Consider the following 72,089-nt stretch of genomic DNA (forward strand, 5'->3'; position numbering starts at 1 on the left):
ATGTTTGAACAATCTGTCAGGTTACAAAGTCTTCCAAGTTCCCATGCCAATTTGATACCTCTGGGGGGGGTACTGAATTGGAGATTGATCGTTCTCTGGTTCGATCAAAATTACGATCTGTGGATGCATGAATGGGTCCGCACTTTGAAACGAGCTATGACATTTGTGTGTGATTAAAGTCATATTCGTGGCCATAGAAAAAGCCACTGAAAAACAATAAACGCACCCTCTGCCTTAAATTCGTTTGGTTTCACCTAGCAGGCTTACTGATATTTGACAAGTGGAATTAGAAACAACAACAACATAAACATTTGTATATTATTAATATATTATGGTAGGTAGTATTATCTTATTTCAGCAAAAGTAAATTCTGAAATTAAAACACTTTTTTTTCTTTATAGACAAAAGGAACCATCCTTTAACCAAACGACAGGCTCACGTGTGTTAGAAAAAAGTACTAATATATTAGATAGTACTAATAGAAAACAATACTAATATATTCTACTTCACGAACACTCCCATTTAATGATACTTTGATCAAACAACCATGCAATCTATGATTTTAAAAGCAAAACAATGAAGTGGTAGCCAACTTCTCAGAAAAAAATATCGATTTAAAATAATTAATCAATCATTGATAAGTCTAAGCTTCAAAAACTTGGGACAACTTGGGCCTCATTTTTAAACTTCTCAAACAAACGTTTTTTTTATTGTAAAAATTATAATATGATTTCCGTGTATCTAAGACATTTTTGTGTATCTAAATAACAGTTTGGAAAAATTGCGTTTTCAGACTATATCCCCAAATCCTTCCCTAGGGCCGGGATAGCCTGGTCGGTAGGGTGTTGGACTCGTGTTCATGAGAACGGGAGTCCAAATCCTCGAATGGTGACTGGTGATTTGTTGGGGTCACAAAGTCCTCCGAGTTCCCATAACGAATCAATACCTCTGGGGGGTACTGATCCAGCAATTACCTTGTCTTCTGGATTGGGTTCCAAATTACAAGGCTACGGAATGGTACATTAATAGCCTTAAACTCAAATTTGGGTCGGCTGTTCAACGATGGTTATAAAATAAAATAAAACAAAATCCTTCACTTGTATTACAAACGAATCATGATACAATCTGGATACATTTATGCGTATAGTTAATCCTCTAACAAAACGACTTCTCGTTTATTTCTTTAAAAAAATATAAATCTTTAACAATACTAATAACATTAAACTAATGCCATTAAAACTTTTTTTTTTACTATAAAAAAATAGAGTGCAATAGCAGTCCCATGTAAAACACGTTTATTTTACCCACTGAGACGCCTCTGAAGACGCCGACGCAAGTAGCCCACGCTAATTTTAAGTGACAACGCTTCTTTTTTTACTTTTATTATTCCAGTTTTCCTAATTATTGTCATTTTATCTGTCTTTAACTATTCCATTTTTGTGGGTTTTTTTCTGTGACCGCAATCGAAGGATGTTGCCAAGATACAGCCAACAATGAAAGATATAATTTAGTTATATTTATTCTTGGCACTGCCCTTATTTAACTATATTTGATAAGGGTAGAATAGTGTTGAGGAGATAGGTAGATGAGACAAACGTAGAAAAGACAAAAATTTCCAACAAAACTGGTGAATAAACGAATATTTAATCAGTCCGGCAGCAGAAACCTTCGAACTAATTGTTAAATTAGAACAGACATAGCAGATTCTTTTTATCTCAACATGCTTTTACTTTTTCAAAAGCAAACAAAAGGGGGCAAGGTGCTGATATTCTTTTTTGAAATAGCTATAGTTTCTAAAAAAACTATGAAGCTGAATTGACAGAACTTTGCAAAGAACAAAAAGTAAAAAAATTAATTTTTTTCTACTTCTTGATTACAGACTTGTAATGAAATTTGTTCCTTGAAAAAATAAAGGCGTCATTCCTAATTTTTAAAAACCTTAAATTTGCAAATTTTGCTACACGGATATTATATTGAGCTGAATTTTTACAATATCCTCTGCCTGACTGTGTTGGAGTCACAGAATAATTTCTATTCATTCAGATTGACTCCTTCAATTCTATTACTAAACTGGTGGTTTATTTTAAAGCGATGCATGCTGGTAACTTCTCCAAAAAATGTATTACTGTTATTAGAGATAGAAACTTTTAAAAAGTGGTAGGCAAGATTTCATAAAAGTTGGAGCAAACATGTCATTATAGCTACAACTTCAATTAAAAAAAAATTACGACTGATTACATATATACTGAATAATTTATTTTTGTGATAATCATGAATCTTTGAAAAACAGAACGGAAACGAAGTAGTTTCGCGACCACCTTTTAAACTTTTGTATGGATCGTGGAACTTTCAAAAACGTAATTTTACGTGACCAGCTTGAAATGTGTTAAAATCATCAAGGAACTCATTATTTTGAAAATAGTTGAAACTTCTATTGTAGAAAATTTTAATCGGGGGCCACACTGGGGCTGGGCCCCTATCCCATCCACTGGTTGCTCTTTCTTTTCTTTATTTAAAACAAATTGGGTGCCTGGGCCGCGCAGCAGCCCCTAACCCATACATCATAAAATAATGTACAGTGTATGAAAACATTTTGTGTTATGCATCATTGTGGTGGCAAAAAAAAAAAAAAAAAAAAAAAAAAAAAAAAAAAAAAAAAAAAATTTAAAAAAATAATAAAAAGGAAATTACAGGCATTGTAGGTTGTTCTTACATAGTCGAATATTATTGGAATATATTGCTTCTTATATATGATTATTTTAGTAATTATTTTACAATATTTACTGACATTTAAAGTTCTATTGAAAGTTCAGAGTTTGTATTTTTGATTTTGTATTTTCAGGAAACACTGGATGATGACACACAAGTTGATGGAACTCAGGAAGCATTGAACAGTTGATGATTTTTACAGTGATTGATGATTCTGTGCACTATGGATGATATTTTGAAAAAGTGATGTCAGTTGTGGTCGAACCAGGGATCTTTATGACTGTATGCGGGTGCGCTAACCATGAGGCTATGACGGTTTGCTTCTATTTATGTTGATAATGATGATTTGAGGCATCGTATGTGTAGTAGGCTGCAATTGGTCGATCCTCTGGTTGCAGAGATGCCAACTTGCTCCGGACAGCAAATAAATATTTTCAAGTGGTAGTTTATCAATTGTGATTCATGGTTTAACAAATTCAATTTAGTCGATTTTTATCCACCACTATTTCTAAATTTTTCATAGGCTTATATAATTCGCCACTTTATTGTACTTATGTAATGTTACACCTTTTAAAATCAAGCAAAAATAGTCAAATATTTGCAAAATTTACTTTGTAAATACTTACCGTTTTTTTAATTAATTTGGCGTGTCCGGAGCAGTTGGCATATCTGCGCAGTGTTGCCAGGACTTAAGATTAAAAAGTAGCGAATGGGAGCTCCAAAAGTAGCGGATTCTAACATTTTGTAGCCCAAAAAATAAACGAATAAATAAAAAGAAAAACAATATATATATATATTAACAAAATTAATATCACAGCATAAATAAAGTGTAAAGTTTGCCATGTTTTGAGTGCTCTAATTTATTTGGCTATATTTCTGTAAAACAGCGCGCCGTTTGCCAGAAAACACTAAAATTATAATAACATTGGATAGCTCGTTTTTTTTAAGCTTTTTTATGTGTAAAAATCAGTCGGAACTGTCTTCGACATTATAAATGTTGGTGCAGTCTTTGAGCTGCATAAGAATACTAAGAGGTTTCGACCTCAGCCCCGCTTCGTTCCCCAACCTCAAGAACCTTAATTACTCGCACATAAAAATGTTCTCACTAGCTAATTTTTTTTAAATAAAAATTATCTCGCGTTTCGAGGAAATTAAAACTAAGACCTAACTAGGACCCAATCTCCAACAAGAAATTCAGAAAAGTTCAACTTCATGGGTCTACATCTGTGTGTATTTAAAAATAAAAGGCAAAAAATCTTTTTTTGATAAGCGATAATTTATTTCATCATTTCTGCTTTGAAGTTCGAAACAATACTAAGTTCAAACATTCAGCTCGCAGATGAGAAATATGACTTTGCTTTTCTTTGTAACAGCATCAATAATTGTTTCAAACTCGATTGAGAATAATTTTGATAGTAATTTAGTGAACAAATGAATATTTTGATTTGGGCCACGTATAAAACAGTATTTTAAAGCGTATACGAAGCAACAAATATTTTTAACTAATTTTTTTTCATTTATAGTAGCCGTAACATCTGTTGTAAAGTTAAAAAAAAACAATGATAAAAAGATAGATTTGCACAAAATGCTCGTAAATATTTTCTTTTCTCGCAGCTCGCTTAGTTGCTGTGCTAAATTTACTTGCACAGTGAAACCTGTTAAGTTGACCATATCTATAAGTTAATCACCTATCTAAGATTTTGATGATCAAGTGCAAAACTGGTAAAAACAATTTATTATCATTTTTATAAAATGACTTCTCTTATAAAACCATCAAATTGTAGTTCCACTTCTGATCAGTTTACGCTAGTTTCACTGTAGTAGCTTTAATAATTTTCTAAACTCCTTTTATAGCACACAGCATATACATTACCGTGTTTATCATTTAAAGTAATTATCGTTCCTAGTTATTTTGCAATTACTATAAATGTTTCGAAAAAGGTTTAAAATGTTGACATTTTCGAATTAAAAAAATTGTCATTATTCAATTTTTCTGATCCCTAAGTGCATTATGTTTCAATTAACTTAGTCATTTTTATTGTTGTAGTTAATTATTATTTGAAATTTCATAGTATGTAATTTTTGTTTTAAAAACAAAATCCATCTTTTGCGTTTCTTCGTCATCATTGGGTGGGCCTTGGCCTGCTATGAAATATTTCTTCATGTCGTTCTCCTTGATGCCAATTCTGATTATCATTTGCGTTTGGTAATACGAATTTTATTTTAATATGATAACTATCCAAAACTTCATTTTTATTTGTTTAATTTATTTATTACATATTTGGCAAAATGAGGTGAAAAATAAAAACTGTAACCATAGCAATACATATTATAGCTTCCTTTTAAAAAAAATAATTTCATCGTTTACAACGGGCAAATCTAAGCTCTAGAGAGATATAAAAATTTTCCTATTTTTTGTGAAACTGTGAATAGATGGTGATTTACAAAAGTGAAATGAATTCACTAAAAAGCATTTGACAGTACGATATTTTTTGGAAACTCATTGTCATTCACAACAACTATTTTCATTCATCAGGTAAAATGACTTTGGATTTAATTTTTCTGAGTTTCAAAGCGAGTAACGTGATATTTTTTCTCCAGCAGATAAACGATATGTCCAGCAGATAATAGTTGGAGTTAAAAAACATTTTCCCCATCATACTCTCCGTGCATTTTTCCATATATCTTTGCGATTTCCCGAGTCTACGATTTGAAACATAAACATGGAAAGATTATAGACTCCATCAGTAAAACATATCAAGAATACAAAACTGAAGCGAGAACGTTTTCAACAACAACAAAAATGTCCTTTTTAAAAATGGTAAAGAAGCTGCAAACTTTCAGAATCATTTTATAATGGGAAGGGAAAAAATTAAAAAATATTTATATATTTCAGTAAGGAAAAAAAGTAGCGCATATTTAAGATTTGTAGCGTTCGAAAAATAATAAGTAGCCCAAAAAGTAACAAGTAGCGAAAATTCAATTTTCAGTAGCGGGGACTTTTAAAAGTAGCCCAATCCGCTACTTGTAGCCCAATCTGGCAACACTGTATCTGCGGTTGCTAAAAAGTGGTGAATTATATAAGCCTCCGAATTGTTTAGAAATAGTGGTGGATAAAAATCTACTAAACTGAATTTATTAAACCAAGAATCACAATTAATAAACTACCTCTTGAAAATATTTATTCTCTGTCTGGAGCGAGTTGGCATCGCTGTGTATATAAATAAAACTATTTTTGTGTGTTCTACATTGCATTAATTTCTTCAAATCATTTTAATAGCGATAATAATATAAAAAAATTAAAAATTTAGGGGCACTGTCAGTTTTGGTTTTTCCACTGACAACAGAAAGGCTCCTGTGTGTTATTAGACAGTGTGTCCCCTGAAGAAGTGCTGTCTTACAGATTTAATGTTTGCTCTTTTATATATTCACTTTAGTTATTGAAAATTAAAGAGGTTAGGTTATAAATAGAAAATGATTATAAGGAATTATTGAAAATAAATTTTTATAAAAGAAACGGTTTGAATAAATTTAATCTAGAACTTTGCATATTTTGATTGTTGTTTTAAAATGTTCTTTCAGTAGCATTATGTTAAATGGAAAAGGAAAATCGAAAGCAATAACAATTAACAAGCCACTGTAGAGGACTATTTATTGCTTAAAAAGCCTTCCCAACGCATTGCATTTAATTAACAAACTGAGAACTCAAATGTTGGCAAATAAAATTACTACGTTAAAGGTTTAGTTATTTGATTCTTTTTCGTGGTTATCAATATAAACATAAAAAATAGCTTTGTATCCTCTTTGAAAATTATACTTATAAGAAAGATGTAACTGATATTCTCCACTGTTTGCTCAGCATTCTGAGATATTACGCAAGGACACAGACTTCTGCTTGTTAATTGTAAGATAAAATCAGAGAAAGCGTTTTGCTAGATGTGGGTTCCATGGTGTAATGGTTAGCACTCTGGACTTTGAATCCAGCGATCCGAGTTCAAATCTCGGTGGAACCTGATTTGAATTTTTTTTTTTTATAAAAGTAATATTTTCAATCAAAAATTTTTTTAAATTATATCTTCATTACTTTTTTTTTTACAATTACTTTATAATGATATATTTTCATTTAATTTAAATAACATTTATTATTATTATATTTATTTTTACAATATTAAAGAAGAGCATGTTTCGTTGATTGTGTTGTATTTTGATAAACAAATTATTAAGATAAAAATGTTGCGATTAAGTACTTTTTTTTTTTACAACGGAGTAATTTCGCTACTTTAAAATTCAATTCAATTTATACCTTTCGAACTTTATTTATAATTCAGTTTGTATAAATACCTTTCTGACACGGTTCCATGGTGTAATGGTTAGCACTCTGGACTTTGAATCCAGCGATCCGAGTTCAAATCTCGGTGGAACCTGATCTGAGTTCTTTTTTATAAAAGTAATATTTACAATCACTAATTTTTCAATGTCAATTATTTCAATGAAATAATTAAGTAGTCAGCCTTTATCTTTTTGAACCAGAGAAATATTCCAAAAACCAGACTGAACCGCTTTATAATGCCAGAATCTCCGATGAATATCATAAGGATCTATTAAGTTGTTAAGAGTTTAGTAAATTGACACAACATAGAGACTTAATTTTCTGTGTCCAGGCTTGCCAACTACTAGGCTTTTTGTAAAATATATTATACAGTGGTAGGCATTTTAAAACCAAAGCTTTCAGAATTTGTGGCAATTTTGCCAATATTTTAAAAGCCTCAATACGAAAGAGCAGGAACTAACTGTCGTTGCATATGAACTTTTAAATCATTTATATGAGGTTGTGTGTAAAAGAAGTTAAAATGAATAAAAAAAATATATATTAAAACATTAACTTTGTTGCCACTAGAATAAATTTTTACAAGAAGCGTAGAAAGTTGGCAGCCCTGTATGTCTATAAACCTTTAAATAGTTTAAATGTTAAAAAAGAGTTCGCAATTCTATTACTTCAAGCAGAATATTTTGTTGGTCTCACAGAGTCACGATAGAAAGTAAATCCTTTATTCTTAAATACCAGATGGAAAGTATATTAAACATCCTTATAGAAATGGAATGGATATCTTATGGAAAACATATCTTATATTTTTGTGAACCAAATGGATATTCAGTTTTAGAAAATTAAAAAATAAAATTTCTTTAATAGAAGGCGCAATCACCACAAAGCAATAAATAAATAAATAACAAGATGAGTAAAACTAGATCAACTGCTTTACCCTAAACAGTCCTATCATCTGCAACTTGTTCAGTAGCGTGGGAGAAGATTGTGATTCAGAAATCATATGTCGTTGAATAATAATTTAGTATCACATCGCCCCCACAATTCCTTCCAGATTTGCAGGTAAACGCCCAAAATTTCCAGAGGAGTCCCGACACCCACGACCCATGGCGACCCTCAAAAAGTTTGAGGTCGAGGCATTGCCTTCTTCAAACCTTGAACTACGCGATTGCAACAAAAAATAAATAACCTCAAATTTGAAACTGGACTCAGCAGCAACTGTTGAACAATGTCGATCACAAAGGATTAAATATCGATAGAAGAACATTGTTGTCTTAGATATAGATTAGTGGTTACCAACTGGCAGCATGCGGGTCGCAGCAGGCCCGCGAAGCCTTTTTTTTTTTTTTTTTCGGCCNGAAGCCTTTTTTTTTTTTTTTTGTGGCCCGCGAACTGAAATATATTAGTTATCGTTTTTTTTTTCTTTTTTTGTGGACAATTTTCATGAAAAGTCTATATGGGTTTAAAAAAACTTTTCTTTCGTTTAAAAAAACCTAATTTCTCCGTTTCTGTGAAATTTAACATACTTACGGTGCAAAAAGTTTATTTCTCAGGTTTTGTATCCAAGAAAATATTTATTAAATTACAAAAATAATCGTGTATGTTGCTCTTTTTTATTTCGTTTTTTTGTATTTTGTGAATATAATTTAGCATGTGCTTATCAGAAATTTTCTCGAAGAAATTCTTCCATTTAACTTTTTGAAACTACTCATTTTGGATAAAATTATTTACATTTGTAAATTTTAAAACGCATAAAAGAGGGAATGAATACTATGTTTTATTTAAATTCCTAAATATCGAGCGGAAAAGAAAAAAAATCATTTCAGATGCTCGAGAAATTTTTTTTTTTTTTGTTCAAGTCGAAAAAAATCTTAATTTATCACTGAATTAAATTTAAAAGAAAAAAAATCTTGTCACAAAGTTTCTGATTAAGAGAAGATTCAAAATGATACGTAACAAGCATGATTTGTAATACTTGTTATTTTGCTTTTTAATATTTAAAAAACTTAGATGAAAATCTGACAGTAATATTTAATGTTCTTTCAAACATGAAAGAGTCCTATATAAAATTTTGATAAAGTTGCGGCCCGCCATTAGACTGGTGTGTGGCCCCCGGCCACATGTAAGTTGGAAACTCCTGATATAGATGGATAAATACTATCGTTCTAAACAAGAAAACAGTATCTCTTATTTTTACCATTTTTCGGTTTTCGCCTTTATTAGATTCTCAATATTTATAAGTTAGTATTGGGTATACCAGAAAGCTCTGACAGCGAAAGTACACGCCTCCTTCTACAGTATTGCAAAGGGTTCTTTTATAAAAGAAAATGGTAGGAAGTTTACCCTTTTTAACTCAATGGTGATGTTCTAGCTCAGGGGTTTCCAACTTAATGAGGCCGGGGGCCACAATTAAAAACACAAATCAAATGGCGGGACGCAACTTTATCAAAATTTTATGTATGGACTCTTACATATTTGAAGGAACATTAAATATTACTGTCAGATTTTACCAAGCTGTACAAAACAAAAGTATTGAATTACAGATAAAAATAAGAAGTAGATATTTAAAAATATTTAATTGCATATTATAAAATTCGGGCTACAATACCTTTAATGTGCACTTATGTATTAAGCAATTAATGTGCAACTAATATCTAATTGTTAAGATATAAAACTTTAAGAAGGTTGGCATTAAAACTTGCATATTAGCACACAAAATGTTCAATGAGAAAATTGAGGTTTGTCTGCTGCAACCACCAGAAAATAAATATTTACAATTAGAATTTAAAATTTACAAATGCTTGTGTAAATATTTTTGTTCAAAATGAGTGGTTTCAAAAAGTTAAATAGGAGAATTTCTTGGAGAAAATTTCTGATACACACGTGCTAAATTATGTTCACAAAATACAAAAAAAAAAAAAAATGAAATAAAAAAGAGCAACATACACGATTATTTTTGTATTTGAATAAATATTTTCTTGGATGCAAAACCTGAGAAATAAATTCTTTTGCACCGTTTAGCATGTTAAATTTCACAGAAACGAGGAAATTAGGTTTTTATTAGCGAGAAAAGTGTTTTAAACCCATACAGATTTTTTACGAAAATTGTCCTAAGAAAATGACAACTAATATATTTTAGTTCGCGGGCCACAAAAAAAGGCTTCGCGGACTGGATGCGGCCCCCGGGCCGCCAGTTGGAAACCACTGTTCTGGCTTAAAGAGACACAGCATGTGTGGCGCAAATCATGTGTATACAGATAGAAACTTGTAAGGAAAGTAACCGACAGAACTAAATGATACATCTGATACTTATAAGGGTAAATGCTGTACCACTTTCTAAAAAATAAATAATAATTTTTTCGTGAACAGAATTTTCCGGTTGTCCTAGTAGAATAAAAAACAATACTTAACCGATCACACTCGGAGTTCTTTGCACCGTTAAAGAAAATTGCAATTAATAATCGTTTAGTGGATAAATTCACACTTACCGTATAATACCTGGAAGACAGCAGATAAAGTGGTTACAAAATATTAAGACGAAGAAGTCTTAATACACAGAAAAAGGGTACAAATTACGTCATAACTTATTAATAGAAATAAGGACAAATACCAAAAATTGCCAAAAAGAGGAATAGTGACTTTTTATTTAGTACGACAGTGTATATGTACTTTTTTCTGATAGTTCTTAAGCAAAAGTATACAAATTATATAATTTCTACGTCAAACGCACAAATATAGTCGTAAAACAGGGTGACCACAACCGGGAAAAATTTAAGTATGGTGATAAATGCTTTGTGATCTTGTTGGATTTTTTAAAGTATGGCTGCCGACTTTCTAAGCTTTTTGGGAAAAATTTTCTTGCGACAGCTAAGTTGTATATATAATTCTACGTTTTGTAAATTTGCTTTTAAAGTAATTTTACACTCTAGTACTTGCAAATGATAAAACCTTCGTATGAAACGAACTTATTACAGCTCTTTTGTGGTGAGGCTTATAAAATATTACAAATTAAATACAATTTAAGTAATAGGAATTCTAAAATTCTTAATCTAGCAAAGTCTTGCCTAAAAATTATCCTCTGTTTTACTATTCCGCTAATCTTAGCGCTTCTGACGCTTTTAACCTTTCTCCATAGCTTAAACAAGAACAAAACACGTATCTACCAGAATAGAGGATTTCATCTCAACTATCACACGACGCCATTCTTTCTCTGGCAAAATCGCCAAATGAGAGGGGTCACGTGACAGAGGGTACCCTAATGTTCGAGATGAAGAGGAAATATAACAGCGGGTTTGCTCCATTTCTAATACAGCTCTATAATATTAACCCTCCGATCTCCTCACGAATGAGACACTAAAAGTCATCCCCGTAAAATTTGAAATTTTTGTACCTTTATATTTAATATATTAGTTCAAATACATTAGCTTGCATTAGTTCAAATAACATTTTAAAGCAATCGAATTGCAAAGGATTAAATTAAGCATCAAATTTTATTATAAAATATTGATAATATTTTGTTGGATATCATTAAAAATGTATCCACACTTGTGGTCTGATTCGAACCCTCAACCTACATGCTACAGAGCGGATCAGCAAAATCACGTAGCAGAACCGAATATTTAAATTTCCTATTTTGTTTACTAAAAGGAATTTTATCTTGATTCTGCATTTATTTTGGATAAGCCAGACATTCGCATCCACTAAAATGTTCTAATAAAAAAAAAATCTATGTATCAGTTTCGAAAACATCAGACAAGTATATATCGGGCAATAACCAATCCTTGCTAGGTTATTTTCCCGTTTAATATTATTAAAGAAAAGAAACATGAACTGTGAAATAAGAAAGCATTTAAAAATTACTTTCCGACTAATCTATATATATATTTCTCTTACACGACACCAAAAAAAAAGCCTCATTACAACTCCCCGAATGGCAACGTTAGAAAATCGACCAATGATTGCTGCTGAAAATGTCACATGGCAAATCTATACGAGGTGGCTCAACATGTAGCGCTTTTAAAAACGGAAACAATAACCAGAATGAGCATTATCNATACATACGTACGTATTAGCGTTTTATATAATATAGATAGATAGATAGATATTAGTTCAAATACATTAGCTTGCATTAGTTCAAATAACATTTTAAAGCAATCGTAATGCAAAGGATTAAATTAAGCATCAGATTTTATTATAAAATATTGATAATATTTTGTTGGATATCATTAAAAATTTATCCACACTTGTGGTCTGATTCGAACCCTCAATCTACATGCTACAGAGCGGATCAGCAAAATCACGTAGCAGAACCGAATATTTAAATTTCCTATTTTGTTTAATAAAAGGAATTTTATCTTGATTTTGCATTTATTTTGGATAAGCCAGACATTCGCATCCACTTATATGTTCTAATATAAAAAAAATTCTATGTATCAGTTTCGAAAACATCAGACAAGTATATATCGGGCAACAACCAATCCTTGCTATGTTATTTTCCCGTTTAATATTATTAAAGAAAAGAAACATGAACTTTGAAATATGCATGCGTTTAAAAATTACTTTCCAACTAATACTAATAAATCCTTTTAATTCATAGTGTAAATTAGATGAACAAGGTACGCAAATAATCGCTTTCGGCATTAAATACATTGCCGGATTTCCAACTTTTAAACACGTGAAATTTTATACTCGAATTAAAATAATAAAAACCATTCACGGCACTAAATACATGATAATCTATTTTTGAAATTTATGTTAACAGCAACCAATTAAATTAAATTAAAAAGTATTGGCGATAACACTCATAAAGAAGGCACAAAAATTTTATTGTTAAATTTAAAATTTTTTATTGTTTAAGGCGATTGGGCTTAGAGACTCATAAAAATCAAAGATATAAGACAATATATATTGATAATCATTTAAAAATAATGGACGATTGAGAAAAAATTCTATACTTGCCCGAATTTTCTATACTTAGTAATACGAAATAGGATATATCCCAAAATTATAAAATATATCCTACCCTTTGATTTTTTACTTTGGAGTTTTTTTAATTATAAAAAACTTTCTAATAGTTGCTACTAAGATCTATATTATATTTGATACTAAAATACAAAATTTAAAAAAAAGTAGTTGGAAATTTTTTTTTCATTCGTGTTCAAAAATTTAAGAATAATTGATTTTGTAAAGTAAAGAAATGTCATTGATGAATAACTGTTTCTCTTAAATCTAAATAAGTGTAAACTTGAAAAATTATTGTTTCGAAGTGAGTCGTGTTTGGAATTTTTTACTTTTAACGCAGAAAGAGACACCAAGGTTTTATGCTGTATTTCATAACCATAAATTATTAAAATGCTAAATATAATATTTTTCAATCATTTATGATTAAAATTAATGCAAAATAATGTAAAAAATATGAAAACTCTGTTCAATAAAAATTCTGCGTCAAAGGGCTAAATAGGTAAGACATTTTTTTTCCCTTTGCATAATTAGTAACTCCAGTAATTTAAACTAAAGAACTTTCATAAAAGTGCGGATAAAAGCCTTACCTCTTAATTGAGATTCCTTACATGTTTCTGACAGATATTGACTCAAGTCTCAAAATTTCAATTTAACTAATGACACATTACATTCACCAAATCAAGTTTTCTGTGGGGGAAAAAGAGCAATCAATGGAAGTCCGGCTCTATGATCGCTGTCCGGCACAAAGTGAGAAATCCTACTAAATGAAAATCGCGGGGCGTTCGCTCTTTAGTTTAGCTCAAGGCCGGACTTGACTCCAAAAAAAGAACTGCTAATTGAATGAAGGAACTCAGCCGGACGATGAAGGTTCCATTTTGTTCCATTCTCTCCTGGAGGTGGAATCGATACGATTCGTGGCCAAGTATCCATAATTTATGGCCAACAGTTTTGTTTCAGAAGGAATTTGTGAAGCGGTCATTGCGGGTGAAGGCTATGTTTTTTGGAGCGATGAAAAATAACAAGAAAATTTTTTTGACAATGCTGATTATGGATGTTGTTAGATAAAGGTGATACGTGACTTCATTGATATAATTGAATCAAAATCAGTTTGTACGAAATAATAGAGAACCGCTCAAAAATACAAATTAGAGTACGTTTAAAGTTTTGAAAAAATCAGATGAATTTCGATTGAAATAAAATAAAAATAAAAATTAATCCTATACTGAATTCGAATAAAAACCGTTATATTAAGTTTCCACCAATGCACTGTGGGCTAGAAGACCATCATGATCTTTGGCCAAAAGTCAAAATTACATTTTTAACTAAAATATGTGTCGGAAAGTTTTAATATCGCCCAAATTAAGTATTCATAATCATTCCAAACATTATAATTTACTTTTTGGACCAGCCGACCGGCCTGTGTAGGGGACAGGGAACTGCCTTTACATCAGAAAGGTTCTGGGTTCGAATCCCGAGCAAGGCATGGATGTTTCTTTCTCTCTATCTGTGTTCTATGTCCTTTCTCCTTTGTGTGTGAATGTGACCCACCCTATAAACGGGTTGTGGTAATGTGACGTGGGCGACGCTGCTCCACCGCCGTAGCTTCGCCACAGGTGCCCACTGGGTAACGAAAAGAGAGTTAGCAGTTCTGGCACTTTCTATGGCCGATGGACAATAGTTCCAAGTGCCCGCCAATAAAAAAGAAAAAAAAACTTTTTGGACCGACAAGAGTACAATGAAGTGAAAAATATGTTGAAAAATTTTTTTTTTAAATTTAACTTTTAAATTTACATTTCAGAAATATATATAGGAATTTCACCTTATTGTTACATTTTTATCAGAGTAATTAGTCTGAAATTGTAGTGCAATTTTTCAATTTGTTGGATTAGTTAATGCTCTTGACAAACTTATAGTTATCATTTGACATTATACAATGTTTGAATCACTTTCGAAACTTATCTCCAAAAAGTTCCACGAGGTAATTATCTAAACTTTTTTTGTTGTCTTCTTTGATGTCTCTTCTTTCGAAAAAACCTGCCCCATTTTGCCCACATTGTAAAGGTGGACTAAATATACCGAAAAACAAAAATTATGTCTTTTTTTCATGTTTTCGCGTTATTTTGTAATTAATTCGCGTTATTTTTCGGAAATATAATTTGTTTTTAATTTTTAATATAAAATTACGAAAATTATTATATTTTCATTGTTATATTTAATTATTTAAACGTATTATAATATTTTTTTTAAATTTTTGCTCACCATATTTCAGCCGACATTTTTTTTTCTTCCTTGGTATTTTTAGTGTATTTCAAAATTTCAACTATGAATTCAATTTACCTGCTAAATAAAAACCCCTAAATAAAAAACCCCAAATTTTGAAATAAATTTTATCAAAATACTAATTTTGGCCACGAAACCTGGGATGCTGGCCCACTGTGCAATCGTCCCTCAAAATTATTATAGTGGTATACATAGTAGCATAATTATTATAGTGAGTTATTTCATATTTTAAAAAAGTTAACATGAAATATTCATGATCACTACAATAATTCGATAACTCAATTCACAAAAAGTTACTTTATGAATGGAATAAAAATACATAGTGTTTAAGTGGTTGCTAAACCAGCTGAATTTCCACAGCTTTGATGCTAAGTTAACTACCACTATAACAATTTTGAGGGAACTCTGGATATCCTAAAGAATAATTTTAAAAAAATAATGATATTATTGTTATTTTACTACTTCGTACATTCTCATTGGGCCGAAAAATTATATATAGTTATAAATAAACAAAGAAGATAATGATATCATTAGGTATCATCAGCACGTAAAATCAAAATTATAACGATATTTTCCATTAAATAATCAATCAATTTAATTTATCAAAATTTACCTATAATATTTATTTCCCAATCTTTCTTAATCTTATTCTCGGTTATTACATTTTTTTTTATTAGTATTCAAAAGTAAAAGTGGGAAAAGGAAACGTATTGTTCCTTTAATGAATTATAAAGTAATCACAAATGATATCACTTTACTATGCAAAAACGATATTTAGTTTCCATTTCCTAATTATTAAACAGCAAATAATTTATTCTTACTTTTTAAAACCTTAAACTTAATTTTATAATAAATTTCGTGTAAGACAGTGTTCACTCAACGTATTCGATATTAAAATACTGAATACAAAATAACTATTAAAAGTTCTAAAAGTAATATTAGGAATTGATTTTTCGCAAAATTGCTAAATAAAATTTGGGGCAAAAAATATTCAACGGGTTTTGATTGTAGCTTAAAATTAAGTAAGAATTTTAAAAACAAGTTTGTGAATGTAAGTTGGAAAGTAAGTAAAAAGCAGGCTATGGAAAATAAGCAAAATTATTAAGTTCAAATTTCGCAACAATAGAATCTGAAACTTAATGTGTGGAACCAAATCTGTGTTAATACAGTAAAAAATGTTGGGATCTTGAATGATTTACATTTTTGATGAAACAATCAGTTTGCCATTAATAGAAAAAAACATGATTTCGAATTAATCACGAGGGTTGGCCTGCTTGCTCTCTTTGAGAGAAAAGGCTTGAGAAAAACTTTCAATGCTATAAATGTGGATGGCTTATGGAGACAACGACATAGTTTTGAACTATATGGGCTATTAAAAGTAGCTGATATCAACAAATACATCAAAATAAGTTGCTTAAAGCTTACGGGTCACATCTGTCGAATGGATAATTCTTCCTTGACATTTAAGATCTTCAATTATTAACCAATGGGAACTAGAGTTAGAGGTAGGCCTAAGATCCGATGGCTTGACTGTGTGGAAGAGGATTTTAAAATCCTAAGAATTACTAACTGGAGAATAATCGCAAAGAAAATAGAATAATAGAGGAAGGTTCTAAGTAAGGCTCTGGCTCAGAAAAGGGCTGCCATACGAATAGAAGAAGAAGTTAGTGAAGCACTTAGTTTTTTGTAATATTTCACAATTATGCCGATTAAAATTTTCAAGCAAACACAATGTTTTTAAAAAAAATCTTCAATAATTTTGTTTCATTACCAACATGAAACCAAGACCTGTTTTATGAAAAAAGAAAAACTCCATAACTAAGTGAAGTAAAGCATTCCTTCAAATGCCCGTTGTGGACCAGAAGGAGCCCATTGTGGAGGTTAAAGCTCCACAATTTAGTGAACAATGTCACGATTGTGGCAATGTGATCAGCACTGCGCACAAGCTACCTTTACTTCCCAGACAAGCTAGTACCCATCGATCTGAAACTAGGCGAGCTTAGGGGGATCGAACCCCAGTTCTTCACAATGAGAGTTCAGTGCCTGAACCACTGAGCCATCTAAATAATATTTAATATGCAGTGGAGTGCTGAAGTCTCAGTCCAGTACGTTTTTAATAACATTTTACAGCTCTTAGCTGTTTAAATGAGTGAAAACAAATATCCTTTATTTGCTTTTAATTTACAACCAAATTCAAATGATATCACATGATTACTTATTTATTGATATAAGTATAAGAATTTCCAAACATAAAAACTAAAATAAACTGTAACATTTTTGGGTATTTGGCCAGATTAAAATTTTAACTTCATTAAAATTCTTTCAAAAAATTAAGTTTAAAAATTAATATAACAAATAAAAAAATGGTGTAATAATATTGTCAATACTTTGTAACCATGCCTTTTTCAGTAATAATAGCAGTACTATTGACTTAATAAGGTTACAGATATACGCGGAAAGAATTTGATCCCATTCTGTTTGCCAACCACAGAATAATAGATTTCATTTAAATATTGATGTCTGCTTATACGACGTTTATTTCTTGCCATAAATAATGTATCGGATTATGGGTCTGGATATTGGCTTAGCTTCTGTAATTGATCAATATTGTTGCGTGCAAACCATTCCTTCACAATCTTTGGGGTGTAACTCGGATGGTTGAAACATATATAGAAGTATCAAGTTTGTGACATCATTTGGTTTACATACACTAAAAGAACGTTTGTAAGATACATAAAGCTATTTAAAAAAAAGGACATCAATTTCTACTAATGACGAGGGTCCTTGATCCGGAAGACACTCCAAAACCACAAAAATGCCTTTATCATGTTGGACAGAAGGAATTGGATATTTAATATTATTTCTTGGCGGACATAGAACTTCTTGCCAGCACTTTCGAATTTTTGTGCACCAGAAAAACACACTTTTTTTTAAAAAAAAAATCTCAGTTTAAGTGGTTGACGGATTGTAAACAATAACAAGCTTCCTAAAAACGGAAGAACTTTAGAAAACATCCGGTATATTATGTTTACGAGACTTACTATTCTGGAAAGTTTTAATTATTATGATTTTTAATCAAATTTAAGAGCAATTTTATCATTCATGAGAGTTTTCTGTAATTTAACAAGTCGTCAGGCTGAAACAAATTTTAAAAAAATAATATCATAACATACATAAAATGTAAAGTTTGCCATGTTTTTAGTTTTATCTCTTATTTGGCTATATTGGTGTAAAATATCGCCGTTAGTTATTTTTTGTTTAGCATCATAACATGTTTGAGGAATCTTCCAAGTTTGTAAGTCGTTACGTTGGAATTTAAATTGAAAGAAAGCGTTATAATGTAAACACTACAAGTATAATAACATCGGATGGCGTGCGTTTTGAATTTATAAGGCATTAAAATCAATCGAAGTGGTAACAAGGAAGTCTTCGAGTTTTTTTTTAACTCCAAACGTCATCTGTGCCAATGAATTTTTTTTTTTACCTATTAATGGTTACATTATGGTAATTCGTCCATGCGATTAAGGATCATATAAAAATCTTGTAACGTAACAGTACTACCTCTAATGTATACAACACTTTCTTTGTTCAACTCCTGAGCAATTTAATTTACAGTTCTTTTGGCGTTCTAAGCTAATTTATTTTTTATTATACGGTTTTCTTTTCCCGTTGCTTTTCTTGGTCAACCACTTTTAGGCTTACATTTTTAAGCCTTCGATTATCGGCAACCAGGTCATTAACAGTTAACTTTCCAAATAATAATAAAGACGGAGAGACCAAATAATAATAAAGACGAGAGAATCCAATCTGGCCCACTTTCTTCTCTTTTTGGGAAATTTTCTTCTAGTGGTAGCTAAATTGATGTTTTATTGAATTACTTTTGGGCTTTGCAAATTTGATCTTAAGTTATTTTCCAAGTCAACATATGTAGATTCAGAAGAGTATATCAATAGATTCAAAAGAGATATAACACTAATATATATTTTAAAGTGGTAGTTTATCAATTGTGATTCTTGGTTCAATAAATTCAATTTAGTAGATTTTTATCCACCATTATTTCTAAATAATTCGTAGGCTTATATAATTTACCACTTTTAGTACTTAAGTCATGATATACCGTTTAAAAAATAAGTAAAAATAGTCAAATATTTGCAAAATTTACTTTGAAGTTATATACCTTTTTTTAAAGTTATTTTGGCGTGTCCGGAGCAGTTGGCATCTCTGTGAAAGTGATATTAGATTTCACGAATTTCAATCGTTTACAATTAGTGTGCCTTTTTGTATGCCTAGCTAAATTATTGAAATAAAATAATACTAAAAGATGTTAAACTTATACGGCAGATGTCCCTGCAATAGGCTCCTAAATCGTACCGATACGATTTAGAGGTACAATTTAGGCAACTCTGCGTCACGTTTTAAACAAAGCGTTATTCCTAGCCTCGAACAATAGTTAGCTACCAAAGAAACAAATAGAACATAACAGAATAAGTTGAGTAACAATTATCTGATGCCTTTTTAATTTGCACACAACATTAGATCTGCTATATCCATACACAGGTAGTTCAAAAATTATATCAAAACTCGTAAAAATAATAAACTTAAATAAAAAAATAAATAACGCGCCAACAACTCGATTCTTCTGCCTGGTCTTCCATGTGATAAAAGGTTCCTAATTTATCCGCTAGGGGCATTCTGGCATCAATACTTTCTTAGAAATCAAAGGTGGTACAATTAAAGATAGATACGATTAAGACAACTTTCTTTTACACAGAAGACAATTTTGTATTTTTTAAATAATTTTTCACATAACAGGATGCATTAAAATCAAATTCTGTATGAAACAATGAGCATCGTATTTCTGAAAGATTTATGTATATAATCAGATCAAAATATAATCAGAACATTTTAGATAAAAATTACACAGAGTAATAAAATTTTTGTTGCATTTATACAAGCATATGATCTTAGTTCATTCGCGTGGGGGAATTTCAAATCTGAAATTATTTTTGATTACAAAGCTAAAGATTTTTTTCAAAATAATATTTTTAGTTTAATTAATTTTTTTGTCGGAAAGTACAAGAACATATACGTTTATATTCATGCATATATACACTTGCCTGCTCCTTTAAAAGTAATACTTAAAGAAAGAAAAAAAAGTATGACCATAACATATCACATTATAAACTGAGATTTAATATCACTTACTTTCTACCTCTCCCTACGCAGCGGAGAAGTGGGGCACTTAGTGTTCACTCAAGAGAATTTAAAAAAAAAAAACCTTGTTAGAAATGTGTTATTAAATTGCATAGGAACCGATCAGGGTTTGAAATTAGTGACGTGAAAATATCCATTCAAAAATCCCCCGCAACAGAAAAAATTTTTTTTTTTGTATGCTATCTTTCTCCAACGCATGCTATGAAACGCGAAAGTCGAAAACTGTCATTTGGGGAAGACACGAATTTTTTTTATAATTTTTTACATGGTGGGCATTTAAAAATTGTTTTAAAGGTAAGAATTGGTATTATATTTTCCAAAAACATCCAGAAAGGTTCATGAACAAATTTACAATATTTTGGAAACAATTTATCTTGGTGCGAAATACGCTATATGTAAAGCAATAGATGAAAAATATCATATTATAACTGTTTTTACAATCTTTTACAGCATGATTAATATAATTGCGGACCTCAGTAGCGGAAACTGCAGATTATTACAGCGTCCGCAGATTTGTAAAAAGTCTAATTTACTTAAAAAGAAAGTTTAGTTTAATTAACTTAATTTGCTTATTAAAAAACAAACAAACAAATGGTAATAAATGGCTGAGACTCGTTTTTGAAAGAACTTCTAAATATATTACTAAAAAAATTAAGAAACTGAATAGAGAGAACACCTCAAAGAACAATAATTAAAAAAAAATCTGTCACTTGATTACAGACTTAACTGCATAGGGACCAGTATTAATTTTTTTTTTTTACAAACTCAACTCAATTTTAAACAACATAAAGTTTTTAGGTTTAAAAGAACCTTATATATGTAAATTTTCCTGCATGCAAGTTAGATTAGGCTGCATTTTTACTATATTTTCTGTCTGACAGCATTGAGATCAAAGACAAATTTCGATTTATGAAGATAGTGCTGTGTGTATATATATATGTAGCGATTCGTGCTCCCGTGCCACGGGTCCCGGGGGTTCGATCCTCGGGCCGGGCAAGGTTGACTCAGCCTTTCATCCCTCCAGTGGGCCGAATGAGTAGCATGCATGCTTGGGAACTAAACACTGAGGGTTCTGCTGACCACCTGACAGGAACATCTGCTCCAGCACCCCAGAGCCTAAGGTCAAGAAAACTGAGATGGGCACAGTAGGCCTTGACACTCTATGGGCTGTCGCGCCACTGAGTTTAATAGTAGTAGTATATATATATATATATATACATATATAAAAGTTAAAAATAGAGAAAACATGGAAAATGTTAGATTAATGAAAAGAGAAGAAAAATTATTTAGTTTTTTATTTTACGGCTTTTTAATACATATATTTTTTAAATTACTTTTTAAAATTATTATTTTTTATTTTCATAATTGTTCTTTTATTTTTATAATTGTTCTTCTTCTCTTTTCATTAATATCTTCCATGTTTTATTATATTTTAAACTTATTTTATGAGTTCTATATACCTGCAGTTTATGCACATTAAATAAAACTTACTAATTTTCTTAATTTTGTTTCGTTTTTCTTTTTATCCTTTCTGTCTTTATTGTGCTATATATATATAGTCCAATACATGCATATACATTTGTACAGTCCAAAACATGCATTGTAGTACATATGTCAAAAACAGCCTTACAACAAACATTAAAAAAATTTTTTTTAAATTTTTTGGTACCACAAGAGTCACTTGAAACTGCGTTTTTTTTCTTTTTTTTTTCTTTTTTTTTTTTTTTAATGAAAAAATGAGCATCACATTTTCCAAAAATGCCCACAAATGCCAAAAATTATTTTAAAAAGTAATTTTTATATATTAAACTCAATATATTATGCATTATGTTTAAAACAACATAGGTGAGAAATTAAAAATTAAGTTTTTATTTCGATGAAAAAAATGGCATAAATTATAATAATATTAAGAACACTTTAAGATTTACTTCACAAATTTGCACTGCGGAGCTGTTAGTTTCGAGTAATTTTTCAACTATACACATTAAAAAAAATAAGAAGGAACATTTTTGTAATTGAGTGTAACTTCTAATAACAGAACAATATTGTAAACGTTTTTATTTTTAATTGCAACAGTAAATAAACAGTAAAAGACAATAGATAATTTATTTGACACTGCAATGACTACAGGCAATTGAATATGCATCACATTTAATTCATATTTTCACTTACATGGACCAAAAAAAAATTTTTTTTGTACTACCAAATTAGAAATTTCAATCACCTTTCATAGAAAAGACCAAACAAATCTAGAAATACTATAAACATATGCTATGGTAACTGCAATTCACAGCCAGTCATATCACTTCTAATTCATGGTTACCTTAAAATTATTAGGGCCCTTATGAGAATTTTTTTTAACCCTTAAATGAAAGTACGTTGAATTTGGGGTATTAATACAGTTTTTTTTAAAAATCATTTAGTATAAAATGAACACATTTAACATTAACAATAAAAATATTTACAAGATATACTCAGAAATGCTGATTTTTGGAAAAGAAAATACTGATGTCAAAAACATTTTCTCTAACCCTCTTTGGGGTAGAAAGAGCATAAACTATTAGTCACTACCATTATATATTGACAGTCTAATGATCTAAAAACGTCCTATTATTTATGTAAAAATATACACTGAAGCAATATTTTTCGATTTAAAATTACTTTCATTTATATCAAAATATATAAAGCAACACATTCTATGTTTATTAAAATTTGAAATAAATGTTATAAGCTAAAATAACAAAACAAAAAAAAAAGAAAAAGGAAAATATACATTGACATTTGATCATTTTCTTTTTATCTAGCATTTAATGTAGTAATTATACAAATGTATAATTACCCAATTCCAAAGCAATAATAAAAATATATGTAAAAAAGAATACCCCAAAACATAAAAAATGCTAAAAAAAAATTTTTTTTTTTTTAAAGGAAAATAAACATTGACACCTGGTAATTTTATTTTGTCCTGCATTTAATGTAGTAATTATGAAAATGCATAGTTACCTAAATTTAAAGAAATAATAATAAAAAAAAAATTTAAAAATGAATGCCCGAAAACTTAAAAAATGCTCCAAAATTAAAAAAAATATATATAAAAAAAACAAAAAATTCGAAAAAAAAATCCAAAAATTGAAATGTCATTAAAATCTGAGCCTTAGTTTTAACAAATATACTTTTAGTGAACTTTCACACGTAAATATATACATTTAAACTAACAATAAGTATTGGTTGTCTGGAATAATTTATTTCTTGATGTTTGATGTTTTTGCTACCAATTCTGGGTATTCTAATATATTAAGTTAAATTTTCTTGCACATAGTTTAGTATTTCTCGATACTACAGTTATACAGTGAGTATAAGAATGCTCTTCAAAGATTCAAACAATCTTTTTCTTAGAAATTTAATACCTGCATGGTAAGGAGTAAAATTTATTAATTCATTGCAGCAAATCAAAAAGTATATATTTGTTCGAGTAGCCATGATACAAAAAGTACTAAATTCTTTTCAGATGAAAAGGGAAAAATATGTCGAATAAAAATTTGGATAAAAGAAGAAAGCATTTTCATATAGGAACTATCCAAAAACTTTAAATACAGACATAATAAGTGCAGTTTTACATCTGATCTACTCATATGTTTTAAAAACAAAATTTTCTAAACATTAAAGTTATTTGCTACAATGTAACAAAAACTCAATTAAAAGAATGCATACAAATAATATATGAAATATCACACATTTTTATTAGATATACAGTCAAAAAAATAGTCATGTAAAAATTTAAGATAAAAATTTGGTATATAGAAATAGTTATAAGCGTAATCAATTGTAACAATTAAAAAAAAAAACATATTTGATTTTAGAGAAAATATTATGAGGAAAAGTTTTTTTTTACAACACAGTTAATATTTTATTTTCATATTTTTAAAAAGAAATTATTACTGTAAAGCATTCCTTTTAATTTCATTTTGAACTTTTATAATTTTTTTGCCGTAAAAGATAGTTTAGAATAGTTTTTTTCTTCAAGATATTTTTATTTTCCCTTTTGCATAAAACAGCAAGTATTAATAACAAGCAAAAAATCACTTTTGGAAGCTTCAATATATTATGTTTCCTCAATAGATTTATAAATAAATCAAATAGTTAAGTAAAGTAAAATGTAGGGCTTGAGTGGAAACTGTTTAAAATTCGCCAAAAATGCTTACTCACCATTATTTTGAAAATATCTACTATTTTTTCATTAAAACTTGAGCGTTTACCTTAGGGTATATAAGCTGATTTGGGTGTATACTGTTTTAATAATCATTTTTCTAACATTGTTTTTAAATTGCTAATTGCGATCAAACTTGCCCCATTTCATGGGGCTACTGCGATCTTATAATTACACACTTTATAACTAATTAATCTGCTGCTACTAATAAAAAAAATCAAGCAAAATTTAAAATGGAACTAATTTTAGCCTAAAAATACAGTCATAAGTAAATAATATTTATAATAATTAATGCTATGGTCTACGAAATTCCAACGTCTTCCATTTAAAAAGATTTTTCTTGAATATAATGATGGCAAATGTTATATTTCACTATCTCATTTTTGATACAATAAATTTGATTTAAAATGATTGAGTTCCACGACATATAAACAATTTCAACAAATAAACAAGGCCTGATAAGCACAATGATGCTTTAAAGTGATGGTTAAATTAAATAAATTTTGTTAACTTTAATTGTAATTATACTAGCACTTTAAATAGTGAAGAAAATTACGACTTCTTCATCGGTAACTATATAAATATTATATCAGGGCTCCTATAGTTGTTAGAAAAAAAATTATTAGTGGTATTTTTAAAAAAAAGTAAGCTTCTGCTGGTATTAACACAGATTTATAACCGCTATTAGATTGATATTGATATGTCCACAGCTGGCCCATATGTGTCCAAATATAGGATAAAAGATAACGTACTTTTGGAATTAAAATTAACATAAAGATTTCATTCAGTAATCTAAATACAGTAAAATCTGTAATAACAATTCAGAGTAGCTGATGAAATAGTCTTTATAACGAGCTCGTTGTAATAAAAATACACATATCCAATGTTAAAATAGCAATCGAACAACTAAAAATTGAAATAGACTTAATTCATTCGCTTTTTTGAACAACTATTTTGATTTTTAATATATATATAGAGAGAGTAGACAGCTTAATCCTAAAGATTGTAGACTCTATTTGGTTGCTCCCTACTTTAAGAAAGGCATAAACATTACAACAAAAACATCTATTTAAACAACAAATTTTAAAATCATAACAGGTTTTTGCAAGAAGAAAATAACATGAAGTGCAATAACTTTTGACATTAATTATAACAGCTAATGTAGATTTTAATAGTTTGTTATCAAAAAGGAAAAGTAAGGGGACTTGATTAGCTATGCAGTCAACATAAAGCGCATTTAAGTTCTCAACTTGATATCTTGATATAGCGAAAGGTCTTTTTTTTTTTTTTTGTCAGGAAGATTACTTAGTCGCCTACGCATTGCATTAAATAAGAGGTGGTTGAAATAGTGAAAAGGAAACAGTGCTTGTTTTTTTTTTTTATGGAAACTAGAAATAAAAAAAATAATTTCTACTTAAACCACTTTCAGACAATATTACTCACTTAAATAAAAGAAACATGTTTACCTAGAAAAAAAACTGTAGTAATAGCAGAAGGCTATTACATTACAACAGTTGTATTTTTTAACTCTTTATAAACATACAACTTCCGATTCTTTAATATTAAACTTTTGACGATGATTTAAAAAATGTTCATATTAGTGGATTACTCGTAATAATCCATACTCCTTTTATCACAATTTAACGGTATTGCAAACATGGGGAAGTTCACATTTTTTTAACTTATCATATTAAGTTAAAATGTAACTTATAATATTGCTAAGTAAAGTAAATAACAATCATTAATCTGTGAAAATTAAATAATGATTAAAAGTTCATTTAAATATTCTCTCTTTGTCCATTTCTTAAGGTTGAGGTTAGTTAAATATGTAAGACATTACTTAATTAAAAACTTCTTCTGCTTCAAAAATATACGGATTGGAAATAATAGTCGACATGTTTCAAGTGCTCAAAAATAAGGGAACATTTACAAGACTCTCCAGATGTGAAGGGGGTTAGGGATGTTGTTAGGGAAGGTTTTTCTTGACATCCATTATCACTGAACTTGGCCAACATTTATAAATCTCTTAAGTGTAGTTTCTTTAAAATTATTTTTTTAAAAATAAAACAATGGCTAAATGTATAATTTTGAACCATTAATCCTAAAATATTTTTAAAAAAATAAATATCGGACAGTAAACAAAGAATTAAAAGAAAAAAAGAAATATAAAATATGAAACCAATAGCATTTAAAAAAAAGACACTATAATGAAGAACATTTATTCTGCGATAAATATTAAATCACACAAAGTAAAAAAATTTTAGTACAAAATATACAATTAAAAAATATTTATCTACATTTCGCAGGATAGATCATTACAAATTAATCACAGATTGGTGCACAACATAATTATAAATATTTCACAACCTTCTAACTATTCTAGTTAAGTACTATAAAACATCGTCCTTCATTTCAATATTTTTAATAATAAATATTATAACAATAACTCATTTTTTGTTTTTAAGTTATTTAATTATATTACATGTATGATACAAAAACAAATTTAAAGAATAAGAAAACTATAATACTGTTGGGCTAAATTACTTCTAGGTTGAACAATCTTGAACATAATTTAAAAAATGACTGATAAAAATCAGTAAAACTGTCGTCAAAATAAAAGCATTAAAAGCGAGGGTATAACAAAATGGAGTTATAAAACTAAAATATAAAGTAATAAGAAAACTTTAACCTTTATTTTTAAACAAAACATTTTAAGAAATGGTATATAATAGGAGTCTAATTATCCAGATTGATAGGACCTAGACCAAAATTAATGAGAAAAGTTATCAGGAAGAATAAGATATGCTTAAAACATATTTTTTTGCAATCAGGTTTTAGTTTAATCGTTTTTTTTTTAGATTGATGATAATTTGCACAATCACTTATATCTCATTCACAAATACTCTTCCTAAAAAAACTACTGTGTGATTTATTTTTCATTCTTAATTCTTATTATAACTCTTATATCTTAATATAATTTTTAAATAACTATTGTGCAATTTATTTTTCAATTCCTACTATTAGTTCCCATTCTCCCTACATATATTTATGTATCTTGCTCAAATTTTCAATCGTTAATAATATACTTCTTATTCATCCACTCGAGTAAATTTTTTTAAAACTTCTAGTGAATGACACTTGATGTTAATACAGGTTTTTAAAATATTAATTATGCAATTAATTTTGTAATTAGGTTTACAAATTTAATTATGTAATTAATTTTAGTTTTATATGGGAGTAAAAAATTTCACTTATATAAGATATTTAGCAGGATCTAACTATATGACTTATATCAATTTTATGCTGATGACAATGAAACCATTATGAAAATTAATGTGGGAAAACTTGATCCTACCATGTGATTTTCCAGATTTAGTTACATATAAATATAATTAAAGTAAAATTTTTCTTTATTGACCAAAATAGAAATTGACTTTCAAATTTTTTCTTAATATTACTTGTTTCTAACATCAATCTGGATAATTGGCAATTTCAATAACTGTAGTATTTTATCAAATATTAGTTAGGTAATTAATATATCACAATAATCATTGGTACAAAGAAAGTCATATAAATGCTAATAAAATTTTTAAACAAATCTAAAACACTGGGTTAAAAAAGCTTAAAAAAACTCCAGTTTCACAAATAAAATGCGTCAGAAGAACACTTGCATCAAATGCCACTGGTATCAAATATGAGAAAATGCAGCATGCACAATAAAAAGTAATCTCATACAGTAAAAACAAAAGAAAATTAACAGCAAAAATCACACAAATAATATACTGTGCATCTACAACTTTTGAAGCAAAAAATTACTTTTAATTAGAGCATGAAATGGAATTCTTTGTATATAGACTCTATTTATATATAATTCTTTTCACATAGACTTTTATATACTATAGTAAAGTCATATTATTAATATATTATAGCAAATATAATATATGTTATATACAATTATTTCTTTAGATTACAGATATTATATTATGCATATATTATAGATTTTAAACACAGAGTAGTAAATATTCTAGTAAAGTCCATGGCAATCTAACTATTTTTTGGATTAATATTGGCGAAAAGTGTGATTAAATTTATTCAAGGGTCTTATGTTTAAGCTTTTTCTAGCACTAATGGGTCATTGAATTTTTGGTTTTGTTAATAATTTTAATATTTTTATGCATGGCTTTTATTTGTTTCCCATTCATTCTAAAAATGCAAAAGATTCATTTTATATATAATATATATAATATATATCCATAATATATATATATATAATGAAGATAAAACAAAGGAAAATTACAGACAATGAAAAAAAAGGGGGAAATAATAATAAAAAAAACAAAAAACTGGGAGAATTTTTTTTTTTTAAAAATCCGAAAAAAAAAAAGAAAAAAGGATGAAATTTTTTTAAAAAATCTGGAAAATAAAAGATATGATCTTTTTTATCAGCCCACATGATTATATCCGCAAAAATGAGTGCTTTCTAATATTGTATCAATATAGCCAAAGCAAAATATATCAATGCAATAGTGTGAGGAGCACTCAAAAATTTTTTACAAAAATTACAACAAACAAAATAGAACACAATAAGTAAAAATAACACATAAAAACAGAAAATAAACTATAAAGAAAAAACAGAATAAAACTTAAAACATAATCTATAAAGCGATTAGCAAATATATATATATATATATATATATATATATATANAAAAAGCAGCAAAAAAAATTGAAATGTTAAAACAAAGCATTTAATGATTTGTGTAGCAAAAAAAATCGCAGTAGATGCACAGTCTAAATTAACAAAACTTCAAAAAAATAAACTAATCTAACAAACTATAATACATGACCAGATAAGCAGAACTCATAGCTTCAAAAGCAACGATCATGTCACATCACTCATCTCTAGCAGAACATTAATGGTTAGATCTTTGTTCCCCCTGTTACTTTCCATGATATCTCGTACAACAGATTCCTCTATGTTTGGAAACATGTCCATAACCTTAAAATAGAGAATATATATAGAGAAACATAAAAATAAAGGAAACTAAATTTGGATCATTAAAACAATTGACAAACCATTAGAAAAACATCCTTTTTGCCATTTTAGATATTTGGTAAAGTTTCTGATTTTTGTTTTAAATGCTTTTGTGCTTTTTTTAAAAATTAGATTCAGAGAAATTAGATTCGTTTTATTAGATTCAGATAGATAATGCTTGATAGCTTTTAGAACTTGAATTGATTTCAATAAAAAAAAAAAAGAATGTAATAAAATCATTAGGATAGTCACTTTTGCTAAGTAATTTAATACAATTATTGATTTATAAAATTTTTTTAAATTTACTTTTATTATTGTTTTAAGCTATAAAAACTGACACGCGGATTATAATAAAAACTGTCTTTATGTAGATTATACAAAAACAAAGATGCTTATCAAAAAAAAAAAAAAAAAAAAAAAAAAAAAAAAAANAAAAAAAAAAAAAAAAAAAAAAAAAAAAAAAAAAAAAAAAAAAAAAAAAACAGACAAATCTATAATATTAAATTACAATTGGTGCACAATTGCTTGATATAATTTTTTTCAGAAAAATCAATAGTAATACTTCATTACTACTATAACTTTAAGAAATTTTAATAAAATTTAGCAAAGGTTTTGAAGCAATAATTAATTAATTAAAAAAATATAATTTCATAGTTTGAAAAAATATCATTACAAAATTGTGTATATAAAGAGTAGCTTTTTCATACATTACATGCGCATGAAACATTGTAATTTTTTTTTCCATAATTATATAGTGAATTGGATTTAATAACTAATAAAAAAATTTTTTCTAATATTGTGAAAATTTAAAAAGGCTATATGAATTTTAGTAGTTTAAGTACTTTTTAAAAGGAAGCTCTGAGTGATAAGTGTTTTTCCATGTTTCTCATTTCGTATTATTAAACAAGATTTATTGAAAATGACACTGGCATGCCCTATAAAAGCATGTTTTTCTTTTTTGTTCCCTCACTCACTTTCTTTATACCATCAAATTTTGGTATAAAGGCGAATATTAAGGTATTAACTTTTGTTATAAAATTTGTCTTATGAAAAAATAAATTTGTGGGAAACCCCTTACCATTTAGAGCTTTTGCATTAGTTGCCAAATACAATTCACTACAAAGTTATGAAAAAATTGTATTAAATGTTTTCATATTTACTTTAAATGCTCATATCTTAAGAAATTTCTTTTGAATTTTAAAATGATAATTTTATTTTCTCAAAAAACTTTACTGAAAATTTTTAAAGTTCCAATTAGACAGACTAACAGAAATTAGTAGTTATTTTTTTGAGATTAGACACATAAATAGTTATCATATTACTTGTTTATAATCCTCTTCTGGTATAGGACAATCTGACTGTACATCAGGATACGGACCAAAGACTGCAGCATCATCCCTATTTGGCACAGTAGAGTCTACTAAATAGAAATACACATTAGAATCAATCATAATACAGTTTTACAAAATTACCTTGACAGAAAACTTAAACAAAAATATTTCACATAATTTAAATTTTAAAATAAAGTTAGTTCAAATTTGTTAACGTTGTAAAAAATAATTACATATAAGAAACAATTCTCAACAATATCTAAGTTAACCTTTTCTAAATAAATTCTTTAAAACTGCATAGAAATGTAATCAGTGCTGCTTGAACATTATGTTAAAGAAATAATAAGCTTGTAAGGAAAATTTTTTAAGGGTTTTTGACGCACTTGGAAATTTTGAGATATTTAATGAATTTGAAATATTTACATAAGTTTGTGCAAATATTTCAAGATTCTTAAACAAAATTTAAAAATATAATTAGTTATAATAATCATAATTATCAGACAATATTTCAGCTGACATTAATAATTGGCAACAGTAGATAATCAAATTATTATCAAAATGCTGATTCAAAACTACCAAAGGCTAAGATTACAAAAGATTAAGTACAAATAAAATAATAATTTGTTTTACAATAACATTTAGTTTTTTAAATGTTATGATAGAATATGTTTACTTCATAGAATTTATTTTAAAAGTATACTTCTAACAACAACAAAAAAGTTGTTGCTTTTTTACATTTTTTAATAATAATAATTTATCTACAAAACAATCTTTAAAATTAAATTTATAAGTAAAATTTGACTAAACAGATACTTTTGTAGATTACAAATACTTTAATAAACAGATTTACCATTTTTATAAAATTTCTTAATATATAAGAAAATTAAATTTATATTGAAAAAAATTAGTAAAGCCTTCATTAAAATCAATCATAAAAAGTGAATGTAAAATTTAAAAACAATAAATTTTGATCCCTTAATTAAGGCATACTTGTAGTTCCATCTTTGCCTTGAAAAGGTCCATAAGGAACAACACTCACTCTTGACTGGGGATGATAAATTAGCGTGCCTGACGGTATAACCTTCAAAGAAGCAATTAAACAAACATAAACATTTGGCATATATATATGGGTGAAAAAAATAAGTCTATTTGAATTTTTTCATGATTATTAAAAATCGATACAGGTACATAGATAAAAATATAATTTCATTAAAGAGTAAGGGCCATGGGAAAGAGGGTTTTTATATCTATTTATATGTAATAAAATTTTTTCTTTCCTTTAAAAAATTTATGTATTTAAAAATTAAAACAACTATTGTATTAATTACAGTAAAATTTACAATAACTATTGCATTGTATTGCTATATTTGTTATAATATTTACTTGTTATTTGTTAATAACTATTGTATTGATAATTTTTGTTTTCACTATACTATTATAATATTAAAAAAGCACTCATTTTTGCGGGTATAATTGTTTTGCTGACAACGAGGTTATATTTTTTCATTATTTACTACGAATTTTTTTATGATTATTATAAATCGATACAGGTACATAGATAAAAATATAATTTTATTAAAGAGTAAGGGCCATGGGAAAGAGGGTTTTTATATGTATTTATATATATAATACATTTTTTTCTTTTCTTTAAAAAATTTATGTATTTAAAAATTAAAACAACTCTTGTATTAATTACAGTAAAATTTACAATAACTATTGCATTGTATTGCTATATTTGCTACAATATTTACTTGTTATTTGTTAATAACTATTGTATTGATAATTTTTGTTTTCACTATACTATTATAATATTAAAAAAGCACTCCTCTTTGCGGGTATAATCGTTTTGCTGACAACGAGGTTATATCTTTTAATTATTTACTGGATTTTTAATTTCTAAAAGTGCTTTTAAAATAAATTTGTGATTTTAGATAATTTTTTTAATCTTATATAGATCAATGTAGTTGCAGCTTATGTAGAGTTAACAAAACTTTTTAATTTTCTGTGTAAATTTTTTAAAATTATTTTTTGTCTCTTTATAGTGTTATAAATATAAGCTGATGTACCCACAATGCTTACTAAGGAGCCTTTTGTTGGGTGTTCTACTCTATTTTTTTTATTGACCCATATTATGCAGTGGTTTCTTGTTAGTGTAGTTAAAAGATAAGGGCAATCTATGATTTTGAAAATAGTTTTTATTAAAAGGTGTCTTAATATCTCAAAATGACAAGAGTAAAAATTAATAAGAAAGTCTGTTGAAATCCATTAGAAAATCTGCTAAAATCCATTATGTGCATTCAATGAACTACAAAAGCATATTTTTAAGATATGTGATTCCTGTCAGAAATATGTGATACATTGTATTTGCATAAATTAAGATACATATTTTTGGTTGAATCCATTATAAACCAGTGAAGAAATATTGGGGGAAAAAAAGAAGCACTGGAAGAAAAAAAAACATGCGAGAAATAAAATGTGACTTGAAAAAAAATAACTAAATAATTCAATCTACCAATAAAAATGATAGAAAATCTCATTTAAAACTAAACAATAATTGTATGTGCCCATTTAAATTGTTCATATATAGAGCATTTTATTGCATATTGAAATGTTCTTACCTGGTATGTAATAATAAGGTTAATTAAACCTTCTTTATCTTCACCTAATTTGCCAGACAGCTCAATCCACTCATTGACTGTTTGACCTTGAAGAACAGACTGGGGGATTTGATAATTAGCCCAAGCTATTCTCTCATCCAAAGAAAATGCACACTGAAATAAAAACAAAAATAGCTTTCAGGTTAATTGCTTAAAAAAAATGGGGATTTATTAATAAAATATTTAAAAGCAACATGCAACATATCATGTTTAAATACCAATGGTAACTAAAAATTTTTTTTTCAAGCCTTAAAATAAAAATTTATCACGATTTCTACACATAATCTTTCAAAAACGTGTGCATTTAAAAATTTTCATTCATTTTAAAACAATTTGAAGTGAAGTGTTAAAAAATTGAAAATAAAACTAAATATAAAATACAACTGAATATAAAATAAAACTAAATATAATTAAAATAAGAGTATTAAACTATAAATTACTTAGCTACTAATGAAAAATAATTTAGAAGTTTCACGTCACTTTTACCAACATTTAGTCTTTTTTTATTTACTAGTTAATTTTTAACATTAAATAATATTTTAAACACGAATCCCTTTCATTATTTCCATAAAAAAAACTTTCCATGTAATTGAAATAAAACTTTGAAAAATATTTTTGATTTAAATCAAGAACATAAAAAAAAATCAAGTGATTTAAATGATGCCAACAATCATTGAATATCATGCTCGTTTTTCTATCACATTCAGATCTTTCAGAAATTTTAGAGATACTTATATTAATTCAATAATTATTTATAATTTGATAATTAATTTTGATTTATATTAATTCACTTTACTACGCTTAAATTTTAAATAGCAGCCAGGCTAAACTTAAAATAGATAACAGCTGATTGAAATAATTTGTAATTGTAACAATAATTAGGAAAGTTTTGATAAAATAAATCAGTAAATACAAAAGAAATGCTAGTTTCTTACCTCATCAAAAATTTCAATGTAAATGGTGGTGTCTTGCGACATGAAAAAACTGTACAAAAAGAGAAATTAATTTAAGAATAAATAATACTTTTTAAAGCATATATCTGAAATATACGCTGCACATTTAATCAAATTAATTTATATGTTGCATTACTGAAAAATTACAAATAAAATTAAACTTCAAAAATTGCTTAACTAACATCTAACAATTAGAAATTCAATTTTAGTTCAACAGCCTTAATTTTAAGCTCAGACATTAAAAAAAAACAAAAAAAAAAAACACTATGAATTGATTCTAAAACTTCTAAGAAAAATAATTAAAAGTTTATAAGTATTGCCAGATACTCTCAAACTGACTGACTGAATTCACAAATAAATTCTCAATTAATTTATTAAACTGAATAAATTAAATAAAACAATTTCAATAAGAGACAAAATTAAGAAACTTTTATTGTTCTTATAGGGAAATTATTAAAAAAAACTATAATTTCTTCTCCTTTTGTTGAACAGTACAATCATATGCCACACCAGTGTGAGAAGAGAAAAAGGTGAGTACTTTTAAATAAGTGTGGTGCAAACATAGTATAGTTAAACCTGTTATCTCAAACCTCTTTATCTCGAAAACCTCTATATCTCAAAATTTCTAAAATTCCTTACATTTACTGTCTGAAATCAATGTATTTTCGATGTAAATCTTGAAACTTTTTTTCAAAACCTCTGTTTCTCGAATTCCCTGTTTCTATAATAACACAAACACAATAGCGCAAATGCCCAAACAACACAACAAGCATAGAAGGTTAGATGTCAAAAACGTTTAAAAAGATAATTTTCAGTGTTAAAGGTTTGTTATAAAAATGTTATGTAAATAGATATAGGTGGTATAATTAATTTACATTAATACTTGTATTTTTCTACTAAAAACACAAGTATTAGTAGAAAAATACAAGTATCCACTTTTATTCAAGTATCATGTACTTGTTTATCCACCAAAAGTACACACTTTTAATACAATTTCTTAGATAAATTTAGTTTTTGAAAGTACCTGTATAACTCGAAACCTCTTTATCTCAAATTTTTTGCCTTTCCTGTGAGATTCGAGATAAACAGGTGCGACTGTATTAATTTTACTGCATTTATTTCTGAGAAAAATGTAACTAATGTCAATTAAACAATTGCTTTGGATATGTATTAATGTGGATTGAATAAAAAATAAATAGAATTAATACTGTGACTTACTCAAATTCATAAAATATAATATAAAATATGAAAGTCAACTTACATACAAATTATTAATTAGATACCAAAGTTAAGCATTCTTTTCTTACATATAAAAAGACTGCAGTGCACAAAGTAATAAGAACTTGAACTTTAATTTTATACATTGACCTACCAATTAAAATTCTTATTCCATCGGGGGTTTCTGGCACCATTGTAATCAGTATTAGTTTCATAAATAGTTTGCCCGACCCTTAATCTCACATATGGATCCATTCTTGTCAAGCCATAATTTTTATTTAGCTTAGCCTGAAAAAAAATAATAAAAAAGAGAAAGAATCAGAAATACACAAATCAAGGATTGCAAGTTTTTTCTGCAGTGGGAAAAAACATGAAAAAATCCGTTCATTGGAAGAAATTTGTTTCTTCAAAATCAAATGGAAAAAACACTTTTTGAAAAAGAAATTTAAAACAGTTTTTTTAAACAGCCTATATTAAACTATTTTAAATGACTGTATTAATATCTAAGCTATTTTAATAAATCATTTTTAATTAAAATACTAAATAGCGATAATTGGAAAATTTTTTTAATTAAAGAACATTTTGAATTAAACCATCTGCAGTTCTACAATATTTTACGTAAATAGGTATAATAAAACCTAATTTTTGAATTATATAAAGAACTGTGAAAATATTATAATCAATTTCCATTGATACTTCTAAATCAACAAGTTTTAATCTAAACATATAGAGAAGAGGACATCTTGAATAACTTTTCAATTTATTGGGCACATTTTCTCTGTGAGGTTTCATAAATTGGAATTTGATAGTTCAAATTTAGAGATTATTCATGGTTTAGCTATATGTAGCCTTACTGGCAAGATTCATAGTTCCAAAATTTTTTAGACTTTTTTTATAAAAAAAAGAAATTTATTTAATAATTTCAAATTACGAAATTTTTATGGTGATGAATTCAGAGGTCAAACATTTACTTATTATTTACAATAGATTTTGTAAGTTAAAATTTTTTAAGTTACTCAATTTTCTTCTGGTATCTTCTAACTGATTTAACCCTTTTGCGCTGATTGTCACCTGTACGTGCCAGCAAGAAATGAACTCACTTCCCAGCCGACACGCCGGCATGCAAGAGCTTTTTCTCATTCATCCCCCGCCATCACCCATTAGTGCCAGTGTCCTGGAACGTTTTAAAAAATTATATTTTTGCCAGAAGATGGCATTGTATGTCTATATGGTTTCAGATACATGTAGATTTGACCTTCTACAGTAAGCAGGTTTTTTTTCCCGCTACAGCGTTGGGTATTTCGATTTTCGGTCCAGTTTTTAGTGGAATATTAGAATTTTTTAATTTTTCATATGAAAAAAGAATTTCAAGTCCTATATTTAGTTTTCAGATATATAATGTTAAAAGTTATTAAATGGCAAGTACATAATGAAAATAAAATTTGCAAAATATATATTTAAACAATAAATGACTTAAGTAAATAAAATATCTTAGAAATATATATAAAGCATACGTAATTTAAATATTCTACAGAACATTATTAAACAACACGTTGATATTTCGGTTATTTCATGGACTTAGGCTTAACANGAAAAAAGAATTTTAAGTCCTATATTTAGTTTTCAGATATATAATGTTAAAAGTTATTAAATGGCAAGTAAAATGGAAATAAAATTAGTAAAATATATATTTAAACAAGAAATAACGAAAGTAAATAAAGTATCTAGAGAAATATATATAAAGCATATGTCATTTATATACTCTACAGAACATTATTAAACAACGCATTGATATTTCGGTAATATCATGGATTTAGGCTTAACAGCAAAAAACCCTCCGGCCCTGGACAAACACTCGTGAGAGAGACTGTCGGCCTCAGCGATAAGCGCGGGTTTGCGCATCCTGTCGCGAAAGGGTTAAATAATCATCAATTCCAATCAACAGTACACCAATCACTTCATAAAATTTTCAAATAGTGAATTATGGAGTCATCTTCTAAACTACTTCTGTAAAAAAATTATTAATAACATATCACAGTGTTTTCATATTCAAATTTATAAAAAAAAAAAAAAANTAAAAAAAAAAAAAAAACGCCTCATTTTGTTAAGAAAAAAAAAAATTTAGTTTCACAATTAAAATTTAGAAGATGGCTTATATCAAATCACTTGGTCAATGGTTAGTTACTAGCTGATTGAAACAGTAAAGCTTGCCATGAAAAAGTAAAACATACACTGAGGTAATTGAAAATTTCAAATGAGACAACATTTTAACATTAGACAAGAATAGAAAATGAAAAGACACTAAATGGAATACTATTTTTCAATACGGCACAATTTTATAGAACACCGAAGTTATCATCACGTCTGATTTATCAATTATCCTACACATTTTCTCTATATCTCAACATAAAAACATCATATTTGAAATTCCATCAATTTTAATTCCAAAATTTTATAAGACAAGAATAAAAATTGAAAAGACAATACAATACAGAAATGAGGCAAGATTCTTTAGAACACTGAAGTTAGCATCATGTCTGATTTATCGATTATCCTTCTACCTTTCTCTATAGCTCAACATAAACAATATCATGATTTCAATATCATCAATTCTCATTCCAACTTACTTCAATTACACTAATAGTAAGTCGGCCTGATATCGTCGATGCATGTTGAAGAGCGATTGCTGCTTGTTCATCCAAGGCTATTTGCTGTTCTTGAGTGAGGGATGATATCGTATTTGGAGTAACTCTTAAGAAATCCGATGGAAGTTCACCCAGCAAGACCTAGAATTTAAAAGGCACATTGATGACATAGGCTTGAACTATGCATACTCACCGAACATATATTTGCAATATTCACCTGTTTACGACGTTCTTCTCTTTTGCTAGCCATTGATTTATTATTAGGATCACAAGTGGCCATTTCAGTCAGTCAGTCACATGAATCGGTAGAATTTAATTAATAATAAACAATGAGTCACCATTTGTTTTTGTTTATACTATAAGTTCCAATGTGTTGCCGAATACTTTTATGAACTTTTATTGTACAATTTTATAAAGTATTTAATTAAATAAATGAAATTTTATATTTTATGGATCAAAATAACATTTATTCACATTCTTGCTATGTTCAAAAAAATATTTTTACGTTGATTTTTGAAATTGAGTTTTCAAGGTTATATTTATGTTGTTTAGTATGGCAATGATCACAATAATAGTCATATGACTCCAGCTTTCTTCGAAGTTGAAGGGTGTAGAGAAATTTGTTCTAAATTTTTCAAACATTAAATTGTTAAAATATTATATATTTTAAGTTTAATTATTGACTGATCAAAGATGTCTCTCAGCGATGCCGATGTTCAAAAACAAGTATGTTGTACATTTTATTCTCAAAATAGTTTAAACTTATCTCTAAAGATATTTGCGACTACAGGGATGGATGTAATATCACATAGGTTAAAATAATACAATAGAAAAAGAGAACTGGAGATAACTAATCGAATATATTCCAATAAGATTATTACAGTTCAGAGTTACTATCAAATGCAAAAATAATCTTAATATGATTTTGTAAATAATCTAATAAAAAGAGAATTGTATGTTAATTTTGCTGTGGTAGGCTAAATTAAACCAAACAATTTTTTTTTTAAATAAATAAAAAAAATTTCCTTTTCATGTATTAACAGCAGAAGAGAATCAAATTACAATAGCACCTTTTGTAGTGTACAGGTGTTTAATCAATTGTAATTAAAAGGTTTGATTTCTCTAAAGATAGCTTCTTGCTTTAAATATCTTTGTTTTGTTTATCAATGAATGGAAAGTTGTTAGTCTGCCTGCATTATATCACATCTTTTTTTCTTTTCCTTCTTAATTTTCCTCTTGGGCAAAAAAATGTAAAAAAACAATGGGTCGAAAAGAACAATTCAATTGCTAACAAGCACAAATCACTAAAATATGAAGAGTTTTGGAAAATAAAAGTTTTTGTTAGGATTTATTTTTTACAAAAATATTAATACTTTTCAACATATTTTAAGAAGAAAATTCAAATCTCAATTGCAGCAACAACTTGTATTCAAAGTGAAATTATTTTTTTAGATCAATTATTTATTAGAAATATTTTTATTCACTTATAAATTATACATAATTTATTACTATAAAAAGAAATATTTTATGAGACATTGGATGTAATCAGTTCATTTAAAAATGATCAACTATGTATAACTTTTTATATTTTCATGATGCTTTCTTTTAGAACTATGTTTGATGTAGTTTTCAGTTTCAAATAGCAGGGGTCTGTCCCGGCCAAATTTATTAGCGGTTAGGTACCTTCACAAATTCAACTTTAGGAGAAACGGTAGTTTCACAAAATACTTTTTCTTAAACTTTTATTTTTGTATCACGTAATAAACGATAAATCCATATTTTTTTGTTGATTTATTAATTTTCACAAATTATATCTAAATTTTCACATAATAGGTACCTCTCCGAAAAACTTAGATAGACCCCTGCATATAGTATCCTAACTTATAAAAGATTTTAATCTATTTGAAAATAGGGACAGAGACTAGCGTACTCCCTTCTTCTATCACTCTCCACACGCTAATGGTGAAAGCATGTGAAGTGTTGCCTCTATGCCACCTGTAGCCCATTTCGATCGCCAATAACTCTCACTTCACACAATGTTTATTAAATTGAAAGTGTTTTTTTTTTTAAAATAAATTAAAATGTAGAAGAAGGAAAGATGAAAAGAAAAAGTATCCAAGATAAAAAGGAAGAAGAAAAAGATCTGTGATATAGAGCAGGCTATTAATTTTTCGACTTCTATGAATATGCACACATATAACTTTCTATTTAATGATAGACAAAACAAAGATATTTCAAGCAAGAAAGAAGTTAAATTTTCAGGAATCAAGGCTCTTAATTGCAATTGATCAAACACCTGCACTTGGAAAAGGTGTTCCTGTAATTTGATTCTCTTCTGTTAATACAGGAAAAGGAAAAAAAAGTGTTTTATTTATTTTTTAAAAAAAGAAGTTTGGTTTAATTTAGCCTACAACAGCAATATTAAAATTCATTAATTCTGTTTTTTTAAATTTTTTTTAAAAATTTATTTTGCAATTAAAGTGAGAAATTGGGAGTCCTGTCTAAGATTTTTGGCATATTTGATGTGCTATAGTATGTAGCAGAATCATTGGCTATGTCTGACTTGTAGGAAAAATTTAAAAGTAGTACAGCTGAAAAAATACAGCCTTGTAGTTCTAAGAGATATAGTATTTACTTTAATTTTAAAACTCTTCTACAATAAATTATTGGAATTAGACAGAGTTGGGTAAAGTAATGTTTTTGTTCAAAGTTAAGCAGATGTGGTTAAGAATATGAATGCAGGTGAGTAAATGCTCAAATCCATTTAATTTAAATTGATTCAATGTTGCTAAAAGCTAATTTCATTATTTTTATTAGAAATAACTCATTTACTAAATTATTTGGTTCAAGCTTGACTTATTAAAGTATGTATTGTATATGTGTATTTGTATATAAGTTTATTATGTATAATAATAAGTTTATGATATTTATAATAATTTTATAAAGAGTCAGTTTCTATAATATTTTAAATGTTTATTAGATCAACCACATGATGGCCTTCATTGAGCAAGAAGCCAATGAAAAAGTTGAAGAAATTGATGCTAAGGTAATATTTTAATATTAGTGATGTTAGACTTTAAAGAGATATGTATCACAATTGATCCTTCTATTTATATGTACATACATACTATTATTTGTATTACTTTAGGCCGAAGAAGAGTTTAATATTGAAAAGGGTCGATTGGTGCAAGAGCAACGACTAAAAATCATGGAATATTATGATAAAAAAGAAAAGCAAGTTGAACTGCAACGAAAAATGTAAGAAATCTTTATAGTACTCGCTATTGATCTTCATGATGCGTTTTCTACTAAATCTTTCTTTTTGATAATTAATTTTCATAATGCGAAAAAAGCTTTACATAATGACAATATAATTTTGTTATAATATAATATTTAATTTGTTATAATAATATTATTATTATATTTTTCTTTGTATAGCTGCTTTAAATAAAATTTGAAAACTTATCGAAACTTTTGAAATGCTTAATCATTTTTCGTCACATAATTTTTCAGTATACCAATGGGGCATTTATCTATTAAAAAAATGTGACTTTTACTCTTATATAGTTAGTTTTCGGTTAGCATTTACCGGTGGATTTTATAAACTGTTAATTTAAATTTTTAGAGGCCATCTTTAAAAGATGCATTTTACAAATGTAGTTGATGTTTTTCTATATTGTATGACCTCTTTCATTTGTTTTTTAGTTATGGCACCTTTACGATATTTAAAAGTGTCTCAAACCTCAGTCATAAAATATTGTCTGTGCAAAGTCATAATACAACTGTTTTAAGTTGTTCAATTTAAAAATACTTCTAGATTTTTTTTTCCTTCATAATTTTATTTGAAGTTAAATCTTCTGAAATATCTCGTTTTATAAGTTTTTTCTTCTATATTTAAATTATATTTGGAAATTAATTTATTTCATTACACTAAACGAGCATTGATCTATTACCTAAGGACTAGTTCTATACTGGGAGATATGTGTCTTCTTTGGTTCATGTTCTTTGATTTTGGAAATTGTGTGTTTGTAGTATAAAATAGAAAAATTTTCTTGATTTGCATTTTTATTATCTCTGTATGCTTGGTCATTAAAATGTGTAAATTTCCATTTCAGCCAAAGTTCGAATATGTTAAATCAAGCAAGACTAAAAGTTTTAAAAGCAAGAGAAGATCATATTAGAGTAAGCAAATTATAGTTTTTTTTTTTTTTTCTTCTCATTTATATCACTTAATTATAATAACATTACCTGCATACTTTCACTCTTTCCGAGAATGGATTTTCAGAGTGGTTGTAAAACAATAAACGGAAAACAATCTGACTAAAAAATATATTTATATTTTGATCCCGTTGAAATTCGCTTACGTAAGGATTATTATGTTTTCATATATTTATTGTAGTTATTTATATGTAGTGGTGGTCAAACTCATTTATAATTATCATTATAATTCAAAAAGTTAATTGGAATAACCTGAGTATTGCCACCACTTTAAATATGAAAATAAAACCTTCCGGAAAATCCGGAAGAGTTGGCAGGTATGTAATAAACTCATCTCAGTTTTAAAAATATATAATGAATAATTCTAAGTTGATGTTACCATACTTAAATTACTTAATTTACTCAAATCAAAACCAAATATATGCCTCCACCTAACAGTGAAATATGAAAATTTGTTTTTCTGAAGTGTTCCCTTCCCCCCAAACTTCTTTGTGCATTTTTTAAATTTTTTATTCTGATATGAAACAAAAAATCATTATTCTCAATTTCTGCATTTAACTATCCAAAAATAGAAAGAAAGACTTTGAATTTTTATGCAAACATGAATTAAGTTTTTTTGTGTTCCACTTAAATATATATTAAAAATTATATTTTAGAGTTTGATTAAGAAAATTAAACTTTTTCATGTTGCATAAATAATTTTATTGCATTAACGCTGATAATTTTTCATAAATGAAGTAAGTAAGTCTAATTATAATTTAAATCACTAAAATCTGCCTAGGTATTTAAAAATGCTCAATTTACAAAAGGTAAAAGGTGGAGCCATAAGAAAATTTGATTAATGATAACATGATAATATAATATAAATTTGAAAATATTTAAAAGATTTTGGCTTCCCTATCTCTAATGTATTCATAAGAACAGATACTTCAATCACTTTTCTATCCTAATTAAAGGCACATTAGTATGCTTTCAAGTGTTTAGAAGTTTTTCTTTAAATGATGCAATTTAAAGTTATTTTACTTTTAAAGTAAAACTTATTGGTCAAGTATGTTAAATTGTGAAAAAAAGTGAGCTCGTTACGGCTATGCCTGCTCTGCCAAGTAGCCACTAGTGCATTGTTTTTCACCTGCCTGTCTGCGAACACCATTCATGGGTCTATAAGCATTATTACCTTAAATTTGTTGTTTACTCAATATTAAATACAAAAGACCGTGTTATCTCCTACTTATTAGCAGATGTATTTGTTCTTCATTCATTCCGTATTCTCTTATTTTTCTGGTACCTAAACATGGTTACATAATTTTTATTTTACTGCTTTTGTTATTTGAATAGTAAAATTAATACTTGTATAGAATGAATATAATTTTACCTATATTTAACTATGTTTTTGACTTGAAATATTTTTTCACTATAGAGAGTATAAATGATGGGGAAAAAAAGTTTGTTAAGTCACACTTTTGTAGGCGTAAAAATTATTTTAATAGTCCAAATTACTAAATTAACAAGTCTGCATTAAAACACTGAAATGTTCTACTGGTCTTTCGAGTGAATCAGGTTGGAATACTTCAATTTTAGTGTTCCGAAATTATGTCCAAATTTTTTTTTAAATAATGTTGTCCTGATTTTTTTTCCTTGAACTACTGCGAATGTTTTCCTGTATTTTTAAAAAATTTACTTTTTTAATTGGTAGCAACTAATCACTTGTGAAAGGTTTTAGTTTAATAAAAAATTAAGAGTTTTTAATAATATTTTAATGATAATTTGGTTGAGTTACTGAAATTTGCATGAAAACTAAAAATATTTAAATAATTGTCAAGGTGTTTTTATGGTGAGGTGGTACCCTATGTAAAATGTACTTTGGTGGTCTTTCATGTGTAGTTTTATCAGTGCCTAAATTTCAGATATGCTACTTTTCAAACATACAAAAATTTTATCTTTATTCTTAAAAGATAATCCACTGATTTGCTTTTGAATTGGTTTTGGAAGACTGAAACTAGAGAGCTTTAGCTGTGTTTCCCCGTATCTTACAGGCTTGCTTAGCCTTACCAGTTTTCTCTACTTTAACAGGAGCTCAATTTTCCCATGCTCCATGACTCTTTTAGTTTTCTAATAGTCATAGTTAATGTACTGTATATATTTCAAAAGTTAAATTACAGTGATATTTTATCTTTTTTAATAACTTCTCAATTTTTTCTTGTAATCTTATATCTTTAAGAAAATGTTTTTATATTTCCATTGTAATGTATAATACTAATCTTGAAATTCTAGACTGTGTTAGAGGAAGCTAAGAAGCAGTTGCATGGATTGACTCGTGACCAATCTCGTTATCAGGAAGTTATGAAGAATTTAGTTCTTCAGGTAATCTTCATGTTTTTTTGTTGTTGTTGTATTTTTTTTTTTTTCCTTTCATATTTCTACTATCTTCTTTAGCCTGATCATTTGTTAGTTATTTTAAAGGTAAAACTGTCATTAAGTCAGGTGATAAATAGTTAAAAATGAAGTTTTCTGCACAGTGATGGATCACCCATGTGATGGAAACTGGGTCTATTTTTAAGAATTGTGCAAGCGTTTCAACTGGAAATAATAAAAAAAAAAATTTAAAAATTTATTTTATATATATTTTAATGCTTCCTACATTAACACAAAATTAAGTTCAGAAGTCCGTATTAATTGTTAACATAATTGTTGTATTAATTGTTCCGTATTGCCTGATTTGTACAGTGCTTTTAAATAAATAAATTAATATGCATGCTGTGTTAAGATTATAGTTTATTTTAAAGTCTAGGATACAGGCATTTAAATAAAATATTGTATTATTGTAATGAAAAGAAACAAAATTCATAACAAAACAATTAGTTAAACAATATATGTATTTAACAATTTTATGAAATAACTCTTTTCGTCTATTAAATATTTGTCGTTAGTTTCAGAGCAATTTTAAAAAGAAAAATTGTAGGTTTTTCCATCATAGTTTTATGGTCTTTATTAACTCTTTTTTTTTCACCAATATTTGTTGAAAAAGGGACTAAAAACCTTCTATTGTCAGGAAATTTCACTTTTATTTTTTAAAATTATTTAATTAAAAAAGACATAATTTTATTTAAAATCTCAGAATTGCTTACGATAGATTTATGTGTTTTGATTTCTTTTTTTGTAATTTTGGCTCTGAAATTTTTTTATTTTAAATGACATTTGTTTTGAGGAGGATATCAGAGAAATTATTTAGAGCTTTGAATAAGCCTTGGTAATGTAGCAACACCTTTAGGATTTCTTATTTTGCATAGAAACATTTGTTTCCAACCGTGCAATCATACTATCTCATACTATTCATTAAAATCTTTTTCAAAAACTTCCACCAAAAAAATTGAATAAGTTTTTCTAGTCCTTCTGTGAAGTAAATTGACTTCTTTGTTTTGACTGAATCGTTTTTGACTTCAGCAGTAGATATTTCTTTCCTGTTTAACAACCTAATGTTATGCTGCCGTTGTATCAAAAATATAAGGAGATATTGTGCTAATTCTGTTTGTTAATTTGTAATTGTGGAAACAAGCTCAAGGTGCAGCCTATCAGCATGCTCCATCTCATTTTATTTCCTCCTGGTGCCAGTCATGTAAGGTGTGGGTCCACAATATTTGACCACAAAACAAAAAGGAGGTATTTGTCACCGCTGTTTGAATTTTTTTTAAACACGTTCACGGCGTGGTGACCCACCCGTGGGTCACGCTAGATTGTCTCATATGGCGGCACACCGGAGTAAAGACTGGTAACAAATAAATTTCATTTTTTAGTTTTTTCTGGGAATAATAAAAATCCATAACTACTAATGTTTTTAACGGATGCAATTTTTATATTGAATTGCTTCTTCGCCTTGATAAATTTCCTTACAGTTAATTGTTATTGTTGAGAATAGATTAACTCCTCCCGAATATTATCTAATATTGAAATATTTCTTCTACCAGTATTTTCTCTTTTCCTTTCCGCTTTCAGACGCAACACCTGGCGTGAACGTGTTCAAACATTGGATTTTTCATCTTCTAAATTTGACGGACATAGGTGTATGTGTGTATTTATATGTATATATACATACATACATACATACTCATACAAGGATATAGAAACCAAGAAATTTATTTTCTCATAATTTATTATTTTGGAATTTTTTTTCCCACATTTATCTGAATAAACTTGTAATAAGGTACTCTGAAAAAGGCTCAATTAGTTTGTAACTTAATGTTATATAGCTACGGTTAAAAAGGAGTTTCTCTAGCTTTTTTTCTTTTAACATTTCAGAGAGTATCAGGGTATCCAGTTCAAAAGGTTTTACTTCAGAGATCACATTTGGCTTACCATGGGATAGGTTTTGCATTCTATCTAATATATACATTATTTCTTGTTAAAATAAAAATTTTGTGATAAATTTTTTTATTTATTCATTTAATTTTTCAATTTTACACAAAGACGTACATTATATACCCTATTGGGCATGCAAAATTCTATCTATTCCTGATATATAAAAGTTTTGATTAGCTTAGTGTGAATTTTGTTTCATGAATTATAAATGCTTCATTGTAAAGTTCAGCTGTGGTTGGAATTTATGTTTTAAATTGTCTATACTCTTCACATGGAGAAATAACTTTTTTAATTCCAGGCTGTTTTTCAACTTCTTGAAAAGGAGGTGTCCGTTAAATGCCGCAAGCAAGATATACCAGTGGTTGAAAGTTCACTTAAAAGTATTTCAGATGCTTACCAGCAGCAAGTTGAGAAACCTATAAGAATTACCATTGATAAAGATAACTGTTTGCCTTCTGATTGGTAAGTTTTTTTTCTCTTCCTTCTTAAATAGGATTACCACTTTCTTTCCAGAAACAGGGAGAATTGGAAAAAATATGCAACCAATTAACAGTCAATTTTAACTTGGAATATGTTTCGTTGGATCTATTATTTAGTAGTCATTGAAACTCTATTATCTGAACAATCATTATATTATTAAGACATTAACAAGCAGTATTTATTTTATCTTGCCAGTGCTATTTTAATAAACTAAGTACGTAGCGTTTTTAAAAAGTGCTTAAAGGTGTTCATTTTTTTAAAAGTCTTTCTAGACCGATTTTGCCGAAAATTGCCATGTCTTGATATGTCAAAAAGTTATTATTGACAGGGCAAGTATTAAAAAAAGTTAAAACAATCAAAACTTAAACTGATAGTCACTATGTTCTGTGTGTGAAATTTGTATGGTATATTTAAAACATTAATTTTAATTAATATTAAATGATGCATACTAATATATAAATATGAATGTATAATTACTCCTTTAATGGCAGTTAGAGAACAACTCTCCCCACTGGACACGACAACAACAATGTATAATTAATAATTGTTTAAACCTTAAAAGCATGGAGCTCCTGAGAACAAAATTTACAGAAATTTTTTGCATCATATTGTTTGTAAAAGGCCAAGACTACTGCTCTGAGGGTTAAAGTAGAAATTATAATTTTGAGCAGATGAAACAAATTCTCATTTTATATTCCTATTTTCTTTTGTTTTATTTTATTTGAAAGCTCTCATCTTCTCAAGTGATATTAAAGTATATTAATTAATGCCTTTGCATAGTGAAAATATTTTTTTACTTAATCATATTACAGTATTTTGTTCTCTACTCTGCTTTTATTTTTATTAATTACGTAATGTCTTATAGTGCTGGCGGAGTTGAAATTTCAGCCCAACATGGGAAGCTTAAAATCAACAATACTTTAGAAAGCAGGCTGGACATGATAAGTCAACAGGTAATCATACTTTTTATTAATAGAAAGTTTTTATGAATTTATACATCAAATTATTATTATTATATATAAACAAACTAATGTTACTGCTTTTCTCTTCTAGCTGTTGCCAGAAATTCGTCAAACATTATTTGGATCAAACCCCAACAGAAAATTCAATGATTAAGATTGTGCTGCAGTTGGTTAAACTATTTCATCTCACTATACTCAAGAAACATTTTCTTTAATTTAACATTCCATTTAAATATGTGAGAGCTACTTAAATTAGCTTTTCAGTGGAATTTGTAATTTAATTTATTTGAAGTAATCAAGAACTCCTTATTTATGAAATCTGTCAAGGCTCCGGGTGTAGGCCTTCTTCATGAGGAAAAAGCATATATATTGTGTATAGAGACTTTTAGGATGTGGAATGTTTGGTGTATAATTGAGTCTAGTCTTTGTTATTTTATTAGAATTATATGTTAAACTTGTGTTTGCAATGAATTATATTAATATGAATTTTAATTGTAATAAAATGTTGTAGTTATTGTGAAACTTTTCATTCTTTCAATTATGCATGGCAATGTTTTTCTATATTGAAAATCATTTTAGCTTATTGATTTCAGGAACATTAAGGTATGAATGGGGTGTTTGATATTATGTAGCATACTAAAAATACTCTATAGGCATATGTAACATGTCAGATTTGATTGCTAAGCTTGTTTTAAATCCCTTAAAAAGAAAGCATCAGTTTTGCAGTGGTTGAAAGGGTGTTTTGATTGTATAATGCAAGAAACTCACTAAAGTGCATAAACTAATTTTTCTAGTTGTAGCAAAACTTGTGTTTTAATGTATGATTTTGCCCAGCGCTTACGCAATTTGGTACATTGCTTTTAAACTGTTTTGTCTACGATCACTTTCCATGATTTTGTAAATCATATTTAAATTATTTTGCCCACCTCTGTGTATGAATAATTTAAAAGCTAGTCTAAAAAGCCTTTCTTTAAAGTCAAAATTCTACAATTTATAGTTTTTTAAACTCTACTACTTAAAGAGTTTTTGATGAAAGTGGAGCAGTTGACATTCTTGATTTAAGTATAAAATTTATTTCCTGAGAATTGAGCATAATTAATCTTATTAGTCATTTCCTTTTTATTGGATCAAGAATCTACACAATGTTAAGTGTATTTGGAGTTACTAACATTGGAAACATTATCCTGAAGTTACATGAGATTTGAATGAAACACAGGCATTGACATACTAAAGAATTTTTTAAATTGTGCTTTGTTCATATGAAGCACAAAGTATATGTTATCCTTATTTAGATGTTATATGAAATATGTATATGTTGTTATTCTTTGTGCTTAGGCTTTTGCTGTTTTCTATTTTCAAAAAAAAATTCCGTCAAGTAATTTGTTTCTTTTTGCTTATTCCCTGGGATATACACGTAAGTTATTGTTTTAAATCCTTTACAGTTTTATGGGGGGGGGGGAGTCACATTTAAATCTAAACAAAATAGTGGTTTTAGCTATTATACTTAATTAGTAAAATTTAAACCATAATTATACCTGTAAATATAATTAATTATGCATTTTACGTTCAGTTATTTTGTTAACTAGTAATTCAGTTACAAAATCTGACATGTACGCACATACAGTCTGAATAAACTTACCTTTATTTAGATAGATTCAGATTTTTGACCATGAAAATATAGAGATAAACAAAATCTGGAAAATGTATCAATTTTTGCCAGAAGCACTGTCAAAAAGGTGGGCATCTTAATGTAAATTTCTTTTTTTGCATATTTAACCAGGTTGTGGGAAGTTTTAAGCGAATATGGAAATTTTTGACAATCATGAAATTTGTCGATGTAAATATCTGTTTTTTTATTATTTTGTCTCGCAAGTTAAATTACAAAAAACTACTTTAACAGCTAACAAAAGATATTGAATTGTTAGGTATAAAATTTTTTGCACCATATTAAACTATGTAATGTTAAATGATAATATGCAAAATTTGAGCTATGTCTGTTGAATAGTTTTAGTTATAAAGTTTCAGTTAAGCCATGAAGTATTTAATATTGTGTTTACATGAAATTATCTTTGGGTTAACTAAATTTATAATTGTGTGCAGAAAGGGAAATTAGAATTATTCGACCCTATTTGTAGATTGGGATTACCCTTTACTATTTTATGTGTTAAGAACCATATCTGTTGAGAAAATAGTTATATCTATTCAGAAAAAGTACATTCTTATGTCTGATTCTGTAACAGTTAATAGTAAACAGTGATTAATCAGCTTATTTGTTGTTAACCTTCTGAACCATTAAGATTGGTTTTAAGTAAGTGACTATTAGAACAAAAATTATTTAGGTAATCAATTTTATTTTGTGCATTGTACATGACATCCTGAGAGGTAATATCAAAAATTTTTTTACGGAAATTTAATTAAGCTTAATCTGCACCATCTGGCCCTAATTTTTGAGATAAAAATTTTGTATCCCTGATTTCAGGGCTGATTGTGCTCCGGAAAAATTCCGGATTTTTCGCTAACAGTTATCCGGAAGTTTCCGGAGATCGTAGGTCCAGACTTTTCAAAAAATCATTGATCACAGAAGTTTCCGGCGATCAAATTTTCAAAGGTTGAACATAAAAAAAACAGTTTATTTTATTTGTTTGTAAGGGAGAGCCAGAGAGATATTTTATAAGCTTATATTCATGATTAATATTAATTTTTTATCAGTAAATAGTTGTTATAATCATAAACTCAAGAAAGAAAGAAATATTTGCAACTTTTAATTACTTCTCCAGGTCATCACAGGTATGTGTAAAATTTTAAATATGTTTTAAATTAACTAAGAAAAAAAACCTTGTTTAAATTTTTTTCAATTTAAACTTATTTTTTCTTTCTTTTCTTTTTTTACTCGAGAAATTTTCCGGAATTTTGACTTAGGCCCACAATCACCCCTGCTGATTTTCTATGTAAAAAAAAAAAAAAGGAAAAAACCATGAAGAGATAGAATAACATGGTGTTTGACATGGAGTTAATTTTAATCTTTAGTAATTTCTCTGCTTATTATTCATTATCTACGCTTATTTTTGAATTCTTAATATTCAACTTTAAAATAAATATTTATTATACTAATAATAATGTACTTATACTAATTATAATATATTTATACTAATAATAATGTACTTATACTTAAAATATACTTGTACTACAAAAAAAAGGGAATTTTCATATTTAAACTAAGACTAAACAAACTTCATAAACTTAATTAAAATGTTTAAATCATTTGAATGTATGTACCACAATGTTTAATAAAATTAACTTCTAAAAAAAAAGCCTTAAAATAAACTTCAAAAATATAACTTTTTTAATATACTAATGAGGTACTCATAATGGTTATTTCTCTAAAGTTATACATTGTGGTTTATTTTAATATTTATATATTATAAACTATTATATTAAAGTACGAAAGTTTAACACAAATGTTCTAAAATAAATTTATAAAAAATTTCAATTCGAAACAATATTACCAAATGATGTCAGACAAAATATGTAAAATTAAGGATGCAACATGATTAAAGATTTTTTTGCCCTCAGGGGGTTTACCTTTATCTGAGGTAAACACGGGTTTCACGACCCCGAGGTCCCCAGTGATTTTTTTTCCCTGGTAATTGGTTTTACTCCTCTATGACTTGATGCTACAACTAGTAAAAATAAATTAAAATTTGTCTAATTTATAAGCTTCTACTTTTCACGACTCAAATCACGTATTATCATTAACTTATGTAAAAGTAGAATTATAGATGCTTTTTAACATTGCTGCCTGAAACAGAAAATTGGGGCTCCAGAGAGCAAGGCACACCGACCAGAGGTCTATTGTACCCAAACCCTAAATCATGATTAGCAAGAAAGCCTTACGACTGAAGTAAAGTTCCCCAGACATCTTACAGGAACATCAGTCCCCAGGTCTTAATGCAGTGTTACCCTAAATGATCAAATCTTTGAGCCGAATAGACCTCATGATCACATTATTTGTCGTGAAGTCTCTTCAAGATCATTCATGAGTTCAGAGACTGTCTTGCCATGCTTGCTTCTGACAACAATTACTCCGTCATCAGCATACCCAAAACAGGGGATGCCTTGATCAGTTAACCGAACTAACAAAGAGTCAATAATATACCATGGGATAGGGGAGAAAACCCCTCCATCCGGGCATCCTGAGGTTGGGTAGCATGTACTTTGATGCTTATGCCCATTAAAGAGGAACAAACGTACATGGAGGATAACAAATTTTCTAACCACCTCATGATTATCGAATTTATATCTCTGTTTTTATTAAGTGCTTTGATAATGTAGTTTCAACAACGACTTTATCAAAAGCACCCTAGATATCAATAAATACCACCATCATACTCTTTGAGGTAGTTTTTTCAAGCATGTAAGAGAACTTATATAGTGCCGAGTCCGTTGACTTGCCAGGTTGATAAGCATACTGGGTAGAAGACTGGCTTATCTATGAGTACAAAGTCTAAATATCTGTCAATGAACTTTTCAATAGCTTTCAACCGACATGAAGTAAGGTTTATTGGTCTAAATGATTTAGCCTCAAAGTAATTTTATTTACTTGGTTTTGGAATGAAAATTACCCTGGTAATCATAATGAGCATTATTGGCATGTCACCCATATCTGGTGACTTGTAGGGTTTAAATGATTTGATAGCCCATACAACTTTTTCATAGATCACCATCTTGAAAATTTTTAAGTTCTTCAATAGAAAAGGAAGATAATTCGTTTATCACAATTTAAAGTGGTTGTCATGTGTAATGATGGATAAATTGAGGAAAGGCCTTGTTGCTGCCATTTGTACGTGGGTTTCATATGTAATATGTATTTTCCCCTTAGCTATGCTCTATTATCCAACGAAAGTCGTACCTTCTTGACTTAATGATCATCGAGCTTGGTTTGTCCAAGTGTCTGTAGATAAAACAAGAACATATCTGAATGTAAATGTTGCTCACAGACCTACTATAATATACTCATAATTCTAAAATAAAAATTTATTGGAAATGGTGTATAGAAATTTTTTACTTACAATGAGATAAGATGTTTTTCTGAATTTAATATTTATTCCTCAGTTGATGTATCCCAGTTTATAATGTGTACTATTTTTTTTCCTCGACTATTAGACCATTTACAATGGATGCGATTTTTTTTGCATGCGAAATAGAACTATGTCGAAAATATTTTTTCGTGAAAAATTTGCCATCAGTTTTCGTTTGCATGACTTTTCAGGCGGCAAATCCATCTCAACGAAAACGGAAGTGCGTGAATCGCAATCAGTAAGAACGATCCTTTAGTTGTTCGTACATAGCAGAAATAAGTAGTTTTTTGCCTTGATACTTCCATTGTAAGCTCGAAGCTTAGAGCTCTTTTTTTTTTCTTCCCCCATCTTCGTATTGCTTGTTATTGACTTGTGTTATTTGTTCGTTACTATTATTTCACTCTAATTTTCTTCGATTAAATCGGAAAAAGAGATAAAACTCTTAATTTTTAAGTGCTAAAAATGTTTGGGACGATTGTAAAACCGTAATAATCATATATTACCTTAAAGTAAAAACTATGGAAGAAAATTGTTTGGAAGGTGGGCAGGAAGAATGCTATGAGTTTTACGAAGAGCGATCTAAAGTTATTAAAAAGGAAGAACGTGATGAGTGTTATGTTTGTGGTGAACAGTGTATTCCTAAAGACCTTTGGATGCATATTATGTCTCATGTTGAGCCACAAATATACCAGTGTGAGGAATGTGGTAGTCGTTTCGGTAACGTTGCATTACTTCGTCGACATTACGAAACACATACAAAACCTTATGAATGTCAGTTTTGCAGTATGACGTTTGGTCACAAAAGTAATTTAAGGAGACATTTGCTGAGTCATACTAAAGAGAAACGTCATGTATGTGATATATGTCAGAAAGCATTTGGTGTGAAGAGTGATTTACGTAGACACTACCGCATTCACACGAATGAAAAGCCTTACGTGTGTCAGATTTGTAACAAGGGATTCAACCAAAGTGCCAATTACAAGAAACACTGTCAAACTCATTATAAAAAGAAAAAGTTTAAGCAAAATGGCGACAGTTCAGATGTTGATGATCCAGATTCAACCTTTCCTGAAAATCCTTACGTCTGCGCTCAGTGTTTCAAAAGCTTTCCTGAGAAAAGGAACTTACAACGTCATTTAATGACACATACCAAAGAAAAACCACACGTTTGTAATATTTGTGATAGAGCATTTGCTCAGAAAGCTCATCTTAAAACTCACAGTTTGATTCACTCACAAGAAAAGCCATTTAAGTGTGAGGAGTGTGGCAAGTGCTTTTTAGACAAGTGGCGCCTTTATCAACATTCTATGATACATAAGGATGATCGTCCTCATCGCTGCAGTGTCTGTGATAAAGGATTTTTATTTAAATCTGTACTTGATCGACATTTTGTAACTCACACTAAGCAAAGGCATCATATTTGTGATATATGCCATAAAGGTTTTACTCAGACTGGTGCTTTAACTAGACATTACATGATGCATGCAAAGATAAAGCCAAAAATAGATAATGTTTCTCGCAGCATTGTGTCTGGTTCTTGACATGCTCTTTCAAAATGATATACAATATAGGTAAAATATAAAATTGTGCCAGGAACTGAATGTTAATATAGAGTATATTTTGTTATCCATAATATAAATGAGTTATGTTTTGTAATTTTCAATTATTTGTTATTAATCAAGCATTAAAATATTTTATTTGCTTTAAAGTTACTTCAGAAAGATAATTTCATGTAAGGAAGTTAAATTTCAATGTAATTAATATGATATAAGGTTTTATTAATCTTAGATCAATTTGAGCAAAGGTACTGTAAAATTTTAAAAACAATTGATTCATTAATGTGTTTCATTCAGGGTTGATCAGGTGAAATCTTAGTTTTTTTTTTTGTTGATAAACTTAAACTAAAATTTAAGGCTTTTCGCTAAATTTGTTTTCTTTTAAACTAAGTATACATAAAAAAATATTATTGCATTATTTATACTAAAAGAACTAATAATATAGATTTCAGAATTATTTTATTGAAATATAAATTTTTTTTAAATCATATATTATTAGGGTTCCACTTAAGGTATTAGGGCCAAATCTAAAGAGTATTTCTATATTTTTTTGAAAACCTTATAGTTTTGAAATGTACCCCTGAAATTTTGAAACAGAGAATGATAGTCTAATATGTTCGACCTATATGTGATGCTAAAAAATATAAATTACATTACTTTTAAATTATTTCAAATTGTCCTAGTTTTTTAAAAATGTGATCAACTTTAAAAAGAAAATGATGAATTATTAAAAATATGATTTCACATGATTAAATACTATCAAAAAGTTGGTTTACCTGTTACCATACTTAATTTTAAGTGGAAACACTTGTTAATTACTGAGACTGTTCAGCAAAAAATTTATCCCAGAAAGTTTAGTGATAAGTCATTTCAACTATGTCGTGTGTTACCATAATTATACAGAGACAAGTGGTCCTTGGGTTGATCTTTCAATTCCTATTTTAGATATCTTTAATAATTTCAAAAATCTGACACAAGCTTAAGTGTTTTTATCCACAAAAAAAATTATGAGCATCATAATACTGATTTTAAACTTTTTCACTGATCAGGTTTAAAGCTCAATAATCATGTTGGTTGTGGTGTTGTCATAGAAAATTTTACCATATGTGAACAGTTGCATCACAACTCTTCAGTTTTTACCGCAGATTATTTTGCTAAGGCTTAATTTTATTTCTTTCCAAACTTACCGCAAGTGGATATTTTATACTAACTTGTGCATTTTTATATCAAATGTTCCTCACATCAGGCAAAAACCCATGATATCAGTATCCTAAGTTGCTTTACAGAATTATGTAGCGAAGGATTCAATATTTACTTTTGCTGAATACCATCTCAGCATGCCTTACTGAAACTAGAAAATAAGTGAAGTACAAAATTTATTTTTGATAGAATTAATTAAATTGAAGAGCCTTGATGTCTTTTACTTCAATTCCTGTAAGAAGTAATGCGGGACTATAATTCAAATTCTTGCCAAAGACTTAAGATACTAATTATTCTGATCGTTTAGTTTCTTAATACTGCTAAGATTATTTGTATGGTTTATCTTTGAATGTGATTTTCTTTTAAATGATATACTTTAAATGCGGAAACATTTCTGTCGATTTTAATATTTTATCTATCATAATCTTTAGGGCAATAACATTAACAGAAAAACACGCAATAACAAAACATAAAAAATCTAAACATTATTAATTCCATTATCTTATATACATAGGTATATTTTCACTGTTTTGATTTACAATAAATTTACAAGTATTAGCTTGTATTTTAGTTTCCTTATATACACAAGACTATTTATTTTGGGGTTATAGGTTTGTCTTCTAGGGTTACTGGGAAAATGACAATATTTTTTTTTAGCAATCTAACATCAATAATAGAAATATTTACATTGTTGTCATTCAGTATCATTTATGTTACAAAATAAATTGCAATCTTCTAGTTAACTAAATGATCTGTACAAAATTGCAACAATGGAAAAACTCTAAAATATATCTAGAAATTGTATAAGTTATGTGTTAAAAGGTTACATTTGGTTCGTAAATTTAGATCCAGAATGTTTAGTGCTACAGTACTCTTGAACTATAAGAAAATATAGTAGTTATTGGTTATTGGAACCTTAAAGCCTAAGCTATGCAGCATGTAAAAACTGCCTTTTTTTTCATTGGGGATTTAAAAAAAATTTTTGGTCAAAATAAAAAAATATATCTTAATGAAAACATATGATACGGTAAAGATGTCAGGATTTTTATTTATTATCTCTTTCTATTACCTTAAAGTAAAAACTANTCTTGACAAATGGGATTGATTGAACTTCATCTACTTGTGTAATTAAATTTGTACTATTGCTGAATCTAAATCTGCTCTAGTTTGCTTCCCCCACCGTAAACTATTGTCATGCTGGCCAAAGTTAAATCTAGATTATTTTTTAAACAACGAAGTGAAAAATGAAGATATGAATGGTTTCAGGTTGTTCAGTAATATTTGTAACAAAAATATTCAAGGTTGTTATTTTCGTTTTGTTTGCTAAAGTAAAACAATTTTAGGAAAAATAATCAAATGATTGATTTACAGGCTATTATCAAGGAGAGGTAAATTTTGGTGTCAGTGAACTATAAATTTCTAAAAGTTTGGTTAACAATGCTAGACAGTATTATTTGGAAAAATAAATAGGTTCAGTCTTTTTAGAGTGACACCCCTGCTCGTATGCACAGTAGTTAGTCATTTCTTCAAATAAAAAATGGATATGTTATTGAAACTTTAAATATTTTATATTACAATATATTTTAATGAATGGAATTTTAATACTCATTCTCATTATTAAATATAACATTAATTCATACACCACTTGAATCAATAAGTAATGCATTATATATTTATTGAATCTTTTAATACCTTCTATAACTTAAACTGTGAACAGAACATCAGCTGTTAGCTAAATAAACTAAGGAGGTTTTAGCATCGTAAAAAGAATACAGTATTGTGTATGAGGGATTCAAGCGTGCAAGAAAAAAAAAGTATAATCTTTCTTAAAACAAAATAACTTCAACTATAAAAATTATTAAATACTTAACAGAAAATTTGTTACATTGGCAATCACTTTCATTAAAGGTGTTTCAAAATAGAGCTAAGGAAAAAATTTTCTTAGGAAAGGTTGATTAAATTTTTTTATTGCATTACTTTGAAATCAGCAAGTAGCTAAATCCACTTAAATTTGCTTATACTTTTATACAATAAATATTGGTGGTGTCCTTCACCATTTCTAGTATTCCTCAGGGGCACACTTAGGTGTGACGGGTATGGCGCACCCGAGGTTCCCCGAGCTAAACGCTGTCTCATATTGACGAAACTACAAAGATAATGTTATTAATATAATTTCTAAAACTTCATGAAAAGACTGTGTCATTTAAAAAATTGAGAAGTTATACTTGTGACTGATGTTACAAGGACATATCTTACTGTTATTTAAATTTTGATATCTTAACATGTCTATAACATTATGCTTGTAATTGACATAAAATAATTCCTTCTGAGAAGCCTTCAAGTTCAAACTCAACATCCTAACTACTTAAGTTAAATATTTTAAAAATAAACATTTTGACTGTTGTCATAGCTTAAATTATATTTGGCAGAATTTTTTCCAGTTCTAGTACGTGATCAAAACCAAATCTCTACTCTCACTGATCTTGTAGTCCAATATTACTACTAAACTAAACTTTTGGTTGCAACGTCTTTTTAGTTAAGCACACACATGTTAAATTATTCGCAACATGTGCACTATGTCTAAAAATATTGTTTTACGGGTACTGAACACATTAAAAAACTGCTAAAGACACAAAATTCTAAATTGAAAAGTTCTCAGCAAGGTTACAATTTCAAAATGTCAGGGTTCTCAAATCGTTGGCATTGTTAGTAGATTATTTAAACCTGGCTAATATTAGGCTTGTCATCTGTTGGCTAGGGTCAAGTCTGGGGTCAACCTCGTTTAGGGTGACTCGCGGACGATGTACTAAAATCTGCTCTTTTGAGGTAACTGTTACCCCGCATAAATCACTTAACACTTCTGCGGAAGACATGATAAGAGAAAGCCTGCAAAATCAGCATGTTGTAGAGGTCCGTAGGATAAGGATTCGCAGGGACGAGAAACTCGTACCCACGAAACTTCTTATCCACATGTTTGCCACCCCGTCCGGGTATGTCCTATTCCATGGCAGCTAAGATTTCATATTGTTCAGTGACTGCGCATTCTCTGACGTATGTGGCAGTGAAGTTTGGCAGCGATCCTGGGAGGCATGAGTAGCTGAATGGGCAAGACCGACTTCCTCTTTAATGATTCTAGGATCAATGGACTAGGCTCTTCGCTCCTTTCTTCAATGTCCGTGTCCAACTGACTGCTGGCTTCATCAAAAGATATACCTTGTGCCACCCTATCTATGAATCTTGTGGCCAAGTTTATCATTTGTTCTTGAGGTGCCGATCGATCCTACGAAGCATGAGTAGGTAATGTATCGAGAACGACTTCCTCTTCAAGGGAAAAAGTCTTATTTAATGATTTATAGATTCGATTAAATAGGCTCTTCGCTCCTTTCTTTAATGTCCGTGTCCAATTGACTCCTGGCTTCATCAAAAGATATACCTTGTGCCACCCTATCTATTCAAGGCAATTTACCAAGTCTCCTGCATTCGAAAAGAGCACTTTGATATGTATGGCAAACCCTGTGTAAATAAAAGTTTTTGTCCAGCACTGAAACCTTTTCCAATTATTCTAAGACCAAGAACAATAAGTTTATTGATGCAGCTATTGTTTTTTACTTTTTGTGTACTAGTAAATATCTTTACAGAGTCACATGACTGGCAATGTAAACTGAAGTTTGAACATAATCCGTATCTCGATTCCTCTGTTAGTGTCAGTCCTACATGAAGGACAGCGAAGTGTAGAGAAAATGGTAATTAATATAGATAAATCGATAATCCTATTTCCTGTCAAATTGTCCATAACTGGCTCCTTACACACTTCATCCAATAAAAGACTGTTGTCTTTTAATTTACTGCTGCTAGCAGTAAATTAAATTTCTTTGATCTTTTAGATCTAGCTTTCCCCATGACTATAAATTAATAAAGAAGTTTATTGATTAGGAGAAATATGATAATTTATACTTATGATGAAATAAAATGCGCAGCTTGGTTTGACAGAAACGTAAACAAGCACGGAATGCAGACGAGAGTTGCCAATTTTAAAATTCTCCCAACAAATTAAAGTTATAACATTTATTGAAAATAAATTACTTTTGCCCCGAAAATTATTTATAATATAATTTAATCAATTACACACGCTAATCTAACCATAATGTAGAAAAAACATTCTAGTTTTGGTTTCGGAAGTGCCACTTTCAGTTTCAGAAAAGCACTTCCGGTTGAAATTTCGTCTGACAACAAACAGAAAAACGGCCGTAACTTCACTTCTACAAATCGTAGAACAAAAAGTAAAACAGATTTGAAAGGCTAGTGAATTGGGCTTTAATATTAATTAATAAAAAAAATCCGATAATTTCTTTGAAATCCCTCATACCCAGTTGGATACCTTAACATCACCATATGGCTTAGCTTTATATACTTCATTATATGTTTTAGCATCGCCATCTCCAAGGTATTTTAAGTATCGCACACCACGGTCAGACACTGATCGAGAAAAAATCCTCTTCATACCTGCTACCTCCATTGCCCCTGCAGATCCTGTGATTTTTTACACAAGAATGTGGAGAAATGTTTTTTTCGCAGCCAATGCAGAAGATAGTCAGCACTTCTACATCAATAACTTTAACTGTCTCGATTCCAATAACAGAGCGTACCCCAAATTTTTGAAGATTGCCCCCTGGTCTTCCAGAATCCATCACCGCTTACTACTACATCGGAACTGCTGCTTAGTTCAGTTTCTTCCTGTCCAGCTTTAATCATGGACTTTTTGGCTACCTTCTGTGTGGCGTGTAAGATCTTTTTATTGATTTTGCCATAGCTCTTGCGTGTTATTGGAGGCAGCATATTCATAATGCCGCAGAAAGTTTGCAGCCCTCGTAAGCGAACACCAATGCATCTCATGCTGTATACTAATCTTGTGTTTACTTCTGGAATATTTTTTTTTATTACCTAGCATTACACAGCTATTTACATTGCTTTCTAAATTACAATCACATTTAATTGAAAATGAAGAGGCTGCACCTCTGATTTTGTTTTCAAAAAAACTGATATCTGATTTGCAAACTTTACAGCACATTTGTTGACTAAGAGCAGGGAATAATATTGAAATGTCTATTAGTCTATATCCAGTTATATCTTTTGTTGAATCTAAATTGCAATTAGAAATGTCCAAATGCAATTTTTTGGATGAAGCCGAAATATTAGAAGAATCAGTTCCTTTCGATCCATAATACTTTCGTTTTCTTGGTCTGTTACCAGTCGAATGATTGTAAGCTTTACCCATCATAAATAAGCTTTCGAATTTCTAACAGATCTTATAATTAATCGACAAACTATAATTAAACTAAAACAACTAATAATTTAACAATAGTGTAGCTAGAAATTGAATTTTCAACAGTAAATATTAGAAAAATAATCGAGCTGCAAAAATTGAAACGTGTTGACAAGCTGATGTTTACAAAACAACTTGATGAGCTTTATCAGAGTTGAGTTGTTTTAATTTAAGTAGCTGTAACTTAAAAAAATAGTTTAATAATTATAAAAATATTTATTTTTATTTAAAAAAGGTCTTATTTGAGAGTTTTTAGGCAACAAAAGTGCAGTGTTTCATGAGTTTCGTCTGCAGATTGTTAGTTTCTGTTTCGAAATCAGAGTTGCGGTCTCGGAGTCATTCACAATTTTGGCTGTAACTTCTGAACTAAAAGTCGTAGGATCATAAGTAGGGTGTCAAAATATTCAGAATTGTTCGTAGATTAACATTTTTTTTCTTCAAAAAAATGATTTTTTTGACGATTTAAAGGTCCCTACACTCCTTAACGGGAGAAGAAAGTGGTAGTGTTTTCTGTGCATTCTCTGACATTTGTGGCGGTGAAGTTTGGCAGCGATCCTGGCAGGCATGAGTAGCTGAACGGGCAAGAATGCCTTCCTCATTAATGATTCTATCTGTGACTCAACAACACAATGTGTCGATCACTCGCTTATTCCACCTTGGAACGTTTCACAATATCATTTTCATTCTCCATTCGATGTACATAGTAAATCTCATGTTGCGCCTATCATTTTTCAGCAACTATACAAAGCTCATCGTCATCAATATTGTCAACATGTTCCGGTTTTCACAGATGGCTCAAAATGTCCTGGCTATGTAGGCTGTGGTATTGTTATTGCTGACGACACCTACAGTTATAAAATACCAACTATGTGTTCCGTATTCACCGCTGAGGCAGTTGCAACTCTGTTGGCATTAAGGCTTATTTCAGCTAGTTTGAATCGAAAATACTGCGTTTACTCAGATAGTATGAGCGTGTTGCGCCAACTCAACCATTTTCACAATGAAACTCATCCCATTTTGTGTTTTATTGCTATTTAATCTTCATAAAAATGGTTTCGATATTTTATTTTGCTGGGTTCCCAAGTCACGTTGGAATCCCAGGCAATGATTTAGCCGATACTGCAGCGCGATCTGCTACTACTACTTTAAATTTATCGATATCATTCTCAGATGTAAAAATACATATTAAAAAGTATATAAAATCTTTATGGCAGCAGCAGTGGGATAACCAAGTAAATAATAAGTTGCACGCTCATAAGTCAAATTTGGAACCCTTCCCTGTGTTGCGACTACGTAGTGCAGATGTTAAGCTTACCCGTCTGCGAATCGGACACACTAGACTGACCCATCTACATTTGTTGTTTGGTGAACCACCTCCTCAATGCAACACTTGTGATGTTTTACTTTCGATTCACCATATTTTAATCACTTGCCCATATTTTAACAGACATCGTCTTGCCTTTTTTGGCAGTTCTATTTTATCTATGGGAGATTTGTTAGATCATCCGAACATTTTTGCATTTTTACGTGCTATTGGCATTTTAAATTGTATATAAGTTTATTATGTTCATGAATTTATTCATTTTTAGAAGGATATTCTTACTTTTATACTATTTTACTGTGTTTTAACTTTGACGTGATTTTATTCCAATATTATCGTTGTTTGTTTGTGTATGATTTTATCAATTTTTAATTATATTTAGGAAAATATGTATGCACTTCAATTTTGACATGTATAAACATATTGTTTGGCGCAGCATGTCCACATTTGGATTTTGTGCCATTAAACTCTACATTCAATCCAATCCAATCTTTCAGTGATATCAGCAAGCTGAATAAAGAGACTCCAATCAGCATGATGATGCATGAAAACAGAGGGTCTGGGAGTAATACATATAGTAGATGAATATGAAATGATGACAGGAAAGTGATCGCTGTTATGAAGGTCATCATCAACTACAATTTCATCCGAAATCTTGAAGATGTAACTTTATTCGATCGTCATCAAATTTAAGATACATCGAGCAATTTTTTTCAGTATTTGAAAATAAATAAGAATTGTCGAAAACCACCAATATAAAATATACGTACACCACATACGTTGAATGATAAAAACTCCTGCAAAATTATCATATAGCTCCAAACATTTATTTGAAGAAGAAAAAAAAACAATTCTAATGGAAATACTCAAGATGATATGACTAGTAACAAAATCTTAGGACAGAGGAGTGTGCTGCTATCTAGGAAGTTTTGTTTATACTAAATGTATTTAAATAATGTTAAGTTAAAACATTATCCTTGAATGCATTCATGTTTCACATGATTTTTAAAATTTATTTACAGTTAAATAGGAATTTTTCTATGAAACTTTTTCTTTTCGAAATAGAAATAAAGAAATGTAAAATCTATATATTTATTTACTATAAAATTTATTCAGAAATTAGTAAATTTGAAATTTTTTCTTTCTTATTTCTAACCATTTGCACCATTGACTAACTACAATAGAAAAACCCAGGTACTTATCAACAGACTACGCATAGGGCACACCCGCTTGACACACAAGTATTTAATTTTAAATGAAGCACCTCCACAATGCAATTTTTGCAAAGTGTCCCTTACAGTAAAACATTTTCTGACCCAGTGTATGAAATTTAAATCTAAAAGACGACAGTACTTTAACTGTGACTTTCCGACTTTATCATTCTTACTTGGAGACACACCTAATCAGAATTTAATACTGTACATAAAACATATCGGGTTTTACAACTTGATTTAGTACTAGTTATAACCTAGTTGACAAATTTTAAATTAGTTGTTTTAATTTTGGACAAATTGCTCATTTTAACCTAATTGTTCTCGTTTTAACAAAGTTATAGTAATTTTAACCTAGATTTAGGCGCGGTATAGCCAAACCATGGCTCTTGCGCCAAAAATTTTCAACAACAAATCAATCAATCTTTCTTATTTCTACCTTTTAATATGTTTTCAAAAAAAAATTCAGTATTCTTATTTAAATTAAACATTTCTTCAAATTTGTATCTTAATAATTTACATGAAGGTAAATTGTTATAAATTATCAATATAATTGCTTGACCTTTACTCTGAATGTTTTAAAAATTAAGAAATTTCCAACTTAGTTATCTTTTAGTTCAGTCTGGACATTTCACAGAAACTCTTTGTTTAGATTAAAATTAAAAATACTTTGTAACATACTATACTTTTTTTAAAAGATCATTTTTGTTTTTTATAATTTTAAGAATATTTGCTAGAAATATTCATTAAACATATATGCAGTTTGGAACTTATTGTAAAAATAAAAAATCATGTGCATAGTTCAAATTTACTGAAATGCATATATGTTTTTTCAACATTGTGTTATAATAAACCTTAAACTTTTTTATCTTATTCCAAATAAAAAACATTTTTATATCATAATGGAATACAACTTATTTTGAATTAAAAATATTCTTAATTAAAAGATTTTAAAATGAATAATACTTTTATATAATTTTTTTCCTAATTTTACTACTGTTGTAAATCTAAAGCTTAAGTTCTAAATGGAATTTTATTTAATTGTTATAGATAAAAATAGTTCTGTAGTTTTAGCTTTAAGGTGTCATAAAAATAAAAAAGTGAAGTAAGAATAATAAGAAAAGCAAAAAAATATATTAAATCCTTTTAATAAAATAGAACATTAGTAATACAGTTATATAAAATCTAAATAGTTACAAAACACAGATTTCTTAAATTGTATTATATAGTCATTATTTCAAATTATATCAGTTTTATATTCATTATAAAATGTAAATGAATCCTAAAAAAATATGTACAACAGTAACATGTACAGAATAATGCAAGTACATTTACCAAAATTGCTAACTAAACCAACTATTATGTTTAATTTAAATCTTTATGATAATTATTTTTCAAATAAAAAATTTAACTCTTTCCAATTAGTTCACTATTAAACTCTAGAATTAAAAACATCATTAACCATTAAATTTTTCAATCTCAATTTCTTCAACAAAATAATTTTATCATAATTCATAACCATCACGTTTCAGGTTTGGAATAATAATTATGGTCAGTTGGATGGTCTTCCATCGACGACATTCCAACATGCTCTCCTTCCTAGTAACTGCTTTTTTATTTTTTTTTTCAATCTTTCGTCAAGTTTTACATTTTTCGGCTTAGCTTTCAACTTTCTTTTAGTGGAATGAAAATTTCTTATTGAAGGTATATTTGCGTTTGATGGTCTGTTGCTTTCGTTTTTGAGTACAAACGGCGTTTTAGACTGTTGATTACTCAATTCCTAAAGCCTACAAACTTTGGAGAGCTTTAAATTTACTTCATCTAATAGAGATTCTTCATCACAATTTTTAATTATATCTTGAAGAATATTGAGGAAACCTGTAGCTTTTTGTTTTTTAGAAATTACAGAATCTTAAAAATTAGATTTTTTCTGCAAACTATTTAAAACTTGCGGAATTGAAACGTTCTTTTCTAATTCTGCACTTTCATCATCAGGGTATTGATAATTTTGTTCTTGGCTTTGACACAGCTGCTTAAACAAATATGGAAAACTAGCACGAACAGTTAAATGAATGTATTTACATAAATGCCTCCTTAAGATATAATCAGGACAAGAGCATCTTGAAGAGTGAATACATATATTACAAGTTTTACACTTTAACTGGCAGGACAAATTACAGTTTTCAGATTTAAGTTCAACAGTGTAACTTACATCATTGTAATTCTCTTTAAAAAGTCCCTCGCCCACATTTTTCACTAACGAACCCCATGATATGTAAAATCCAAAGTTGTTTTACAGAATTGTGTGGTGAAGGTTTCCACATCTACTTTTGTTGGATACCATCACATGTTGGCATAAGGGGGAATGACCTTGCTGACATTACGGCTAAAACCACTCAAAATGTAAGCAATAACCTTATGACATCTCTTGATTTCAAACGTATATGTGAATCCACAATACAACAGGCTTGGAAAGAACATTGGTATAAACAAGCTAATAATAAACTGCACGAAATTTATCCTAATCTTGACAACTTTAAAACAATACATATTGATCGCAAAACCCAGGTTATTATCAATAGACTGCGCACTGGTCATTCTCGTTTTACTCACATGCATTTACTAAAATCTGAACTTGCACCTAGTTGTTCTCTATGTTATGTCGACATTACTATTAAACATATTATAACAGACTGCGAACGATTCAAACATTTGAGGAACAAACTTTTGGCAGCTTTTATCCTAATCTTCAATCTTTACTTGGTGACCCTATACATCACAACCTTTTAAAGTTTATCAAAACTATCGGACTATATTCTCTGCTTTAAAATAATACAGTAGTTTGACCTAGAGACCGACTATTAACCTAGTGCCTTGCGCAGCATAGCCATTTCTTGCTCTTCTGCCAATAAAATCCAACTAACCAACTTCTAACGATTCTGGCATTGTCAAACTGATATCGTGTCTTTTCCAATTTTCTGCAATCCTTTTAGAGCTTTTACCTTTCTCTAATTTTATTAGACGTTCTACTGATTTATCTTTCAGCAAAGAGAGAAGCATATGAATACATCTATCTAGGCGTTTGTTAATTTTACCTTTCAAATATAAATGTTTAAGAATTTTGAGATGTGTTTCCAGATACATATTTGTTGCGATAAAAGCACCCTTTCTGTAGCATAAAGCCCACTCTTCGCATCGTTTTATGTAATATTTTTCAAAATATAAAGAAAAGGTTTGAAGAGCTTCCACATCTTAAGTCACTTTTTATTTCCTCCAGCAGCATATGAAATTTTTTCTCACAATTTTCATTGCGCAACATGGACAGTTTACTGTAGAGTTCAGCTCGTATTGTTATATCTTTAATGGTGTTTAGTTTTTGGCACCATGCCATATGCATAATAGTTTTTTAGGTTTATGTGCAAACGCAGATATCCACCCACTGTAAAATTGTTCAGCATCATCACTCATAAATTTAGCACTGATATCTACAGTTATACTTTTGATAGTCATTAAGGTATCTGTATGCCTTCGGAACCATTTTTTTGAAATTTTATGTTATAATTGTAGATTATTATTACGATAATAATAAAAATAAGATGTAAACATAATAATTTGCAATTTAATATTTTTGTTTAAAAAAACGTGTAAAATTACCTAAAAATTGCATTATGCAAATTTTTAGATAATATGAAAACTATTCAACACTAGGGGGCTAAGCCCCCTGTTCGCTACCGCTCACCAACCCCGGTTATTGCTTTGTAATATTGCTTCGCAATAATTGTCTTTTCTTGGCAGAAAACAATTTTTCTATTAAAATTATTTACTTAACATATATGTTCTAAAAGGAATTCTGTTTACTTACTCTTGTGCCTCTACTTCCCACGTCTAAATATTACTGTCAAATATTACTTTACCCAAATATTAGATCTCTTGGTGAACGGAGGTGATTTTTCGAAGTAATCATTTTTTAAAATAACATTTATATTCTTATAGCATTGTATTGTTCAAACAAATTTCATGAGTTCACAACCACAATTTAATACTCTCGCTAATAGTAGCAGTACTGGAAAATAAGTTTAAATTAGGGATACAAAAATATTTAAAGAAAAACAATACCTTTACGACTATTGTTAATTTTGTGCTGATGACACCCAAAACAATATGGAAATGAATGAGGGAAAACTGGGTCCTACCACGTGATTTTCCGGCTAATAAAAATGCGCCGACAACAATGGAAAACGGAGTCAGACTTCTATGATTTTATGTTATTTAAAGATATAGGCATTTTTTAATTAGACTATTTTTAAGTCAACAACTTCTATACTTTAGAAGTAACAGGTATAAAAAGTGAATTACCCGTGAAAATTGGTTGACATAGTTAGCAATTAAAAATATAAAATGATGTAAATTATTAATTTTTTAATATATCTACTTAAGTATAGTCTACTTCCTTCACATACATATTTTAAACATTACCAAATTTCATGGAATTTGAGCAATTATTTTGTTAGTTATGGTGTTTTTTGTAATGTAGCTTTTCGTAAAAATAGTTTTTTTAGAAAAATCAAAAAACAACCTTAGATTTAGTTTTAAAGTCTTTAAAAAACTATAAATATTTAAAAAGCTCCAGTTTCATAAAGCTTGCCCTCACTTTTTTCTTTCTAAGTGCTTTCAATATTTTTCTACGTTTTTGTACAGCTTTAGTCGAAAGCAGCTTCGAAGCACGAACTCTTTCCTCATCTAACTCCTTATACTTTTTTAATGTAGTATGGTATTCTTTTTTAATGTAGTTCTATCCTTATACTTTTTAATGTAGTACCTTGGTATCCTTCATTGAACTGTATTACTGCATCATATGCATCTAATTTTAACAATTTTAAGGACACAAATACATCTTATGGCACACGTTGCCAGATAATCCTATTGAAGCACTCATAGGCATTCTGTGTCAATCCGTGCAAACATATTTGAAGCAAATTTTTATCGCACAATTCAAGGTAGACTGGTTTAACTTTTTTTAAGTATTTCATTGCTTAACCCATGATATTTTTCTTCACTTTGTGTAGATCCAATTGGCCAGGTACGATCCAATTTTGAGTGTTAGCAGTTCGGCAAATGTTTGTTTGGGCACAATACTCCAAAGCACGTTATTAAAACTCGCGTTTGCATTCTGGGTTTTCCCATGCAAACATTTCTCATGCTGCTTGAAATGCTTTGGGACTTGTTCTGGTACGATTTGCCAAACGCTTTAGCACGTTGAAATTTACACCAGCCATTTATTTGCTGCTTACTATTTGAGCAGCAGTGATAAAATGCAGCAATGACTGATTTTTGCATTTCCTGCAAATTACCTACATTGGTCCTGATGGCTATTCCATGATAATTTTGGAGTCTGTCAATAAGAGCGTTTGAAAGTTTTCCTTTGCCTTCAAGATCTTTCTTTTCTTTTTCTAAATTTTCTTAGCTTGCCACCAACTCTTTTTTGGGTGTGCCCTATACACTCTACTTTTCTCACGTTTTCACTAATATATGTTTTTAACAGTTTCATAGGCTTTAGAGTCCCCATCTCCATAATAATCAGTGTAGCGAAGACCATGCAATTTCTCAGAGCGTTGAAATATATTTAACGTACTAACAGTTTCTATGCTTGAAGAAGAACCCTGGTGGTTCTGACAGACGTGTTTCAATTTCTTAGGAGAACTTTTGCTTTGCTTCGATCCACAAATTCGACAAAACTGTGAAATAATTTCTATGTCTAGTACTTTTCCAGTTACAATCTACACAGTCATTCAAAGATGAAAAGCCACGTTCTATCCACGCTAACACCGCAGTTGATTACTTTTTGCTGTGATGTTCCTTTCATAAATTTCACCTCTGAAGCAGCTTCATTCATAGATGACTGTACAACTGAGGTTGCAGCCTTTAAAATCAGGTGCTCTTGGTTTCTAAAAGACATTTTAGAAAGGAAGGCACAGCGAACAATTTTTTGCCTGTAGTAAATCCTTTCCCTATCAGTCTGAGAGCAAAGACAGTTATAGAATTTATTTGATTTAAATTTTTCACCTTTTTTGTTGAACTAAATCCTTTTAGAAATGAGCAGTTCTGGCACCTTAGAGAAAAGTTGCTACACAGTACAAATCTCGAATCTTCTGTCAAGGTTAGTTCTGTTTTTAAACAGTTTGGGCAACACAGCAACGCAAAGACTGATATGAGAGTCTTCAAATCGAAAATTCGATTACAAATAGTTCACCAGTTGAAGCAGATGATTTTTTAGCTTCAAAATCTGTCAAATCAGCTGAAAGTTTAGAACAGCTAGCAGTTCTCACTTCAACATTAGGTTGATTGTCTTTCACAGAATATCTATTGCCCGTGAATTTTCATTTTTTAGGATGATAATTCCCCCATTTTTTAACAATAATGATTAATAAAACTGAATATAATCACAAAATATAGTTTATAAAATGGAGAAATAGAAGTAATACCGAAAATCAGAAAGAACATAAACAAATGCAAATTTTGCAGTGTTGTTGCTGTTCACTTTGCTTCAGAAACTAAATAGACTAATAGAACTAAATAATATTCTATGTGAGCTATAAGCAAATAATGATTAAATAAATATCCACTTATTCCACGTAATTTCTGCGTTAGGTCCTTAACCCATAACAATATAATCTTAAGAAATGCATGATTTCATTTCCTCCTTTCGATTGATTAGTGAAATCTTATTTCTTGCAACTATCAATTAAAAAGAAGCTAATTTAAATTCCTGAGATATTCTGAAAATTTCTTTCAAATAGATCAATTTTTACAGGTTTCTGGTACATTTCTGTATATGATACATCTGGATTGGGTTAACAAGAGTCAATAGGTTTTGTCAAACATTCAATGTCCCCATAAATAACGAAATGTACCAACTGAGTATGTTTGACGTTTTTGAAGCTTAGCCATTTATCTGTAGGTATTTTAACTCGTACAGCTTCATGTTGATTGTTGATTACAACTTAGTTTATGCCGCTGAAGAATTTCATCGGTCGTAAAAAATTGTAAGCACCTTCGGCAAATAAGATGTTGTCCCTTGTACTTTGAGTATTGTCTGGAGAGCAGCCGAGACAAGTGCTTGATCCAGGCATAATGAGAGGATGAAGCATTGGTGAGGTACATTAGGTCAATGTGTCGAGACTTACTTCTTTCGTGATGACTAGAGGATACGCTTTATTATTTTCTGTCAACCCGTGCACATTGATGGAAAGCCTATACAGCTTCTCGAATTTAGGCACATCTTTAATTTCACAGGGAACTCTATTCCTGTAAAGTCCAGATTAAAGATATAAGGCTCATATTTCTGACATCGCGAAGCATGCAGAAAACGATTTACTACTCCAATTCAAAATATTAGAATAATGATAAATAAATCACATAGTGGTTTGAGATATGCATTTATTTTGGTAAAAATGAATACCTGAGAATTTTGAAGCGTGTTATTACATTCTACATGTTTTGTAGATGAACATAACATAAATAAATTATTATGATATTTCAAAAGTTTTTACAATGAATTTTTTCTAAATATTCAAAAAATTAGAATAATTTTCACAGTGGTTCAAAAAATTAGAATAACATGAACAAAAATAGCATAATTCATTTAAATGAAATCTGCATGAATAGTTAATACTTAGTGGCATCTCCCTTAGCTTTAATAACGTCACGCAAACGATTTTGCATACGATGCACTACTTTTTTGCAGTCATCTTTGCTGATAGTTGCCCAAACGGATTTCACGCTTTCTATGAGTTCATTTTTGTCCTTTGGAGCTAAATCCTGAAGGCGTTTCTTCATTAAACCCCATATATTCTC

The 72,089-nt window shown here is 28.8% G+C and overlaps 3 protein-coding genes and 2 non-coding genes across 6 annotated transcripts; 4 read left to right on the top strand and 1 right to left on the bottom strand.

Annotated features, from left to right (window-relative positions):
• The first annotated feature begins 6,650 nt into the window (after positions 1–6,650).
• On the top strand, positions 6,651–6,722 carry TRNAQ-UUG (transfer RNA glutamine (anticodon UUG)). The gene has a single exon. It is a non-coding gene; the product is annotated as a tRNA-Gln (tRNA).
• Positions 6,723–7,061: 339 nt separating this feature from the next.
• On the top strand, positions 7,062–7,133 carry TRNAQ-UUG (transfer RNA glutamine (anticodon UUG)). The gene has a single exon. It is a non-coding gene; the product is annotated as a tRNA-Gln (tRNA).
• Positions 7,134–29,403: 22,270 nt separating this feature from the next.
• Positions 29,404–38,910, bottom strand: LOC107440118 (toll-interacting protein). Of its 2 annotated transcripts, none has more exons than XM_016052943.4 (8): positions 38,751–38,910; positions 38,516–38,674; positions 36,043–36,176; positions 34,653–34,701; positions 33,679–33,831; positions 32,051–32,141; positions 31,052–31,146; positions 29,404–29,693 (listed from the first exon to the last, which is right to left on the bottom strand). In XM_016052943.4, the coding sequence occupies exons 1-8, from the start codon at positions 38,811–38,813 to the stop codon at positions 29,577–29,579; spliced, it is 861 nt and encodes a 286-aa protein (XP_015908429.1). In that variant the 5' UTR covers positions 38,814–38,910; the 3' UTR covers positions 29,404–29,576. The 2 variants fall into 2 exon arrangements, with proteins under 2 accessions (XP_015908429.1, XP_015908428.1); XM_016052942.4 differs by having other exon boundaries at positions 31,052–31,149.
• Positions 38,911–39,098: 188 nt separating this feature from the next.
• LOC107440117 (V-type proton ATPase subunit Vha26) lies at positions 39,099–49,068 on the top strand. Its single transcript, XM_016052940.3, has 8 exons — positions 39,099–39,259; positions 41,514–41,579; positions 41,682–41,791; positions 42,649–42,715; positions 45,023–45,112; positions 47,403–47,566; positions 48,450–48,537; positions 48,638–49,068. The coding sequence occupies exons 1-8, from the start codon at positions 39,227–39,229 to the stop codon at positions 48,698–48,700; spliced, it is 681 nt and encodes a 226-aa protein (XP_015908426.1). The 5' UTR covers positions 39,099–39,226; the 3' UTR covers positions 48,701–49,068.
• Positions 49,069–52,102: 3,034 nt separating this feature from the next.
• Positions 52,103–55,336, top strand: LOC107441948 (zinc finger protein 723). Its single transcript, XM_071186768.1, has one exon. It carries the CDS (start codon positions 54,143–54,145, stop codon positions 55,163–55,165), a length of 1,023 nt encoding a protein of 340 aa, XP_071042869.1. The 5' UTR covers positions 52,103–54,142; the 3' UTR covers positions 55,166–55,336.
• The last annotated feature ends 16,753 nt before the right edge of the window (positions 55,337–72,089 follow it).

This window comes from Parasteatoda tepidariorum, chromosome 10 (genome assembly GCF_043381705.1).
Source record: "Parasteatoda tepidariorum isolate YZ-2023 chromosome 10, CAS_Ptep_4.0, whole genome shotgun sequence".
Lineage (NCBI taxonomy): Eukaryota > Metazoa > Arthropoda > Arachnida > Araneae > Theridiidae > Parasteatoda > Parasteatoda tepidariorum.

What these genes read in the sequence shown, in the direction of transcription:
- LOC107440118 (XM_016052942.4), bottom strand. Translation starts at nt 38,813, where the DNA reads ATGGCCACTTGTGATCCTAATAATAAATCAATGGCTAGCAAAAGAGAA. An exon ending in TGGAATAAGAATTTTAATTG is followed by an intron (nt 34,702 to 36,042) that starts GTAGGTCAATGT and finishes CTTTTTGTACAG; the next exon opens with TTTTTTCATGTCGCAAGACA. An exon ending in ACATTGAAATTTTTGATGAG is followed by an intron (nt 33,832 to 34,652) that starts GTAAGAAACTAG and finishes TTTTTATTTCAG; the next exon opens with TGTGCATTTTCTTTGGATGA.
- LOC107440117 (XM_016052940.3), top strand. Translation starts at nt 39,227, where the DNA reads ATGTCTCTCAGCGATGCCGATGTTCAAAAACAA. An exon ending in GTTGAACTGCAACGAAAAAT is followed by an intron (nt 41,792 to 42,648) that starts GTAAGAAATCTT and finishes TTTCCATTTCAG; the next exon opens with CCAAAGTTCGAATATGTTAA. An exon ending in TGAAGAATTTAGTTCTTCAG is followed by an intron (nt 45,113 to 47,402) that starts GTAATCTTCATG and finishes TTTTAATTCCAG; the next exon opens with GCTGTTTTTCAACTTCTTGA.
- LOC107441948 (XM_071186768.1), top strand. Translation starts at nt 54,143, where the DNA reads ATGGAAGAAAATTGTTTGGAAGGTGGGCAGGAAGAATGCTATGAGTTT.